This window comes from Pelophylax lessonae (assembly GCF_965119305.1).
Source record: "Pelophylax lessonae genome assembly, chromosome: 10".
Taxonomy (NCBI): domain Eukaryota; kingdom Metazoa; phylum Chordata; class Amphibia; order Anura; family Ranidae; genus Pelophylax; species Pelophylax lessonae.
The window spans coordinates 173,614,600-173,686,688 of NC_138777.1; the positions used below are offsets into that span (position 1 = coordinate 173,614,600).

At 44.5% G+C, this 72,089-nt stretch overlaps 1 protein-coding gene across 1 annotated transcript; it reads right to left on the reverse strand.

The window, feature by feature from the left end:
* Window positions 1-391: 391 nt before the first annotated feature.
* LOC309565340 (phospholipase A and acyltransferase 4-like) lies at window positions 392-51,418 on the reverse strand. The gene is made up of 5 exons (XM_082270255.1): window positions 51,292-51,418; window positions 37,782-37,841; window positions 26,803-26,902; window positions 22,497-22,756; window positions 392-515 (listed from the first exon to the last, which is right to left on the reverse strand). Exons 2-5 carry the CDS (start codon window positions 37,791-37,793, stop codon window positions 414-416), a joined length of 474 nt encoding a protein of 157 aa, XP_082126381.1. The 5' UTR covers window positions 37,794-37,841; window positions 51,292-51,418; the 3' UTR covers window positions 392-413.
* Between the last annotated feature and the right edge of the window lie 20,671 nt (window positions 51,419-72,089).

Genomic DNA, 72,089 nt, shown 5'->3' on the forward strand with positions numbered 1-72,089 from the left:
TAGTGACTATTCCTGATAGGAGGAGCATAACCTATAGTCTCTGACTGGATGGAGCTGCGTCTGTCGATGAACGATAGAGAAATTAAATTTTTGTTGCAGAGGATGCAAGAAATCTGACGTATCTTAGGCAGACTTCTGGGAAAATTGGTGAGCCAATCACACAAGCAGGAAATGATGTTTCTGGGGTGTGGTCAGTATACATTCTGTGTACAGAACAGCTCCAGGTAGCCCTATTACATTGCATTGCATTTTCAGAAAATTACAAGCTGCAGATTGAAAAGGAAAGGCAATTTTTAATAACATTCAATCACAATATGATTTGTATCGCAATTGTATACGCTATATTGTTTTTTCTTTATTTGCCATTTTTTCCCCACTAAAATGGAGTTTCCCCTTTAAGGTTCCTGGGTTTCTCACTGCTTCTGACGATTACTTCTCATTGAAGATATTGCAAATGCTGCAAAAACAGCAGCGATAGCTGTACCTCCAGCTGCATACATCTTTGCGTTATCCACCTGTAAGAACAGCAACATACTGTAAATGCTTTGTAAATACTTATATTATTACAGAAATAGCTAGTGTATCCTTTTGTGATTCTACAAAAACGTAAAGTCCCAGCTCCAGCCATTTTTTTTTAAATTAGTGCCAGATCACACATGCTAAGCGGAAACCCTGCGAATCCAATGCAGTTCACACTGCCATAAGCGAATCACCGGGTGTGTCAATACAAAGTTACGACACCCCCCAGATCAGTTTGCATATCGCATTGCAAACTGTCAGTTCGGACATGAATTGGATCGCATAGGTGTGAACACCCATGCGATCTGATTCTGGTGCGGACCAAAAAAAAAAAAAAAGAGTCCTGTGAGACTTTGTATGTCTGAATTCGCAATGCACAGACATCGCATGTGAGTGAACCGGCACTTCAGTGGGAGGGTTCTTACCACTACAAACAAAAACAGGCAGCACTCCAAAAGCAGTAGATCAAAATTTTTTGGGCGCTTAGTAGCAAAAGATAGCTTATATAGTAGAAACAAAAAAAAAAAAAAAAAAAACACAAACGTGAGTTTTTACTGCATAAGCTATGTTTTGCTACTAAGCTCTCAGTAGAAATTTTGAGATCTACTACCTTTGGAATGCTAGCCATTTTTGTTTATAATTTTACACAGTGTCTCTGTAGACAGGTACCCCTTTTTAGGTGTGAAAGATGAAGATGTGGGGTGGATTTTTTGCTAGGATTTTATTGCTATATGTGCCCCCATACAGGGGATATTCCCTCACTTCCTGCTCTGTCACTCATTAACTGGACAGGAAGTAAGGAGAAATATCCCGAGTGATGACACAAGTTCAAAACTTAGTTCTAGACCTCTCTCACCCTGCTAAAACTTTGTTTTAATTGTTGTCAGTGAATACATTTCCCCCTCTCGTCTTTCTTACTGACACCCATCAAATAGGAAGAAGTGAAGAGAAAATGTCACAGACATCAATAACAATTTGACAAAGGCTCTCCACTGTATCCAAAATTTAAAGCCTAAGTGTAGTTAAAATAAAAGCCAGAAAAATCACACAATGGACATTTACAGTCAGGAGGATGTGCCCCTTGTGCCGATTCCTCTTCTGTTAGTAGAACTCCCCTGTCCATGCTGCCCCCCACCTCCACAATCTTCTGGTGTGGCAGCGGTTAATACAACTGGGGGGCTGTAACGGGCTATTTTCAAGAGAGCCCAGCTATGCCCACCCTTTTTGCCTACCTCCTCCATTCCTAGAAGCTGTACTACAGCTTCTCTGAATGATACAGGATTTATAAATGGAGGACAGATGAAGGATTGATATATCCACCCCCTCCATTCAGAAATCCTGATTCATTCATAAAAGCTGTAGTACCAGCTGAGCAGAAGGATGGATAGAGTCAGGCTTTCTTGGAGACAGCCCCTAAGTTGTATTATCCTCCATTGCATTGGAAGATTATGATGGTGGAAGATTTCTAGTAACAGTATATGTTTTTAGAGCGGATTTCTCTTCTTCTGACTGTTATGTCCCTTGTGCTGATTTTTCTGTTTTTGTATTTTAGCTACACTTAGGCCTTAAAAAAAAATTAAAAATAAATGTTGGATTTGAAAGCTAATAAAAAGTTACATACCAGGTTATGACCAGTATACCTTAGGCTCCATGTACACGGGACGTTGTTAAAAGTCCCTTTGAATGCTGGAATTTTTAGGACATTTGAAACGTCTGTTCGGTCGCGTTTGTACCCGCGTTTAGCGGCGTTTGCGTTTAGAACCGTTCCTAGAAGTCAAAAAAATAATTTTCCTTTAAAATGGAAAAACACGAACGCTAAACGCGGGTCATCGCGTTCGGACGCGTTTGTGCGTTTGAAACGCCGGGAAACACACGTTCGAACGCAAATAATTGCGTTCTAAAAAAAGTCCCTGAACGCAACTGCCTGCAAATGACCTGGTGTACATGGACAGATAAGATAAAGATAAAATGTAGATGGGTTCAGGGGCTTCTGAAAAAAATGCCCAACTGCTCCTAAACGGCCATTTCCAGTGTCCCGTGTACATGGACCCTTAGATTCATAAATAAATTAAATTCTCAGCATGACATTAGAATTGATCCATTGGGGCTTATTCGATTCTCCTTCCAAAATCAGATAAAGCGGTTGTAAACATCAGACATGTCATTTAAACAAAGCATATCCCTCTCTAAGATCCCAACTATCCCTGATTTTGAGGGTCTGTCCCTGATTTGGAACAAAGTCCATCTGTCCCTTTTTCCTCCTCATTTGTTCCTCATTTTGGTCTGAAATATAAGTTGTATATAAAATGCACTATTTATCTATCAAAAGGTGTTTTCCAGTGCTAAAACTTTCATCTAATTTCTACGCTTTAATAATTTTAATTGAGCTGTATGTTACATTCAGCATCTTGCCTCAGCACCAGATTGTTATTTATTTTTTTAAACTTTATTTGGTTTTCAGTATGTAGCACTGCCCCCCGCAGGGACTTCTGGATACTGACTCTGCGGGCTCCCTTGGTTTACCAACACACAGTTATAAGTAAATACAGTGCCTAGATTCCTCTTGGCTGCAATAAACAGTCCATGGGTATTGGGGTTTTTTTTGTAATGGGGATAGGAGAAGGGAATAGTGTGTTCTGTCTCTAGGACAGAGAGCTGCTCCATAAACTTCCGATACCAAATTTCTTTGATCTCAAATTTATTAGAACAAGCCAGGTAAAACTACAAATTGATAAAAACAAACATCAATCAGTACAAAATTGCATACAATAAAGAAACAGTGCTCTAAAATACAGGATGGGATAACAAGAACTCACTTTTTAGGCTCTCTCATTCGTGATTGTGAGAGATTGAGAAAACAGGTCTTGCTGCCCTGCTGTATCTTCTCAAAATGGTGGCTGATTCACTTCCTGTAGAAATCCTACCCAGAATGCCCTGGTTCCTAACAATGTTAATACATTCTGAGAGTTTACAACATGTAATACAGCAGAACAACTGAAGCTATACCAAAAAAGAACAGTAGGGGGCACTTGCGCTCTGCACATAACTTAACTTGTGTGAATCCAGAAAACCTAACATGTGATTTTTAACAACATAAACAAAAGTACTCTGAATAAAAGTCTGGTGGACAGAAGATACTCCAATTTAACTATTCACAATATCTAAGGACTTCTATCTTCACAACTCCTCTTGTAGATATGGAACAGCTAGGCTGTTAATTCATCCTGCTACTTTAGAGGAATAGGGTTAAGTCTCTTGCTTTCTTTATCCTCTCTCAAAACAACTTAATGAACAATATTTTATTTTCAGGATACTCTCCCTAGCATCCTCTTTCTGCTGACACCCGGTCCACTGACTATCCTATGAGCAGGGGTAGCCCCCCTCAGGTCAGGCCCCTTGACACAAGTTCCTGTACTCCAGATACTGCAGAAACAGGATCTCCAGTGTCTCCCCTCTCAGTCAGCTTCTCTGGACCTCTGGGTTCAGCTCCTGTCGACCACTCCTCCGGTCCTCAGAATGACCTCCTGAGACCGCATGGCACCTCTACAGAGGAGGAGGCAGCCGCCCCCTCCCTCCGGGACTCTGCTCTCCAACGAAAGACCCGAGCACATGTGCTCCTGACTTTTATACAATATCCCAGTGTAGCACTGCCCCTTGAGGACTGCTGAATTCTTCACCTTTTAGGGTCCCTCTTGGTTACTGTTAGCAACTTCCTGTACAACTAACACTTTACTTTCTGGCTCAGTCAATCAGTCTAGGGGTTGTAGTTTTTGTAGTTTTTTATTAAATAGGGATGGGAGAAGGGATAGAGTGGGATACTTCAGAATTGAACTATTCAGTTGATGAGGATGCAGCCAAGCTGCAGATTCACCTTGCCACTAGATGAATTGAAAAAGGTAAAGTCTTTGAAGACTTGATTGAGCAACTATCTTCAGGGTACTCGCCTAGCACCCCCTTTCATTCCACCAGCTGACACCCGTCTTCTGACTACTTTAATCTGGGGTGGCCCTCTCACAGGTCAGGCCCTCAGACACGGTCCCCTGTACTCACGACACTTTTTCCCAGGTTCTCCAGTGCCTCAACCCCTCTAGTCAGCTCTCCTGGACCTCTGGGTTCAGCTCCTTCCATCTGGCTCACCAGGCTGACTGCCTGTGACCACGTGCCACCAATGCATAGGAGGAGATAGCCGTCCCCCTCCCTCCGGGACTCTGCTCACCAGCCAAAGACCCCAAGCACATGTGCTCCTGGCTTTTATACCACGCCCCACAATGCACAGAGACAGCAGTCTGTGCCAGTCACTGGGTCTGTATCAAAGCCTGTGTACCAATTGGTCAGGTTTCCTCCACTGTCCAACATGCCTTCCCATTGGACCAGTGTGGAACACTCCCCTAGACCAAATTAATCACACACTGAGCACCATGAGCAGACCTAACCCACAGATCCTGCTCCCCGATATAGAATTTGCCTGCTGCTCCTCTGATAGATGCCAAAGCCAAAACTATGACAGAGCCAAAACTATACTCACTCTCTAGCACCTACCTAGGAGGGTGCTACAGCAGCATGCACCAAGGCAACCTGCCCTCTGCCAATCATCAGGACTGTATCAAAAGCCTATGCACCCATTCGTGAGGTTTACTTCCACTGTCCAACATGCCTCCCTCAGTGGCGGTGGGTGTGTTGAGGGCGCAGGGGCGGCGCCCCCCCATCCATGCGTCCGGCCCCCTAATCTACATGCAGGGTGCTGGATGCATGGAGTGCAATGGGTTTTTTTTTTCAATCACCTGATTAGAGCCAGAGGCTTTTTACTGGGCACACTGAGCAGACCTCACTAACAGATCCTGCTCTCTGGAAGGCAGAGAACAGTATAGATTTAACTGCAGCACCTTTGGTAAGCAGACAGAGCTCAAAACTATACTCGCTCACTAGCACCTACCTAGGAGGGTGCTGCAAGTATAAAATAAGTACAGCATACTATATATCAAAATAGCATTCAATAGCCTACGGCCACATCACCCTGAACGCACCCAATCATCCTCCAAATTGCTGCATTTGTAATTGTCAAAATCTTTTTTTAAAGGATTCTCCTTTAAGGGGGTGTGGCAGGGTGTGTGTCCTATGCCTACATACTTTTGCTAAAAGTTGTCCCTCGTTCCCCATCTCAAAAAGTTGTGAGGTATGCCCTCTATAGTGTGTGCTTGCATCAATTAAAAGCACTAAGTGTCATTTCTGTCTGTCGCTTTGTTCCTTTGCTATCAGCATGAATCACTTCTGACAAACCAAGAGAAAAACTTAGACAGGGGAGGGAGCTCCAGCAGATTGGTATCCTCAACTCTGTTCCTGTGTGCTGTGTGAAGGGGGTGTGTCCCTTTCTTCCTTCCAATGAGCTCTGCAGAGTAACTTAAGCTCTCCGCCCCCCTCAGACACGCTTAAAAACTCTGCACTTTTAACAGATGTAAAGAGAAGTGTCATGCCTCCAGCATAGGGAAATTAATGCTATTGGAACTTGTAATACCAATATGATCCACAAGATGCCACTGTAACATAGACCGTTATACAGCCCTTTTAGGTACTTCCTGTACTCTATTGCTGGATATTAGTTCCACCCCTCTCTGAGAGAATCTCCATTTTAAGATTTACCTCAGGAAGGAGCAGACAGCATCTGAGGTTGCTGTGGGAAGATTCCTGAACCCCCCTTTGAAGCATCGCTGGTATGCCTATGAACTGTTGGTTATGTACTCAATGCATATACTGTTTATGTTTGTATACTGATTATATGCCTTTATATGTTTATTTACAGTTTCACCTCTATTCACAATCCTATTCGCATATCCATTCTGACTTGTAACCTGTCATGTGACCACTATTCTATCTCTGGAATAAAGCCTTAAGTTACAAAAAGGACTGGTTATTGCAGGATTAAAGGTTTAGCTGTATGTTGAGCTGCACAAGCCTGGGGCATACGTGTAGTGAGAGCAGAACAAGAAGACCGACACAATTTATGTAGGAGGATTTGTTTCAGCTCTGTGTATCACCCGATGATAGTCCCTTCCCTGGTATATGGAAGGGTTTACAACCAATAACTCTTTGGAAAACAAACTTGCTTGTTTAAAGGCTTGTGCCGGTTTGGTTCTTTGTAGCAATAAAGGTCAATAGAAAGAAATGAAAGTTGAGCTAAAAGTTGTTCTGTGGCTAGCAAAGTAAATTTTGACAATTTTGTTTTAGAACCAATCCTAATATCAAAACATGTATATTTTTTTAACCACTTGAGCCCCAGGCCAATTCTGACACTTTTCACAAGTATGTAAAAAAAACTACATTTTTTTTGCTAGAAAACTACTAAGAACCCAGTATATATTTTTTTTCATTAGAGGCCCATATGCGTGTGGCACCAACATGCATGTTAGCATTTGTACATGACCACGGGGGAATGGGGCAATTACATTTTTTAATTTAAAAAAATTACACTGTATCTTTGATTTTTTTTTCTCTCTTATTGAAGAACATCCCTTGTGATAGCATGGGCCATGACAGGTCGTTTTTATAGAAAAATCTGGGGTCTATTATACCCCATATCTCTCCTCTGTCCTCCAAATCACCTTATCAAACCAAGATCAGTTTTATCAGATGCTTGTTCTAGACATGTGCAGAACGAAAGTTTGTTTTGTTTCAATTAGTTATTTGCATAAATTCGCTACGTTAAATTCATTCATTCCATTTATTTCGTTTTCAGAATTCATTTAGTTTGTTTGTATACATTAGAATTTTCCGAATTCGAATAGTTTTCAAATTCAAAAAAACTTTTCAATTTGTTTTCCAATTTCCGAAGACAAAAAAAAAGTAGAAAAAAGGTAAATTAATAGAATAGAAAAAAATACTATAATTAGAATAGAAAAGAATATAACAGAAAATACATTTTGATGTCCAGTAAAGTTTTGTTTTATGCTTTTTATCAAAATTGCTTTTGGTGGGTCTGTTCATATTAAATATTCACTAGATATTTCAGTGGCTGCCCAGTATACCTTCATCATAAATTTTGTTGTTCCCACATTTGATACAACCGGCGTAGTCGGCAGGATACTGTATGGTCACTAAATATAGAAAATTTGGATGAAATATTGTGTTATAGAGGGTGTATGAGGATTATTCATAGAATTGTTGCTAGAGTCAGCAGTTTAGTGAATGAGCCCTTAGCACAGTCACTTTGAGCAAGGATAATACATAAAGATTGTGATTGTTATTTTGCATTTGTGTTCCTCCTGAGAGAGATGCATACTTGGTTTAAAAAAAAAGCAAGAGGACGGGAGGGAAGGAATCAGCGTCTAAGTATGGAGCGATTCCAACGTGGGTCTGTTCTGGGTATTGGAAACCCATTGCAGAGGAATTGATTAAATATGCTGTTCCAATCTATCCAGACCTTGGTACATAGGTTTTGCGTTTAGATTTGAGCATGTATTCTAAGAAGGAACGAAAAGCCGCTGCCACTACTCGGGCGGTTAGTTGTGCAGGCCCTTTGCCATGCGGAGCAGAAGAATGAAGCACTTGAGAAAGTTACAGGAAGTTAACAAGATGTTGGTTATGACCAAAGAATGTATGCAAAGTAATGCCTTAGTTGCCTTAGAGAAGAAGTGTAAAGTGAGAGTGATGATTGCAGATCCCACATGGAATCCTGAAAACACGCTCCAGTCTTCAGATGATGAGTATGTGTCCTATTCGGATGATAGCGATGACCTGGATGAGTGTCAGGCACATCCAATAATCACACAGTAGAGAAAAAGGAAAATAACTTGTGAGCATGGTGAAGAGAATGGTTTGTGGAATAGTACTCGTGATGAACTAAATGAAGTGGTAAAGGGGTATACCCAAACTGAGCTCAAGGAATAGCTTGCAGTGCTGACACTGTAAACAAGGCAAATGATTTAGGAAATAGGGCACTCAAAGTTAAACCTGCAGTGGCTTCGAAGTGTGTTCAAACCCCTGTAGGCAGAGCTGAAGATTTGAATGAGTGGTGTGCAGCCCTCAAATAACAAACAAGTCTAATGATGCCCTAACAAAGGACAAAGACCCCAAGCCTGTAAGCAAAAGTAGGACATGTGGCACTGTTACTTACCATAAGCTGGGAATCTGATCAGCTATGGCCAAATTAGGTCAGAAAAAACAAGGAAGGCAAGGCCTATGGTCTCCAGGAGACACGTGAGCTGATTTACTTAAGGTGGTGTTCCCTAGAGAGGAAATAAATGGGATTCCTACACCAGCTTTGTTTAGGAGGTGGAAGCAAGTGGTTGGGAATGGTAAATTCAGTCGCATTAAGTGTTTTTGTTGTCATAGAATGGGGCATTTTGCTAGATCCTGCCATGCTGTGAAGGTTGGACAACAGCAGGCCTGTGTTTCCAGGACAGCACGGAGAGAATTGCAAGTTTGTTCTTTACGTTGGAAGTCAATGCCTTACCTTGAAAATGTTTCAAGGCAACAGTGGGCACCCTACAATAGTTTTGCAGTTAAAAATCAGCAAATAGAGAAATGTAAGCAATGTAAGCAGTGAGCCATGTTTTTTTTTTTTTTTTTTAAATTCAACGTTTATTAGGAGAGGGAAAGGCATACACATCATGCAAAAACAATGGTAATGGTCCATGTACAGAATCACAGGCAAAGCAAAAACAAAAAACAAACAAACAGCTCTAGTGAATACCAGTAATCGTAGTACATAAGACCACATAGCAAAATGCAGCTCCCAAAAAGTCAGAGAGAATTGCTATGGGGAGCCCGGCCCCCGAAGAGGCCCCGCCCTCCCCCGGCATCTTCATATGGCCAAGGTATTATGAGGAAGGGACCCACTCCGGGCATGCCAAGTCCCAACAGTCGTCCAGTATGAACAAGTGTATGTATGCCCAAGGGGAGTGACAAACACAAGAGAAACAGAGAGTGATTGACAATCCCCTTTGTCTCCTCTTCACTTCTTTCATATGAAAGTGGGGAAGAACCCACCACGTGAGGGGAAAGGACATGAGAAACAGACAAAAAAAAAAAAAAAAAAGAAGAAGGGGGGGGGGGGGAACAAGAGGAAAGGAGGGAGGAAAGAGAGGAGGGAGGAATGGAGGGGGGAAAGCGGCGGGGAAGAGACGGCCGCCCGGTCCGCATATGCCTAACTAGGCTACCAATGCTTTGTATTCTTCGGAGAAACTGAACTCATGCCAGTAGTACCACCTCTTGAGGAACTGCTCCCTATTGCCCCGGTCAGCGGCCACAAGATCTTCCATTTCGTTGATGCAGGCCACCTTCCGCAGCCACATAGCCACTGTGGGAGGCTGCGACTGCTTCCAGAGAAGAGGGATACAGCTCTTGGCCGCAGTGAAAAGAAGCGGCAGTATTGATTTTCTATAGGATGCTCGTGGGAATTCGTTGTGGTGGAGAAGAAAAAGGCCAGGACACAGAGTGAGGGCATGGTCCATGAACTTTTGTGCAATGCGTAGTACCTCCGCCCAAAAGGGTTGAAGACGGCTGCAAGACCAAAAGATGTGGAGAAGCAAAGATCGGAGCAGGAAGGGAACATTTTGCGCAACTGGGCCGGAGTGTAGTACCACCTGGTCAATAACTTATACCCCGCCTCCTGATATTTGGAACAGGTGGAAGTTTTGTAAGTGAAGAAAAAAATCCGTTCTACTTGGTGGTCCGAAAAAGGCAGGCCCAAGTCCCGCTCCCAAAGGGAGATATACAGTGGTTTGGAGGAGGGATCAGGCCCCGTCAGAAGACGATAGATCAGAGATATGGTATGGCGTAAAGGAGCGTCCGAGACACACAGCTCCTCAAAAGGCATAAGGCGTCTAGCAAAAGAGGTCGCAGGCGGCAGGGACTGCAGAAAGTGAGCCAGCTGTACCTTTTGCCAAAAGGACAGCACCTCATAGGAAGTACTGGAGAAGGGGGTTTGCCTAGAAACCCACCGCCCCCCAACGATGAAGTGTCTGGCCTGATGGAAACCTCTGGACTTCAGGGTACGGAAACCCTGATCCAGCAGACCTGGGGAGAAGTCTTGTTTCTCAATAACTGGGAACAGAGGAGAAGGTAGAGAGGCAATCAGGCCCTCACCGCAGATCCTGCGGCCCAGTCTCAGGGTAGCCCCCACGGTCGGGTGGTCAGACACGCGTTTCGGCAAATCGGAAGTGCCCCACAAGAGGGATTCCGGAGGAGCATCCCCCACACTCCGCTCAATCCTGATCCATTGCTTGAGGTGGCCATGGACGTGCCAGTCCACGACCCTGGCAAGGTGGCAAGCAGCGTAATACAGGGCCGCATCCGGAAAGGCCATGTCACCACTGAGCTTGGGCATGCGGAGAACCTTAAATCGAAAGGCGGGGAGGGCCCCTCACCCAAAGAAACCTACGAAAGGCTTCGTTTATTTTACGCAGGAAGACCAGGAGAACAGCGATTGGAAGGGCTTGCAGAACATACAGCAGACGAGGCATGACATTCATCTTGATAATGTTGCAACGCCCAAACCAGGAGAACATCCCTTCTGCCACCCCTCCAAATCCGAGAGAGAAGAGGAGGGAAGTTGCATTCAAAGATGCGGTCGGGGCAGTTGGGGAGGAAAATACCCAAGTATTTTATTTGGGAAGAACTCCACTTAAAAGGGAAGTCCTCCCGGAGGAGATTCAACAATGCCGGAGTCATCGCAACGGGCAGTGCCTCAGATTTCTGATGATTGATCTTGTAAGAGGATAAGGCTTCGTAAGCACGGAACTCCTTCATGAGGCTAGGCAAGGATATGAGCGGGTTAGTAAGGAAAAAGAGAAGGTCATCGGCGTAGGCCGCTACCTTCGGTGCAAACCGCGTATTAATGCTCACCCCAGTGATGTCAGCATTGGCCCAAATAGAACGCAGAAACGGTTCCAGGGTCAAAACGAAAATCAGGGGAGACAGGGGGCACCCCTGCCTAGTCCCATTAGAGATCCCCAACGGGTCGGATAGCAGGCCATTGATCTTAACACAAGCCGACGGGCGGGAGTAGATCGCCCGGATCCAAGACATCATGCGCTGTCCCAGTCCAATATGCTCCAGTGTTCCAACAAGGAAATCCCAGTTCACCCGATCAAACCCTTTTTCGGCGTCCGTCGAGAGAAGCAGCATAGGAATCTTCCGACTCCATGCCAAATTCAACAGGTCCAGTGCTTTCGTAGTGTTGTCCCTCGCCTCCCTGGAAGGGACAAACCCCACCTGGTCATCGTGGATCAACTGCGGGAGCAAAGGGGCCAGGCGGGACGCTAAGATCTTGGTAAACAATTTCAAGTCAACATTGAGGAGCGAGATGGGTCTAACTCTGGCAGAGGAGGGGGTCCTTGCCCTCCTTCGCCAGCACAGTGATGTGCGCGTGGAGTGAGTCCATGGGGAACTCTGCTCCCAATCCCGTCGCATTGTAGGCAGCAAGGAAGTGCGAGGAAAGAATATGCTCAAAACATTTATAGTAAGTCAGAGTGTAGCCGTCAGGTCCTGGCACCTTGCCCCTTTGTGATTCCGCCAGGGCTCTCGAGAGCTCAGCAGGATGAAGCGGCTCTTCCAATCGCTCCAGGGCGTCCAGCGGGAGACCGGGGAGGCCCGAAGCTTGTAGATACTCAGGAATTCTAGAGCGAAAAGCCTCCCGAGCAGGCTCGGTCGTGTCAGAGGCCAGATTGTACAGAGAGGCGTAGTAGCGGCGAAAAAGACCTCCGCAATACGGTCTGTAGCCTGAACCTTCTGGTTCGGGGGGGAAAGGATTTCAGGTATGAACGTCTGCGCTCTCTGCTGCCGCAGTGCCCGAGCTAATATTTTGCCACATTTGTCCCCATGTTCATAGAAGACTCTCCGGCATTTAGCCAAGGAAGCCTTAGCTCTGAAAAGGGTCAGGGAGCGCAACTGCTCCCGAAGGACAGTCAGCTCCTGAAGGACGGATTGTGCCAGGGATCTCTTATGGGCGGCCTCCAGCGACTCTATTCGAAGGAGAAGTTCGTGCATCTGGCGGGCCCTGTCTCGCTTGCGTTGAGAGCCGATTTTAATCAGCACCCCTCGCATATAACTCTTATGAGCCTCCCACACCATCAACGGGGGACTCTCCGGAAGGGCATTGGAGAGAAAGAACCAACCGAGTTCAAGCTGCAGCTCCTCCAGCACTTTGGGGTCCTGGACGAGATTGTCGTTCAACCGCCACTGCCACTGCCTGTTCTCGGGGGTCCCTAAATCCAGCTCAAGAACCACAGGCGCGTGATCAAAGACCGTGATAGAGCCAATGGAAGAGGAAACGACACGACCCAATAGGGCCTGCAGGATTAGAAAATAGTCGATACGGGTATAGGAGTCATGGGGAGAGGAATAAAAAGGTGTAGTCTCAGGTCGATGGGTGGAGGACCCGCCAAACGTCTACAAGGTGGAAGGCGTGAAAGCCCTTTTTAAGGCATTTCAGAGCAGCATAAGAGATGTGGGTAGCACCTCTCGATGCATCCAGGACCGGGTCCAGGACAAAGTTAAGATCCCCTCCGAGGAGAACCTGACCTTCCATAAAGTCGTGGAGCTGCAAGAGTAAAGGATCGAGGCAAGAAATCTGTGCCGTGTTAGGTAAATAAAAATTGGCAAGGGTGACCGGGACAGAACCCAGGCAACCCTTTACAAAGAGAGCCCGGCCAAATTCATCACTCCACGAATCTAGGAATGTCCACGGAGCTTGGTTACTGATCAAGATGCTAACCCCTCTGGATCTGGAATCAGGCGAACAGCAATGGTAGACGGTGGGGAATCGCCGATTGCCCAGCTTCGGGAGTTTGGCGAATTTGAAATGGGTCTCCTGCAAGAAGCCGACATGTGCTCGAAGGCGATGGAGGTCAGTCAAAATGATGGAACGCTTTTCTGGAGTGTTAAGTCCCTTAACATTAAGGGATACTATACGGATCGGGTCGACCCAGGAAATGGGGGGCAGAGAGGGAAAGAAACAAAAAAGGGGGGGGGGAGAAGGAGAGGAAGCAAAAAGGAAAATAGGGGAGGAAAGGAGGCAAAAAAAAGCTACTGTGCCAAGTGGCACACCGAGAACCAGTCTTGAATCGCCCGAGGTTACAAACCCACCACCCCTAACGTGGGTGGAGTGTGGGGGACCGCGTGCGAAAAAACCCTACAGGGGGTACGGGGAAGGTCACAACCATTGGAGGAGAGCAGTGACCGCTCCCCGCCACTCCCAACTCGGCAGGGAAAGAGAAACACAGGGCGATATACCAACATGAGGTAATGAACAAAAGAAAAGAAAAAATAAAATAAATAAAGTAAATAGATACATAAATAAACCACAGTGTTCCATCTTTCCCTTTTGTTGAAAAAAAAAGGGGACAAATAGACAAGAACGTCCGATAACCAGGATAGCATCAGAGAACAAGCACAGGAAGAATGACCAACAATGGATGTGTAGAATATCGACATTGAGGGCCGCCATAGACGGCTCAGTCTGCGAGAGGCACGGGCCACAACCCCAAGGAGGACACAATGGTCCCCGGTCCCGCAAGCGGTACCAGGCACATCAGTACACAAGTGAGATGACCCCATGGGGAGGGGGAGGGAACATGAAGGAGAGGAAGGGGAAGGGGGGGAGGAGAGGAAGGGCAAAAGGAAGGAGGGGGAAGGAAGGAGGGAGGGGTGAAGGAGGGGGAGGCGTAAGAGAGAGGGGGGGAAAGAGGGGGGAGAACAGGACAAAGACGGGGAAGAAGGGGGGAGGGGAGGAAGGGAGGGGGAAGGGGAAAGGACAAGGGAAGGAGGAATGAGGGAGGTAGGGGACAGGGAGAACCCCGAGAGTGACCCCCGTATGGCAGGGGGGAATCAGAAAATACATATAGAACAGCTGCAAAAACATCCATGCCCTCGGTGCAACGCGGAGGGGCCACACCACCCGTGGGAGATAGTGGCGGAACATAAAATGAAAGGTCCGTGGTAAAATCGTGGGCCAGGTCGACACCCATCTCACACTGCACCGACGGCATCAGTAAAATAGATACATTGAAAAGTACCAGGAAGCCAGGCCTAAGCAGCTATGCCATAGAAAGCGAGGACACGTGCAATCATACCCAGCTATGCCCAGACCATGAGAGCAGGCCATCCCGCGCCCCCAGGGCGGCCCCCACACAGGAGGGGACCCGCCATACCGGCAGGGGGAGCCCCGCGGACCGGGGGAGAGCCCACCCCACCCAACCATGCCATATAAGAGAGCACCCCCTGTGGACCACAAAAGAGGACATGGAGGAGAGGAGAAAAAAAGAAAAAGGAAAAAAAAAAAAAAAAGAAGGGGGGGGAGCCGGTGGGAAGATCACGGGAGGCAAAGAATACACCAGCCAGTCTCAGCCATCAGCGGGCAGCGAAATGTAGCGGGTCCGGAACAAGGGAAGGGAGGAGAAGCACGAGCAAAGGGATGGGGCCATACTCACGGACCGAGGCAGTCAGTAGGTCAGGTCTCAGGGGCCGCGACCTCCGGCCCTCGGGAGCTCCCACGGGAACGCTGAGTAAGCCGGCGCTGTCTTCGCGGCAGGGGTTGGTCGGGTCTTCCAGGTCCTCGGCGGGTGTCTCGATCCGGGAGCCACGCCAGCCAGTCCGGCAGATCCACAGGAGGAATACAGAGAAACTCAAACAAGGCAGGTAAGTCCGCATGTCTCCGAAGGGTGAAGGACGATCCAGCTTTCCTCACTGTGAGCTGTAGGGGGAATCCCCAGCGATAGGAGAGTTCCGGATGTCTAAGCCGTTCCAGCAAGGGCTTCAGCATCGCCCTACGTTGCAGGGTGCCACGGGGTACATCCGGGAAAATCTGGATCGATGCGCCATCGAACTCCACCGGTCCCTTGGCGCCGGGCCTCCCGCAGCACCCGCTTCTTGACGGGGTACCGGTGGAGGCGACAGATCACGTCCCTGGGTCTGGAAGGGTCAGACGACCGGGCACCCAGGGCCCGATGGACCCTGTCAAACTCGAAGGATGCCTGGGGTTCCTGTGGCATGATGAGGGATAGTATAGCCCGTACCGTCTCCAGAAGGTCTTCAGGTCCGGTAGCCTCCGGGATGCCACAAGTTATTGCGGCGGCTCCGGTTCTCGAAGTCCTCCATTCGGAGCTGGTGAGCAGCCAGAGCGTCACTGTGGGAGGCCTGAGACTGTTCCAGAGCGGACACCCGTGCCTGGAGGTCACTAACTGTTGCTTCACCTGCCGACAAGCAGGTATCCAGCTGAGCCACTTCCCAGCCGAGCTGCTGAAAGTCCCGCTTGTGCTGTTCCGCCACCTGAGCGACTATGGCCTCCATATCAGCCCTGGTCAGCAACGCCCGGAGAAGAGTCCATAGCTCCTTGGTATCGCCGATCTGCACCTCCGACGGAGGTTGAGAGGTAGGAGGTGCGCCTGGGAGATGGGAGATACAGCCTGCAGAAGAGAGGGCCCTTGACCAGGAGAGGAGGCAGCTGAGGGTCCCAGGCCCACACGTGGTTGCAGAGACAGGGCCTTTGGCGTCGGGCTCCTAGAGTCCGGGAAGAAGGAGCGGATAGGAGTAGTCAATGCCGCCCTGGAAGACGGTGTAAGAGCAGGCTTGGTCTTCCTACGTTTACGGACGCTCATATCAGCAGAGAACTACCAAGAATTGCTGAGAAGGGAGGCAGAGGAGCGGGAGCACCATGTAAAAGCGTCCTCACACCGCCATGTCCAAGCCACGCCCCCAGCCATGTTTTTTTTGGCACAGGTGGAAGGAACATATAATCTGCTTTGTCTTACTTTAAGGTACTGAGTATTAAGAGGTGGAGCAGACAGGGCAGATGACCAAGCTAGATGGGATGAGGCAGACCAGAAGATCGGACGAGAGCCTGAGGAAGATGCGAATGAGAGCCTGATGGTGGCTGAATTGGAGTGGACTTTCATCTGAACATTTCCATATGACCAGGAGGAGGACTATGAACTTTCATAATCTGGATTTTCTTTCCACAGACTGCCAAGGACATTGTTAACCTTGTTCAAAGTAATGTTGTAGCTTCCATGCACTTTGTCTGATTGCCCAGAACATACGGGAGTCAAACGGCAATTTTTTTCTCCCATTTACAATATGGGTAGTTTATTTCACCCTTTCTTGGAGAAAGGCTTTAAGAGCAACCATGTCTTGCAAACATCACTCACAAAACAACCTTTCAGTGGTCAAGAAGAAAGATTACATCCTGTGGGTGGTCTCTTGTCTACAGGACTATAAATAGAGTCTATAGGATGGGGGAAGGGAAGGTTTTCCTGTTTGGAGCTGTGGAAAGATGCAGCCAGGACCCTCATTGTCCGGTTCCAATTTATCCACATATCCAGTGTAAGCTGTTGACTTTCAACTACACTATTCTGTTATTTTCTATTCTAAACTATTATTTTATATTCTATTTAAATTCAAATTGATTATATTTGAATTTTGGCAAATGGTTATATTCTCTGTTGTATGCTATTTTTTTTTTTTATTCTATTCTTTTCTATTCTATTATAGTCTATTCTATTATTTTTTTCTATTCTATTCTTATGTATTCACCTTTATTGTATTTGAAATTTGAATTTCAGGATATGGTATTATTCTTTCTATTTTATTATATTCCTTTACTTTCTATTCTATTTTATTATCTTTGGAAATTGGAAAAAAAAATTATCTGAATTCGAAAACTTTTTAAGTTTGAAAACTTTTTGAATTTGAAAAATATTCGAGTTCAAAAATGTTTCAAATCTATTTGAATCCGAATTTCATCCGAATGGTTTTCCATTATTTTTCTTATTAATTTAAATTCGGTACTATTGCAATTCGAAAATTCAGATACACCTGAATTTCTGAAAAGGGAAAAATTAGTCCGAATTTAATTTCAGAAGGAAACTAACTGCACATGTCTAGCTTGTTAAAGCCTGTAACAGCTTGTTCATGAGATTGAAACCGGAAGTGACATTATCTGCGTCACTTCCAGTTTCTGATGTCACAGTGGGAGGATCATCATCAGTTCCTCTCACTGTCCCAGAAACTGGATGCTGCTGGTTGCCCCAGAATTACTTTTACATTGAAGAGCCGGCCCTAAAAAAATTCTCTCGATCATTGCTGCAGAGATGATCAAGATATCACCCTTGCAATCCAGAGACGTACCCACATGTTGTTGGTCAGCAAGTGGAACAAAGAACACGGAGGAAAAATGGTAGTGTTTAAAGAACATACTAAATAAAGGGATTGGCCAGTGCATTCCAAAGGGGAATACATTTAAAAGAGCTAAAATAAATCCTGGGTGGCTAAATTCCAACATAAAAATGCATATTAAAATTAAAGAAATGGCCTTAAAAAAATACAAGGCTGAGGGGTCATTGGCAGCATTCCAACATTACAAAGAGTGCAATAAGAAATGTAAAGGCGAAATCAAAGCAGCTAAAATAGAACGCGAAAGACATAGCAGAAGAGAGTAAAAAAAAAAAAAAAACAACAAGAAATTCTTTAAGTATATAAAATAGTAAAAAAGCGAGACCAGAACACATTGGCCCCATAAAAGACGACGAAGGCAATCTGGCCACAGGCGAAAGTGCTAAATAAATTCTTCTCTTCAGTCTTCACACAAGAATTGGGGGGGCAACACCAACCCAGCTAGTAATGCTAAATTAAATAATACACCTCAGGAAGCACCCTCATGGTTAACAGAAGATAGACTTAGAATTAAAATTAAACTTGAAAAACTTAACATAAATAAATCATTGGGACCAGATGGCTTGCACCCGAGGGGTCTTAACTACTTGCCGTCCGCCCACCGTCAAATGACGGTGGAGTTGTGCGGCTCTCGTTCTGGGACAACGTTATGATGGCAGCCCAGAACGGGCTCTTGCAGGCGGTGCCAAGTGCGGCGATCATTGCCCCGCCGTGTTGCTAGGACACGGCGCGCTCCCGATCTTGGTAAAGAGCCAATGACGTGGCTCTTTACCCATGTGATCGGCTGTGTCCAATCGCACATGTCACATGTAAATGAGGAAGTGCCGTTTATTGGCTCTCCTCGCATCACACTGTCAGTGTGTGTGTGGCGAGGAGAGCCGATCAGCAGATCCTCCTCAAAGGGGAGTCTAGGACAGGTAATCAGGGCACTGATCATCAGTGCCCCGATTACAGAAAAGCAAAAGTCAGTGCCCACCATCAGTGCCCACCCATCAGTACCTCATCAGTGCCATCTCAGTGCCCATAAGTGTCACCTCAGTGCAGCCTTATCAGCGCCCATCAGTAAAGGAGAAAAAATTACTTATTTTCAAAACTTACTGACAGAATAAGAATTTTTGTTTTCCAAAAATTCTGTTTTTTCTTTTTTTTTTTTGTAAAAAAAAAAAAAAAAGAAAAAACCCCAGCGGTGATTAAATACCACCAAAAGAAAGCTCTATTTGTGTGAAAAATTATTTCATATGGTGTAGTATGACCGCGCAATTGTCATTCAAAGTGTAACAGCGCTGAAAGCTGAAAATTGGCCTGGGCAGGAAGGGGTTGAAAGGGCCCTATATTGAAGTGGTTAAAGAACTCAGCCAGGAGATAGCCAGATCATTGTTCTTGTTCTTTATGCATAGTCTACAGACGGGTATATCATCTATACAGGATGTTGTAACCTTACAAGCAGACCTGAACAAAATAATGGTGTGGGCAACTACATGGCAGATGAGGTTTAATGTTGGAAAATGTAAGGTAATGCACTTGGGTGTCAGAAATTCAAGCGCAAGTGACTCGCTGGGGGGGGGGACCTCTGGGTGAATCCAAGATGGAAAAGGACCAAGCAATGCCAAGCCGCTGCAAGCAAAGCCAACACAATACTGGCATGTATAAAAAAGGGGATTCACTCCAGAAACAGATTATTTTCCCACTTTACAAGACTCTGGTCCAGCCACATCTTGAATATGCTGTCCAGTTCTGGGCACCCGTCCTCAGGAAGGATGTGCTGGAACTGGAGAGAGTCCAGAGAAGGGCAACAAAGATAATTAGGGGAATGGAGGACATCAGCTATGAGGAAAGACTACGAGCACTGAACTTATTCTCTCTGGAGAAGAGATGCTTGAGAGGGGATATGATATCAATGTACAAATACTGTACTGGTGACCATAGCATAAGGAACAAACTTTTCAGAGAAAAGGAATACAATAAGACATAGGGGCCACTCACTTAAACTAGAAGAAAAGCGGTTTCACCTTAAACTACGTAAGGGGTTCTTTACTGTCAGAGCGGTAAGGATGTGGAATTCTCTTCCACAAGTAGTGGTATCAGCAGGGAGCATCACCAGTTTCAAAAAAACTTAGATTGGCACCTTAAAGACCACAACATAAAGGGGTATACAATGTACGGTTAACAGGAAACTTAAACACGCACACACACATCATAGGTTGAACTGGATAGACTGATGTCTTTTTTCAACCTCGCCAAATATGTAATTCTATAGTGTGTACTTGTCTTAATTATTAGCACCAAGTGTCATTTCTGTCTGCTGCTTCGTTCCTCTGCTATTAGCATGAATCACTTCTGACAAGTTTTCCTGACATCAAGTGAAAAAAGGTGATGGGAAGGAATCTCCAACTGATGGACAGCTCTGTTCCTGTGAGCTGTGTAAAGGGTGGTGTCCCTTCCCACCAATCAGCTCTCAGACCTCTCCTCATTCAGCTCTGCAGAGTGCAACCTCAGCTCTCCGCCCACTTTTTCGAAGAGCGTTCAAATTTAGCACTTTAAAAAGTAGTAGTGAAGACTGCAGATAAACAGGTACAACATGTTCCGTGCACCCCAGTGCACATGAGGGTGCACAACTGAGTGCAGACAGTGTGCGTTCAAAACAGTTTACCCCCATGGATGTCAAATTGGGAGCACTGGCCGTGTCCGTGCAGCCACTACATTCCAATTGACAATGTGAATGCCTGCATAGTACAACCGTGCATCCACTTGTGGTCAAACACAGCCCTAACGTAGATGTACGCTGTAGAATGTCCATGTGACTGATGCCTAACAGTTAAGTAGTGTAATGAATGTTTTATATTTTCTTTCAATAAGTGTATTTTATAATTTGTATCATTTTCTTCTGCATGATTGTAATGGAAATGTTTCGTTTTTTTCAGCAAAACTTTCACAGTTCTTTGTTGTTCATTAGTCATGTTACCATAGTGCAGCTCACAATTGTTTTATTGTTTAAGAGCACTGTAAAATATTGCATATCCAAAAGCCAGCAGATGGAGCCCAAGGCTTTGTTTACCAGACCAATATTACCTTTGCTGCAAGAGAGCACAAAATAACTAACTTAGTCATGTGAGCATTTCATCACACCTTCCTTCCCCCTCCCTACCTACTCTGTACAGTATAAACTTTCAGAGACAGTCTGAAAGCAAATAGCCACTCTAAAAATCCATAATGTACTGTGACACTGGTATCGTGAATACATCCTAAATTAATTTTTTTTTTTTTTTTTTTACTAAATAACACTTTATATCAAATAGTAAAAAAATATAATCACCAGTTTAGAATACACAAATTTTAAAACAAATATAAATAAAAATTGTTTCAAACCATTACAGTTTCCCTTCATATTGTAGTGCTTCTAAAAAATGTATATGATTGCTAATACTATACCTACTAATTTATATTCATGTTTCCTTAGGGGCATCCCCTATATGGCTAGAGTTACATAGTTACCTAGTCAAGCTTGGAAAAAAAAAAAAGTCCATCTAGTTCAACAAATAAAAAAATAAATCATACAATCCCATATACACAATCCTATACCCACAGTCAATCCAGATGAAGGCGAAAAACCTCAGCAAAGCATGATCCAAGTTGCTACAGCAGGGGAAAAAAAGAAATCCTTCCTGATCACCCTCAAGGCAATTGGATTTTCCCTGAATCAACTTTACCTATAAAATGTTAGTACCCGGTTATATTATGTACATTTAGGAAAGAATCCAGGCCTTTTTTAAAGCAATCTACATAGCTGGGCAGAACCACCTCTGGAGGGAGCCTATTCCACATTTTTACAGCTCTTACTGTGAAGAAACCTTTCCGTATTTAGAGATTAAATCTTTTTTTCTCTAGACGTAAGAGTGCCCCCTTGTCCTCTGATGACTAAAATTGAATACCTCAACACCAAGTTTGCTATATGGACCCCTTATGTGTTTATACATGTTGATCATATCCCCCTTAATCTCTTCTTCGCAAGAGAGAATAAATTCAGTTCCTCTAATCTCCTCCATGCCCCTTATCAGTTTAGTTGCTTTTCTCTGCACTTTCTCCAGTTCCCCGATCCGATATCCTTTTTAAGAACTGGTGCCCAAAACTCAACTGCATATTCCAGAGGAGATCTTACCAATTTGTACAGGGGCAAAATTATCTCTCTCTCTCTGGCGTCTTTACCTCTTTATCTCTCTTAATACAAGAAAGGATTTTGCTTGCTTTGGAAATTGCATGCTATTATTACGCTTATGATCTACCAAAATCCCCAGATCCTTCTCCGCTATGGATTCCTCCAGTTCTACCCCCCCCCCCCCCCCCACACACACACACACACACACACACACACACTATGTATGATGCATGCATAATCTTAGCCCCCAAGTGCATAAACTTTACATTTATCAACATTTAACCTCATTTGCCACATAGTTGCCCAATTAAAACAGTGTCTTCAGGTCAGCTTGTAAGTTGGAGAAATCCTGTAAGGACATTATTCCATTGCATAGCTTGGCGTCATCTGCAAAGACTGAGTACCTGGCCTGACATGGTTAAGCTGATGGCTTTGTTCCATTATCTTACTGCATTTCCAGCAGGTTTTCATTTTATTGTAGTATTAAACTTCTTTTATAGGGTCACGGGAATTGTGCAACTACACACATTTCTTGCCATATGATCGCATCATAAAAATGGACTAGAGAGCCCAATGGAATACAGCTCTGCTGAGGGCTTTACACATAGTAGCTGAACTATGAACAGTAATAATGTCTAGTTGTCAGTGATTCATACAGTACCTGATCACAGAATTGTTCGCCATATCTCAGATCAGTTGCAAAGTGCTCACAGTTGGCACTAGTGACGCTATAGTCCATCCTCTTTCCTACTTCTTTCAATGCTGCGTTAACAATTTTTCCAGCTGGATAAGGTGGACGTTTGCTGTCATACTTGTTATTCACTCTATAGTCACATCCATAGGCGACAGACTCCAAACGGTCCTTTCTCACCACAGCTGTTCCTCCAAAAGCAGAAGATAAGCTGGACCAACCCTCTTGATCTGAGAAGGGGTAAAATATGTATATACCTGTCAGAAGGTGTTAGACTTACCCAGACGTTTATTATACATCAGGCCTACCTCACACCCCTTCGGATGTCCAGATACCAACCTGATTGGGATCCTGTCTGTCCAATGTGCCAGGCGGCTGGAGGCACCTTTTTCCACTAGCTCTGGAGTTGTTCACAGCTCCGGGGCTACTGGCAACAGGTGGTAGCCTTTCTACTTGACAAGATGGGGTCTCCGCTGCAACTGGACCCCAAGCAGTGTCTCCTGGGTATATACCCTGATGGGGATATGAATAAGTTTATGTCCATATTCTTGCAGGAGACGCTGTTTGTGGCTAGGAAACTGATAGCTAGGACTTGGATGCGCAGCGATCCCCCAACCTTGGCTAGGTGGATACGTGAGGTGAATACCAATATTCCCTTTCACAAATTGCTCTATAAAACACAGGGGATGTCCCGCCAAGTTCGATAAAATTTGGGACAGGTGGATGAGTTGTCCAGACACTAATGCATAAGTTTGTTCTGAACACTGCCCGCCTTACATGGTTTCTGTCTTTGTTTATCTTCATGCACCACTACCGACCTATATTGGCTAGCACTAACTGGTTGTACTCTGTATACCTGCACTTTGGCTGTTGCCCTTCCCAATCTTTATTTACTGTACACTGTGTGTATTGTTGTACTTGTTCAGTTTCTCTTTTACTGAGCTATTTTAATTGTACTGCACTAAAGTTTTCAATAAACTCACTGTTTGGGGAAAAAAAAAATGTACCATATTTTCCGGCGTATAAGACGACTGGGCGTATAAGACGACCCCCCTATTACATGATCTACCAGTAATACTTATACTTAGGTTAACTTGGAGATATTATACTCGGCGTATAAGACGACCTCCCATTTTTGGGGGATTTTTTTGAGGTTCAAAAGTAGTCTTATACGCCAGAAAATACAGTATATACGTGGTGGAGCAGACAGAGCTAGTAAGTTTAGCACCCATGTACAGCAGTATACGTATATCTGATCTTGGGCAGTGCAGAACGAGTAAACTAAACTCTCATATGGCATTTCAGAAAAGTACTGACAAAAGCTAGATAGACAAAGGAATATACAGTATAGTCATACCTCCCCATTTTCTGCTATGGGGAAGGACATCTATTAGGAAAATGCATGTGGGCAAAGGACACCCCTGTTACATGGAACATGAATACACAAAAAATGCCAAACTTCTATTTTAAACTAACAAGTGCTTTTTTACCATTATACAGTAATTCCTTTATATTGGCTTTTAAAATTTACAATTGCAATCATTTAGAAACCAGGTGGTTTATTGTGAAACAAAATTTCTGTGCAAGCTACAACCATTGTTCCAACCAGGACACCCATTAGTCAATCACTCCTTACTTTGAACGATAAATCATATGGTGTATGTACTCTCCCCCTACTAGCTGCGCATGCATGACCATTGCTTCTCCCTTTAGGCCCACCCGACATTAAGAATACAGGAGATTGCCTAACTTTAATAGCAGCTGTGGCAATCAGGGATTGAAAATTTGGTGCATTAAACCAAGCTAAATGAAATAACAATAAAACTGCTTCTCAAAAATAAGATATAAAAAACACTAAACCCCAATTTTAAAATGACCCCATTTTTCTTTGGAACATAACCATGAATATAAATTAAATATGAAGCATAAAAATAAAAAATAAAACCCACAAAAAGCAAGTGGGTTGCCGGCGATGAGGAGCTAAACAGCAACTGAATTTGTTGCTGAAACCATACAAAAAGGTATCTCTCAATGCCAACATTGTGTAATCTATCCCTATCCATTTTTAAATGTAGGACTTTTCAGTGGCACTGTATAAAATGGCAGAAGTTATTTTCCTGTAAATACTGCTCTTCCTAACTGTTTTAAGTTTGTTCAGCACACAGTGAGTGTCTGTGACTCATTGTAAATAAAGAGGTTTTTTAGCAATCAGCAGTAGCAACTATCCGCCCCTGCAAATACACACATCTATCCCCACCATCTAGGGTGAGTTTTTTTTCTTTTATGTTTGGACGGTAATCGATAGTTCGGTCATTGGGTATTAATTTCTTTTTTTCATATGTTGTTTGAGGTTTTGTCTTTGTAGAGGACTACGGTAATTATAATTTCTGTGTTGATAAACTAGCATCAGATGTCCTGAGGAAGTGATGGCAACCGCAAAACGCATAGGCCAACTTAAATTACTACATGTTCTGGACACTCATATACTTAATTGTTTTTCATTACATCCATGCATAATTTTTAAGGTTTTCTGTAATAAAGGAATTTTGTTTTTAATTCTCTTTGCCTTATTACGTATGGTTCTCCGGTGGCATACTAATAAATGTCCCCTTTAAAGGATAAGTTCAGTTTTTAGAAAAAAAAAAATATCAAATGCACATTATTTTTAGAGGTAAAAAAAAAAATGTGCATTTTTTTTGAGCCTGTAAAGCATTGCACCAGCGATCAGTGGATTGCTGGTGCCATGCAGGTCTCCAGCAGATCTGCCAGTGTATCTGTGTGCCCGTACATGCCGCATGGGTAAGCAGATACAATCTGCGCCATTGTAGTTAATTGAAAACTGCAAACTGACAGCCGCAAGGGCTGCTGGACCTGGATGTTTTCCATTTACAGGACACTGTAAATGAGTGATGCGGCCCGGGTGGGTCTGTCAGAGGAAGCCGGTCCGTTTGTAACATGTGTAGCGCCCTCTAGCTAGGTGCTAGCGTATATACAGTAGTTCCTAGTGTAGGAAAATTTGGCCTGGTTGAGTCTGGGTCAGGGCTGAGTGACTGAGGAAGACTGGAGGACTCATCCAGCAGCATCTCTGTTGACTCCCCCTGCTTTCTGGAACCTTGGAAGCTTTGAGTATTGATGAGGGCCCAAGACAATCCCAAGCAAAATGGACTGGCAGGGGGGGGGGGGTCAGTCATGCCAGCAGGAGCAGTCCGGTGGAAGATAGAGACGGAGTGCTGAAGAGACTGTCGCTGGCCCTTAAGGGTGCCCTCTAGTCTGGGAGGGGGGGGGGTGACCTCAGGCCTGGGGCTCAGTAGCTGGAGGGACCCTCTACAACACATGGAAGAAATCCTTCCTGGAAGCATGGGAGCAAGGAGAGGACAGCAAGACACTGACTTTTGCTACACATTAAAGGGGCCTTGGGTTCCTGCCTATAACAGGCTGTTGCTCTAAGATCTGTCTGAGTGCTGTGTCAGCATCATTTTTTTTTGTCAGGTGTGCCAGTAAAGTTCTGCAAGCAAGTGTGCTGGAGGAAGCAGAGGAGTGTATATACCTGTATATAGGAAGAGTTGTCACTGAAGAGTTTCTGAAGTCAAGTGGGCATCCCATAATTTCCCTACTCCCCATCCACGTTTTATCCCCTTAATAAAAATACCAAAACAAAGTACTGGACTGTTTTTTGACTCTGGAAGATTGTGGAAATTTGGTGTGCCTGGCCATGCAGGGTGGGGAATCCTATTTTACTTGTGGCTCCTACATGGGGTGTGCTACACATGTTACACCCTGAATATGCATAACATGTTATGAAAGGTGAACTTCATCATTTAAAGGAGGAGCTCTAGTCATAATTGTAAAAATTTAAAAAGTCAGCAGCTACAAAAACTGTAACTGCTAACTTTTAATACAGACACTCACCTATCCCAGGATGTGCTCACCCAAGCTGTTTTTTTCCACCGGTCTTCTGCCTCCGGCACTGGAATCTTAACTGTGGGTACCTGGCCGTGACAGCTTGCGTCGTCACAGCCAGCTGCCCATTGCGCAAGCGCAAACTGTGCTGTGCTTTGTGAATGGTCGCACAGTCTTCTGGGACCTGTAATGTGTCCCAGAAGACACATGCGTTGCAGGAAAGAAATTTGCATGGTGTATGGCCTGCCTTAGCTTTAAAAAGTAACAGACTTACAAAAAAAATGTATATTAAAAATAAATGTACAAGAAAAATACTGTTTAGAACATTCATAGTAAAAAAGTAAATGACCAGATCTGTATATTCACGTATGCTCACCTGTTAAATGTACAATATATCCATTTCCAACATATACACCCCAATGCTGATAGCCAACACGATGAAATTCAATCAAATCTCCAGGCTTTGGTTCATGACCCTGTGAAAAAGTTGCAGCATGTTAGACTGTATTAAATCATAGAGGTATGCAATATTAGGCAAACTAAAAAATAAATCCTTGTTTTTTGTATGGTTTCATGCCATACCACCTATTTTAATTGTGCATTACCCAGGGAGAAGCAATAGTCTTCAGACCTTGGTACTGACCTGATTCCTAGGGAGTTTTCCTGGATTTCAGCTCTGATCATAAAATTACCTAAGCTGGTCAATACACCCAACTGTTGGAATCTTGTATAAGTTACGTTCCATCAATAGCCCAATTTGTATTAATCTTGAGGGGAAATTCAAAGATCTCTCCTCTACTCCTGCTCCAATTATGGCTGTACACATTCGAATTTTCCATCAATTTTTGTTCGACTGATAGGGATCTCCAGAACACAGAGAGCGCATTTCCCCAGTGGTGACATAGATAAATAGAATCTGGCAGGAATTCTAACCTTCCCTTTCTTAATTCAAGACTAAAATGTTTTCAGTAGAGATGCACTTATAGGACAAGATCACCTTTCCCAGAAAATAGCCTTTGCAGCCAATGAGCCTTAGTAGATATTAGAAAAACACTGTGCAGCTGTGTAAAATGTCCATTCATTTTATTGTCCTACCTGTAGGCCATCTGACAACACCGCCCCCCTCCCCCTAAAGTCTGACCATAGAAATTCCAATTAGCAATTCCCATGTCCTGACTTGTTGCTGGGACATGAAGCCATTGGGTTTTTCACCCAGGCTTCCATGGGGAGGGGGGCAAAAGGCCTACAGGTGTGTCAATAAAATGAACAAACATTTTATAAAGCTGCGCAGTTTAATACCTACTGGAACACGTTGACTGTGTTGGCTGTTTTACATAAAAGGTGAACTTTTAAAGCAATGACTCATGTGAGTATAATCAACTCTCCTTGAGATGTATATGTAGCACCCTACAGGTAGGTGCTAGGTAAATGTATAGTGGGCCTTGTCTGCCTAACAGCAGAGCTGTGATTTATTTAGCTAGGGTGTCAGGGCTTCCAGATGTGCTTGCTGAGGGGAGAAGTATCCCCACTGGCTCCTGTGAGAGGATTCTCATAGGGCAGTGTGGGAAGCCCAATCAAGGGACACATCCCAGCTTGTAACTACCCCAGAAGGCAGATTATGCTGCAAAGGATTCTGGGAGTGGGTATAAGTTTGGGGGGAAGTGCGTGGCACGGTGTCTTTGGCGGGAGCAGAGTCCCAGGAGGGAGAGTGTGGCTGTCTCTCCTCCTGTCTGGGGAAGGTGGATGTCTCGGGGTGTCACCTGAGTGTCCAGAGAGTGCTGAGTTGAGCTGAGGGGATCCGGTGTGCCGAAAGCCTGCGGAGAGCGAGAGGGGTCCAGTCCCAGGGAAGTCTACATGGGTTGTGAGTGCTGTGGATTGCCCCTGGGGGTCTGCCTAGAGTCAGAGGGGACCACTCCGGAGGAGGTTCTGGGATCCAGTGTCCGCTAGCTGCAAAGGGGGTACCTAGGTTGAGGACCCTAAAGTTACAAAGAGGGTACATAGTCAGTGGACCCTGAAGAGTTACAGTCAAGGGGGCATCTGCCTCTGGGCCCTGAATTGTATAGAATGTGTCAGTTGCAAGTACAGATTTTCAGAATTCTACTTCATACTACCTCAAGCTGGCCAAAGCGGGGGACAGTATTCAGTGAATTGTACAGCATAACAGTGTCAGGAGTTCTGCAGTTTCACAGTCCTGGATCTTCTGGACTTTCAGTCGAGGATTCAGCACTTATATCAAGTTGCAGTGTGTGCTCAGTGTTAGTGAGCGTTGGCTGGCATCAAGGAAGCGCCAACGAGCATTTTCAGGATCTAAGTCCTAACTGTAATTAGTTTGAGCCTAAAGGAGTATCCCACTCATTCCCTTCTCCCTTTTACTTATAATAAAAACCACAAACAAAGATGCTTCAGTTGTCACACCCAGGGACTCAGCTCACATGGGCTGGAGAGGATTCCGGTACTAATGGCAGACTCACATCAGGCCACAGGCCTGGAAACCTTGCTACATTTGGGGGCTCGTCTGGGATTTTTCCATTAGCTACTGGGCCAGTTGCCATTGGCAACGGCACAAGAAAAAGTCCAAAAAATAAATTTTTGTGTCCGGAAACTGCTACATCAGCATCAGGTCGGGTGCGAGACTGCAACTGCGGGAGGCAGATAGAGTGGACTGAGGCTAAAGGTCCACAGAGAGGGATGCTTGTGGCAACGCAAATGCTCCAAGAAAGACTGTAAAGTGACCAATACTCTTTATATGGATTATGAGATGTATTCTGCTGTCAGGAAGTGGAAAGCAGGAGACAAGCGGGTCAGGATGCGTGAATGCAGCAACTGCCTGATAGCAAGGAGTCCTAGTGTGGACAGTGAAATTGGCGTCAAGGGTCCAGGGAAGGACAGAGAGGTGGACGCCAGAGGTCCTAGTGTGGACGGTGAAAATGGAGGCCAGGGGCACGGGAAGAGAGGTGCCAGGGGCCGGGTGGTGGTACAAGCTATGTGGAAGAATGTTGACCGTGCATTTGACAGCGGGACATTTACTCTTAATGGCTGGTGCACACATACTGTGGGGATTGTAGTCGGCCACGCCGAGGAGGGCCATGGAGCTAGTCCGGGAGCCAGTATGGAAGATGTTAATTGCACGTGTGTGGCAAGGAAGAGGAGTATCGACCATGTAGCCGGTGGCGGGATGCTGCTCTTGCCGAGCAAGAGAGGACCGCTGGCTTTAGGCAAGAAAAGCGCAGTGGAGGCCCTAGTTCAGTTAAGGTGGGCGGATGTATGTCTAGCAAGTGACATACTCCGCTTTGCAACTATTTCCCAAATGCTTGCAGCGCAGCAGCATGACGGGGGAAGAGTTACAGTACCGCGCAGGAAAGAGCGCCACAAGTAGGACTGCCCAAGGGGAGGAGTGATCGCCCAACATGGCAAAAGTGTGAAGACATCAGAAACATCTGGCCAATCCGGAGAGGCAGAGGGGACCCTATTAATATCCCCTCCTTTGGGCGCGGTCGTGCGGGAGACACGTTTAGAGGAAGGAGACATGTCGTTCACCAGAGTAAAGGGTGTTCCCGCTAATGCTGCCACCATGGGCGATAACCCTGCGGAGCAGAGCCGAGAGCAGATCCACCAGTCCAATCCCCCGCTAGTTTGGGATTTCAGTATCCAGACGGTGGGCTCAAGTTGTGCACCGGAGGAGGTCGGGAGTTCCTGGGGGTGGTATGTCCTCAGTGTGCCACTGTTACTCTGGGGGGGCAGGCGTGGGTTCAATGTGGGCAATGGGGTGGTGATTTGCTGTTTAGGGCAGAGAAGAGCGAGGGCCATCCCAGGAAGCTTACAGTCATGTGGGATACAGGCCTCACTCAGGAGGTGACGGGGAATGAGTCCAAGTTCCTCCGTGCTGCAGGGAGAGGGGTATTCAGGCTGATGATGCAGATGGAGACCTTGCCAGCAGTCGGTGGGCTCACACTCAGAAATTGGGGTTTTGTGAGGCCTATGTCACAAGGGTCCAAGACCTCACCCCACCAGGGAACATTGCCAGGACCCGAGATCAGATCATTGCCTAGGAGGAAATGATCCAGAGAGTTCACACCCCATTTTCTCCACCAGGGAGAGGTAACCGGAAGACCCTTCCCAGGTTATCTAGAATACAGCGCTGGATGCAAAAAAAAGGTTGCACTGGAGTATGGTTATGACTACCCCTATGCTCCAAGGGAGGTCATGCTGCTGGTGGAGTAATTCAGGGACTGGTGGTGTGATGAACTTATTTGGGACTATCTCTTTGTCCCCAAGCCATATAGGGACTCCCCAGAGGAGGGATTGAAAGAAAAATGTACTAAAGTCAAGGCTCCGTGGTTTTACGGGCGCTCCATCTAGATTGATAGGGTGGAGATCCGCCGTCCGGATGGCTCGAGACATGCTTGGTCCATCCGGGTCAAGAATGAGAACAGAGAATAGGTTCAAGTGCCTCATCCAGAGTACTAAATCTAAAAGTAAGACTCTTCAGTACCTCACCAAAGTGGGAGGAGTTCATGAATGACTAAGACAAAGCCGGCTGGCTACCACAACTGACCAAGGAAATTTTTTTGTTGAAAAATATAATGCCGACTTTGAATTGCATCTGTTGAAGTGAAATAGACCCTTCTGGGCCATCGGGCCAGGGTCTTTGGAAAAGAAAGTCAAATGTTGCATTGCTAGACCTTTATGGGCCATCGGGTCTGGGTCTTTAGAGAGTAGATTCTTGTGTGCTAGATCCTTTGGGCCATCGGGCCGGGATCTGTTGTGGATTACAAATTGCTGTGTGGGACTTCCTCCACAGTCTGTACAGAAAAAGAAATTGCTGCAAAGTTCGTGAGTGGTCAAGAACTTTGGTGTGGGGTGCCCTGCTGGACCCCTGTGATGTTTCCCTGATTTAGCAGCACTGTGGGTCATGATAGACTGTGACCTGCCCTGTTTCCTCACTCAAAAGGGACAGAAGAGGGCGCTGTTTTTCACCTCAACAAAGAGGACTCTGTCTAGATAGCTAGTGTTAGGGAACAAGCTCCTTCAAGTTAAAGGAGGACCCCGGCATGGCAAGACACTGGTTGGCAGAGGTAGTCAGGGAGGGAGTAGAAAGGTCGCCCTTGAAATTTTGAAGGAGGGTCTTTCCACTCAACTGTTCAATAAGTTAGCAATAAGTTAGCAATGTGATGCGATTTCTATGCGATGAGATTGACTAACTTTTGCTTCCTTTTCTCTATACAGGTGGGACCACCTTAGAGTTAGACAGTCATGATGTTATAATGCCTGTTTCTTCATTGTTCAAACCAAATTAGTTTATTTGCCGGGGGTGCATCTGTTTTCATGCACCTTAAAATGTGTATATACATGTACAGCAGATTGTAAAGATATATTTTTTCACGCTAATTTATTCTGTAAATTAAATTTTTCCCTTTTCCCCCTTTCCAGGTTTGTGGGATACTCCTGATTTTTGGCAGAGTTTTTGATAGGAAGCGACTGCCTCAGAGTCAGAGGGACCTGACTCATTTTGGTGTGGGGTGGGTGTAGCACCCTACAGGTAGGTGCTAGGTAAATGTATAATGTGCCTCGTCTGCCTAACAGCAGGGCTGTGATTTATTTAGCTAGGGTGTCAGGGCTTCCAGATGTGCTTGCTGAGGGGAGAAGTATCCCCACTGGCTCCTGTAAGAGGATTCTCATAGGGCAGTGTGGGAAGCCCAATCAGGGGACACATCCCAGCTTGTAACTACCCCAGAAGGCAGATTATGCTGCAAAGGATTCTGGGAGTGGGTACAAGTTTGGGGGGGAAGTGCGTGGCACGGTGTCTTTGGCGGGAGCAAAGTCCCAGGAGGGAGAGTGTGGGTGTCTCTACTCCTGTCTAGGGAAGGTGGATGTCTCGGGGTGTCGCCTGAGTGTCCAGAGAGTGCTGAGTTGAGCTAAGGGGATCCGGTATGCCGAGAGCCTGCGGAGAGCGAGAGGGGTCCAGCCCCAGGGAAGCCTACACAGGTCGTGAGTGCTGGGGATTGCCCCTGGGGTGTGCCTAGAGTCAGAGGGGACCACTACGGAGGAGGTTCTGGGATCCAGTGTTGGCTAGCTGCAAAGGGGGTACCTAGGTTGAGGACCCTGAAGTTACAAGGGGGAACATAGTCAGTGGACCCTGAAGAGTTACAGTCAAGGGGGCATCTGCATCTGGGCCCTGAATTGTATAGAGTGTGTCAGGTGCAAGTACAGATTTGCAGAGTTCTACATCATACTACCTCAAGCTAGCCAAAGCGGGAGACAGTATTCAGTGAATTGTACAGCATAACAGTGTCAGGAGTTCTTAAGTTTCACAGTCCTGGATCTTCTGGACTTTCAGTCGAGGATTTAGCACTTCTATCAAGTTGCAGTGTGTGCTCAGTGTTAGTGAGCATTGGCTGGCACCGGCTGACATCAAGGAAGCACCAACGAGCATTTTCAGGATCAAAGTCCCGATTGTAATTAGTTCGAGCCTAAAGGAGTATCCCACTCATTCCCTTCTCCCATCCCCTTTAACTTATAATAAAAACCACAAACAAAGATGCAGGAGTTGTCGTTGCTTCAGTTGTCACACCCAGGGACTCAGCTCACATGGGCTGGAGAGGATTCCGGTACTAATGGCAGACTCACATCAGGCCACAGGTCTGGAAACCATTCTGATAGATATATATTATAGACTTATGGGCCATACACACTAAGATTTTCTGAAGACTTTTTCCAAAACCATATAATATGAGGTCAAACCTTTCAATTTGTATGCAATCTGGCAGTCCCTTGCACTACATAGAAAAGGTAAATCTGAAGGAAATCTAACCACAAAAGTTGGATAGTGTGTATCCAGCTTAAGTGGGTTTTCTATAGCCTTGGTGTTTTATGAGGCATTGAGAAAATTACATGGTAGCCTACATGGTAGCTTGTGGTAGAAGGGACTCTCCAATGGGATGTATTGCTCTCATTTGGTTACCGATGGATTTGCCTAGTCATCTTGTTAAAATAGGTTTGAGATATTTTAATTTACAACGGATAGCTTTTTTTTGGTTGAAGACATGAGTTCCCAGTAAGCTTGTCATGTTTTAATTGTGCGTTCTAGTGCAAAAGTGTTGATTCATTAATAAAAGACTGAAATAAAGCATCTCACAATTCTCTATATACTTTCATTCTTTTGTCCCTTGTTTTTTCCCCCTTTCTCTTGAGGATGCAGTATATAATGGATATGTTACATATTGCAGTATGCACAGATATGTTATGATTCAACCACAAACCACTTACATTTAACAATGCATATTGATTGTTCGACTCAACAGCATATTTTTTGTTTAAAAAGCATTTTTAAAGTTTTTTGGAGTCCTTGGAACAATCTTTAGCTCAATCCAGAAGTGCCAGCCACAGAATGTATTTATAAAGCTTGAGCAAGCTTTTCCTATCCTTGAGCCAGCTTTAGCGCTTCACTAGGCTTGTTAGCCTCTGCTGAAACCTGTTAAAAGCTTTTTTTTTATTATTATTATTAAACTTTACTAAGAGAAACTAAGGATGCCTTTGCTTACCACCTTCTGAAAATGCTAGCTACCTATCTGACTCTGGCCTCCATATTTGGAGTCAGCAACCTAGGACAAGCCTTCAACAAGTGAGGAGGTTCTAAAGTAACTGGAACAACCAGGCGAATTGGATTTTCAGCAGGAGAGCCAAGCTATGGTAGCTTACAAACTTGTCTCAATACAGGCCAATTTCAAAGGGATCCATTTTCAACACCTGGCGAACCCGAACCCCTGGGTATATGGTGTGCCGAGTAGAAAAATTCAATACATACTGTGTTATCCTGGCATAGCATTGTGCTACAGAAGCATCCTGGTCATGGCCTTCCAGTTATTTCTGCTGCATTGAAAGCACAGACCAGAAACAGCCTGTAAAACACAGATGCTGGATCTTGCGTTTGTATTTGTAAAAGGTTTTTTAGCTTAATGCATTGAGGAAAAAAGACCTTTCAATGTCAGCTTGCCTCAACTTTCCCTTAAATACTTGCAGGCAGATGCAGTCTATTTTCTCCATTGCAGGTGGCACTCAACTGCAGTAGCATTACAGTGGGAGAGAAAGTCAGGAGGAACCAAATTCCTCTATGTTTTCCTGGATCACTAGGGGCAGCTATCCGATTGAATGCCGGTGACCCATGTAACTTTGGTGGCCATCTTGGGTCAGGCAGAGTCTATTTAAGACCCTGGCTCCCAAGCTTGGTGGGAATTTTCCGAGTGGCTAGTGTAGGGAAAGGTCACCCATCTGTCAGGGACAGTGTGTCAGGGAGAGGTCCTGGAAGAGTAGGGAAAGTGCAGGGACGCACCATCCTTCCTGGAAGCCTCCCGATTTGGGTACAGACTGGCCAGGCCACATTCCACCCCTTGAGACTGACACTGCCGGCACCCTGAGACTTTCATCTAATATTACATTCTGTGAGTGTTCCTGACCAGGTTGCCTTCCCGCCGGCTTGTTATGTATTGCCGAACTTTGGTTACAATATATTCCTGCTAATTTGCACCTGGACTATGAGTGTTTTCTGTCACCACACATTTACCCATGTCCTATTTTAGACCAGCTCTGTGCCCGTTTGTTTTTTTTTGCTAGAAAATTTACTTTAAATTTTAAAAAATGAAAAACCCCCAATTATATATTTTAAAGCAGAGGCCATAGAATAAATTGGTGGGTTTTGCAATTTTTTATGTCACACGGTATTTGCTCAGTGGTTTTTCAAATGCAATTTTTGGAAAAAATACACTTTTTTTATTTTATTGCAAAACACAATACATAACCCAATTTTTTTGTAAAGTATAAAAGATGATGCTACCTCAAGATGATGCTACGTTGAGTTAAAATTGCTCCTCTAATCGCATTGAATGGCCTTGTGTTCTCTTGCACTCCTTGTGACTGAATCGTTTTTTTTCTATGCTGAGATCACCGTTGAGGTATTTGTAAATCGCTATCATGTCCCCTCTCAGGAGAATAAATCGAGCGCTTGTAAACGCTCCTCATAATTTAGGTCCTCCAATCCTCTAATTAGCTTAGTTTCCCTTCTTTGGACTCTTTCCAGTTCCAGCACATCCTTTCTGAGGATTGGCGACCAGAACTGGACAGAATACTCCAGGTGTGGCCAGACCAGAGTTTCCTAAAGTGGTAGGATTATAGTTTTATCTCTGGAATACATCCCTTTCCTTATGCATGCCAATATTCTTCTGGCTTTGGCAGCTGCAGCTTGACATTGCATGCTTTAATCTATATTCTACGAAGACTCCCAGATCCTTCTCCCTTCTTGATTCCCCCAGAGGTTCCCCCCCTAATGCATATTTTGCCTTTATGTTTTTAGTCCCCAAGTGCAATACCCTACACTTCTCCACATTAAACCTAATTTGCCACGTAGTTGCCCATTCTGTTATTTTGTTCAGGTCATTCTGTAAGATTTCTGCATCATGATGTGAAGTTATTGCCCTGCTTAATTTTGTGTCATCTGCAAAAACTGAGATTGAGCTAAAAATCCTGTCCTCAATGCGGTTCATGAATAGATTGAACAAAATTGGTCCCAGCACTGAGCATTGGGGCACCCCACTTATCACTCCAGACCAGTCCGAGTACACGTTATTTATTAACGCCCTTTGGACATGCCCATGTAACAATTTTTTTATCCAAGAACAAACCTTGTGGTCTAAGCATGCAGACCTTATTTTGTAAATTAATCATTTGTGGGGGACTGTTTTGAATGCCTTCGCAAAATCCAGATACACCGTCTCCCCCTTTGTAGCTCGTAGAATGTTAACAGATTGGTCTGACAAAAACGTCCTTTTGAAAACCTGTTCTGATGATACTGTTGACTTTAGAAAATTCTTGAATATAGTCCCTTATCCCTTCTAGTAATTTTCATACTATTGACGTCAGGCTGACCAGCCTATAATTGCCCGGGATATGCCTCTGCCCTTTTTTGAATATTGGTATCACGTTAGCTTTCCTCCAGACACCTGGTACAGTTCCTGTCAAAATACTATCTGCAAATATCAGGGAATACTACTATTCTCTCCTTTCTCTTACTGTCTCCCCCGGTTCCGTTTTTCGACCTCTCCTATTCTCGATCTACATCTCCTCCCTGGGTTAGCTGGTAGCCTGATATGGCTTCCAATACCATATCTACACCAATGACACCCAGATTTATGTCTACCCCTCAGCTCACTCCTTCAGTCTCCTCATGTATCACTAGTTTACTCACAGACATATCAGCTTTGATATCACATCACTTTCTCAAACTCAATTCATCCAAAACTGAGCTCATAATTTTTCCTCCCACACGTGCCCCTTCCCTTGACCTCTGTCAAGATCGATGGCACAACTATCAGCCCATCACTGAATGCCAAGTTTCTAGGTGTAATCCTGCACTCTGAACTATCCTTTCAGCCTCACGTCCAATCACTGTCCAAATCTTGTCGCCTCAACATCTCGAATATACGCCCCTTTCTAACCAATGACACCACAAAGCTTCTAATTCACTCCCTGGTCATCCCTCGCCTCGGCTACTGCAACTCCCTTCTCATTGGCTTACCTTTACATAGGCTATTCCTTCTATAGTCCATAATGCTGCTGCCAGGCTCATCCACCTTACCAACCGCTCAGTGTCTGCTAATCCCCTCTGCCAATCCCTCCATTGGCTGCCACTCACCCAACAAATTAAATTAAAAATACTAACAATAACTTACAAAGCCATTTACAACTTGGCCCCCAGCCACATCACTAAGAAAAATACCTAATTGTTCTCTTCATTCCTCCCAAGACCTCCTGCTCTCTAGCTCCCTCATCACCTCCTCCCATTCTTGCCTCCAGGACTTTTCCAGAGCCTCTCCCATCCTATGGAACTCCCCACCCCACTTTGTCCGATTATCTTTTACTCTGTTTGCTTTTAGACAATCCCCGAAAACCTTCCTCGTCAGAGAAGCCTATTGTGCCCCTACCTAACAACTGTACTTTATTTTCTCCATCAGCTTATCCCCCACAGTTATTACCTTTTGTATCACTTGATCCTCCCTCCTAGACTGTAAGCTCTATTGAACAGGGCCCTCTGATTCCTCCTGTATTGAATTGTTTTGTAACTGTACTGTCTACACTCGTGTTGTAAAGTGCTACGCAAACTGTTGGTGCTATATAAATTAATAATAATATAAAATAAAATATATAATAAATAATAATAATAATAATAATAAAAAATAGGGTTCTCTAATGTATAAAGACTAAAAAAGGCTGTTGCAAAGTCTACACATTCATTCAATTAGAAGGGATTCCTTGTCACAGGTATGCTGAGAATAACAGAAAATATCAGGGGAAACTGATACTTACTATCAAAGGCATTTCTTATGTCTTCTGTTAGCTTTTTGCTAACTCAGAAATGTCTGTGGCCTGCCAAAAGAAGGTCAGAGGATGTAAAATTGCAACAAGTGTCTACAAATACTTTCATAGTTCAATGATAAGTTATAAATGAAAAAGTAGGCGCACAATCCAATCTGGAAGACCCCATGAACATATATTATAAATGAGTCCATAAAAGTCTCTGGCAATAGTTCATAACACTTGGGGCAGCTGTTCCCAAAGCAGAAGCAGTCTCAGTAATTAAACAAACAGGGGAGACAGGGAAGTGCCTAGCAAGTGTAGCATTAGGACTGTTCATTAAAAACATAACATTACCAACTTACATTGTTAAAAAGGTCAACGGGCTCATCAATAAAGAAGACCGCTGTTCTGTGTGTGATGGCTCCTTCCCTCCATCCGCCAGCTGGCTCTGTGTACCCGGATAGATGGTGGAAAGAACCATGTTGAACGCATGCTGGCAGAAGTGACGTCACAACACCATGATGTAATTGTGAAAAAGTTGTAACATATGGAACATAAATTACAAAAGTGCGCTAAAAAATTAGGAGAACAAAAATGTTCATAAATGGTGTCTGCTGGGCATCCAGCTAACATAAAAGTCTATATATCTAAAAATGTGATGAGACTGTACACAAGTCTTTGATATACAAAGAGTATAGTGAGGTTGGGGAGTGGTGGGAGGTGGGTGTAGCCTCTTCCCAAACGGTGATCCAAAATAAGTGCTCCTAAATACACGTGATACACCCAGTGGTAGGAAGGGACTCTTACCAAAATGTGAAGAGATGCAAACATATACTGTGTTAATCCGGGAATCCAAAATGGTCAGCTTGATGGTATAATTCTCAGGTGGAATAAATCGACCAACCGCTTCCAGATTAGGGGATCTATAGGCTTCCAATCAGGGGGATATCGCCAAAAGGACCATGCCCAAGGAAGAAGAGGGGACTATAGTGCATTACCTCCAGATTTATTGAACCAATAATAGAGAGTAACACTTACAATTTCCAGAGGAGTGAACAGCATATGAGGGTAAAGTCAAGGACGTCTGCAGTACAATCCGAGAACCGGTAGCAGCACAGCTAGCTCACCCCGACGCGTTTCCACTGAAGAGTCGGCTTCTGGGACTGGAGCCCCTAATCTGGAAGCGGTTGGTCGATTTATTCCACCTGAGAATTATACCATCAAGCTGACCATTTTGGATTCCCGGATTAACACAGTATATGTTTGCATCTCTTCACATTTTGGTAAGAGTCCCTTCCTACCACTGGGTGTATCACGTGTATTTAGGAGCACTTATTTTGGATCACCGTTTGGGAAGAGGCTACACCCACCTCCCACCACTCCCCAACCTCACTATTTAGGAGCACTTATTTTGGATCACCGTTTGGGAAGAGGCTACACCCACCTCCCACCACTCCCCAACCTCACTATACTCTTTGGATATCAAAGACTTGTGTACAGTCTCATCACATTTTTGGATATATAGACTTTTGTGTTAGCTGGATGCCCAGCAGACACCATTTATGAACATTTTTGTTCTAATTTTTTAGCGCACTTTTGTAATTTATGTTCCATATGTTACAACTTTTTCACATTTTATTTTATTGCAGTGCTGCTTTTACTACCTACTTCTCAACAAGGTTCGCGCACCTAATTTTCTTCATTCACCATGATGTAATTGGCTATGTGTTTTGAAGCATGTGCACTCCTTTATCAAGCTAGTGTGTATTTCAGAGAAACTGCTATTTAGGCCTCATGCACACTGGACATTTTTACAGCTGCTGTTTTTGGCGTCAAACGTTTTTTTCTACAGCCATTAAACTCCCCAGCATGTTATCCTATGTGTCCTTGCACACATAGGCTGTTATCAGCAGTTTTTGGCAGGGTCTTTTTCTGGCTTGAAAAAACCCTAGGTTTTTAAGAGGCGTTTTTCCAGCTGTAAAAACGCTCCAACTCTTAAAAAAAGCTTAAAAACGCTGAAAAATGCCAAAAAAATAAAAAGGCGGCTATTCAGTGTTTATCCAAATTTTGGAGCTATAAGCTTTTGTGGGAGTATAGTTTTGCTATAAAAAGCTAAAAAAAACAAAAAACACTACAGCTGAAAAAAGCAAAAAAAAAAAAAAAAAACGTACTGCAAAAAAGCTGAAAAACGCCTTCCACAGCGACAGCTTTCTACTGACATTTTGATAACGTCCAATGTGCATGAGGCGGACAGGTGCCGTAGGACAATGACGGTGGCCAGTGGAATCTCTTATTATATTGTATTGAGTTGCCATTTTTTTGTTTTTAATAAACAGTCCTAATGCTACACTTAGGGATAGATTTATGAAAACTCGAGTGCAAAATCTGGTGCAGCTGTGCATGGTAGCCAATCAGCTTCTAACTTCAGCTTGTTCAATTAAGCTTTGACCCCAAAAAAAAAAAAAAAAAATATAGAAGCGGATTCGTTTCTATTTGGAGCTGTACCAGATTTTATTAAATCTACTCCTTAAAAGGCGCTTCCTCCATTTTCATTCATTTTTTCATTCATGGAGGCTATAGTATGGCTTCTATGACTTGAAGAGGACGGAAAGGGCTGGTATATTGGGCATCTTTGATGAGTGCCTGTCAGAGGTCCTTCGGCTCTATTATTCTTCTGATGCTGGGGGGGGGTTCAGAGGATCTGGTTTTGAACCAAAGCAGCAGCCATCAGCACAGGGAACACTTTGCATTGATACCTAGGCTTAACTTCCTATAATATACACATTTATGTACATATATATTGATATACAGATTATCATTGCAGGTATTCACTGCATACAGGTATCAAAAACACAATAAAAAAGGTCCTTTATACAGTTTAAGTCATGGGTGTCCAACCTTTTGGCTTCTCTGGGCCACATTGAGTGTTGAGAAATTTTCTCGGGCCGCATATAAAATATATACTAAAGTTAAGGTATATAAGTAATAAAACGCCGCCGCGCCCTTCCCGCGCCGCCTCACCAGTGCGTGCCCATCCAATGCAGCCTTATCAGTACCCATCCAATGCAGCCCCACCAGTGCATGCCCATCCAATGCAGCCTCACCAGTGCCCATCCAATGCAGCCTCACCAGTGCATGCCTATCCAATGTAGCCTCACTAGTGAATGCCCATCCAATGCAGCTTCACCAGTGCGTGCCCATCCAATGCAGCCTGATCAGTGCCCATCCAGTGCAGCCTCACAAGTGCATGCCCATCCAATGCAGCCTGATCAGTGCCCATCCAATGCAGCCTCACAAGTGCATGCCCATCCAATGCAGCCTGATCAGTGCCCATCCAATGCAGCCTGATAAGTGCCCATCCAATGTAGCCTCACCAGTGAGTGCCCATCCAATGCAGCCTGATCAGTGCCCATCCAATGTAGCCTCACCGGTGCATACCCATCCAATGCAGTCTGCAATAAAGAGAGAGGAGAGCTGCTGGATTACACAGAGCAGGGATCTCCCGCTTATCCGGTGACCACTGTCATACAAAGTCCTGCCTCCTGGACAGGCTCCTATGATAGATGTCACCAACATGCTGTCTATCATTGACAGAGCAGAGGCTCCGAGGCAGCCTCTGCCTACAGTTAGTTGGAAGCCGCTGTGGCTGTTCCCCCAACTAAACTTCCTTCCTCCCCAGCAAAAAAAAATAATAATTGTCAGGGGGCAGTGGGCCGCATTGCCTGTGGTTCTGGGCCGCATGCGGCCCTCGGGCCGCAGGTTGGACATGCCTGGTTTAAGTGAAGTAATATGAAGGGTGTGATATGAAGAGGCTGAGGACACTGATGTGAAAGAACGACTGCGATGTAGTCTGTGGGGGATTGGGGTTTGTAAAGTGAAGGGGGGTGCTGCTGCTGTGTCCTCCTTTGGCTAAAACCCACCTCATTGAATGCTGCCCCCCCCCCCCCCAAGGGGCTGTGACAGGCACTCATCAAATGTACCCTACTAAGCCCGCTATCTCGGCCCAGCTTCCCCATTCATAGAGGCCCTTACTACAGCTTCTATGAAAGAAACTTGATCCATGAATGAAGGGGGCAGACCTTTTAGCTGCTTGTCCTCCATTCATAGATTTTTTTTATTTGTAGAAACTGTAGTACAGCTTCTATGAATGGAGCAGCTAGGGCAGAAAGGGCAGGCAAAGTCAGGCACTCTTGATGAGTGCCTGTCACAGCCCCTAATTCTGTTAACCCTTGTCTCATTACCGGTGGAGGCATCAGGGGAGCAAGATTTCAGCAGGAGGACATAGCAGCACAAGGAATACATTGTATTGAAACTAAGCAATATCCCTTGTGTTTTTTTTTTTTTTTTCGTGCTAGGTAAACTTAAAATGTTTGTAAAAGCAGATTTTTTTTATCTTAATGTATTAGGATAAAACACCTGTGTGCAGCAGCCCCCCCCCCCCCCTCAGCCTCCTATTAACTTACCTGTTAGCCCCATCTGGATCCAGTGATGTTGCATGAGGGCTGTCAGGGACGCCATTGGCTCCCTCTGCTGTCAAAGTCAATGAGCCAATGAGGAGAGAGAGGTTGGGGGGCCCAAGCCCCAGCTCCGTGTCTGAATAGACACACAGCAGCGGCTTGGGTGCCCCCATACCAAGCTCCTTGCTGTGGGGGCACTCAGCAGAAGGGAGGGCCAGGATCACTGATGAGGGACACGAGAAGAGGAGTATCGGGGCTGCTCTGTGAAAATCCACTGCACAAAGCTGGTAGGTAACTTTTTTTTTTTTTGAAAAACAAAACAAGACTTTAATATCACTTTAAGCTGGTTTTAGATAGATTGAAATTCAGCCAGTTCAGCAGGGGCGTCCAAATTTTGATCCATCTATGGCTATTGCAGTTCATGAGAAATCCATCTACATCACATCCACATCCCTTAAAACCAAACACAATAACTACACAGGTTCCGTGGCTGAGTAAGGCCCCTTTCACACTAGCTTACCATTCAGATCCGCCCGTCAGTTTTTCAGGCGGATCTGAACGGATGCCCATATGCATCTCTATGGGGCATCGGATGTCAGCGGAGACATGTCCGCTGACATCCGATCTGTCAAATCTGGACGGATGGAAACCCTATTTTCCATCTGTCCAGCGGATCGGATGAGAATGGACCGCCTGTCCGTTCTCATTTGATTCCCCCATAGAGAACAGCAGGGACCTGACAGCTCCGTCTCCGCACACAGTGCAGAGACAGAGCTGCCATCTGCCTGCTCAGCGGGGGATCTGCGGATCAATCCCCCGCTGAGAAAAATGGAGTGCGCTGACGCACTCCCATGTGTGAAAGGGGCCTTAGGTGGTAATTAAACTCACTTGGTGCCTTATATGCATTAAACTAGCTTTAGAACCTGCGAAATTCATGTGTTCAGGTTTAAAGGGATGAGGTGGCAACCCTAGATTGGGATTTTTAGAAAAAAGTGCTGCAACACTGATAAGTGTTTTGACAGCAGAGGAGTCCCGCTGTCATAATACAAATGACACAGCAGGCAGGATTCCCTTATCCACCTCGATTGTGTGGATGGGGGAATCCATTCAGTTTTTTTTTTTTTTAAATCAACCTACTGGCCTATTGAAAAAAAAAAAAAAACTGACCCATGTATGGCCAGCATTAGGCTTTATATGGTGTTATTCTGCACAAATCAATGGAGCCTCAACATAATAGCACATATAAAACATAGATGCGCCATTGAGGTGGATTGAGCTGTAATGCACAAAAACGTAGACATGACAAAAATACAGGTTCACACTGGTGCGATGTGGGAAACCTTGTGAATCCAGTGCAGATTCCTGCATCGCACCTGAATCGCTGACGGTTCACACTGCCCTCTGCGGGTGTCAAGTTAATGACACCCCTAGATTGGTTCACAGATCGCAGTGTGAACTCGGACAGGAATCGGAACAGCCATGTGATTAAAATCTGGTGCAGAATAAAAAAAAAAAAAAAAAGGACTGAGGGTCAGTCCTTTCTTTCTCCCCCCCCCCCCCCCTATTAACCTCTTGTCAGTTTTTTCCACAGCATCTTCAGGAGTTGGGCCGCAGGAACCTCCTTCCCCTCTTCGCTTTCCCTTTTCTCTTTCTTCTTTCCTCGCAGTCTGTCTGCCTCCTTTCTCATCTCGTCTGCTTTTTCCTTTTCACTTCATGTTCTACTCTTGATTTTACTGTACTTATTGCAATCTGTTGACGACCCTACCTGTTAAGGTCTCTAGGACATGGTTCGGAGCCTCTTTCCTATTTCAGTAGGGTTTTGATCGCAATATTTTCGCATCTGTAGTTCGGGCCCCTTGCTTTATTCACCTAGGGCTGGTAGATGGCATACTTCTAGGCTGTTCTCCTTTGGAGTTTTGGTCACTATTCGATTACGCAGTTGACACGTGGTGAGCCTCCTCCGAGACAGTTTGCTGCCTTTTGGGGCGTCTTGGGAGTGGCTCCCTTCTGTTATGGGGGCTATCCCCTGCACTTACTAGATGGTGACCACCTTTTGATCTATTTTGGTACAAAGGTTTGTCTACTTTTCTCATGACTTAACCCTAGATGTTATAATGGCATTGATGGCCGGGTACCCACCTAACAATGTTGACCTACATTTTTCAACCATTGTTTGTTGTAAAACAGTTTTCATTATTGTACCATTTCCATTGTTATCTGTCCTTGTTATTCTCTAATAAAAATTTATTGAAAGAAAAAGGGTCCTGCACGAGTTTGGTCCGAATGTGATGCAAATTCAGCAATACGGTTTGTATGGCTGAATTCACATCACACAGACTTCGCATGTGATCTGCACAGCAATGCAGTGTGAATCACATGCAATGTCTAGCATCGCACCAGCCCTTTAAAAGAAAGAAAGTTTGATTTTTTGTAACAACGCATTTCACAGTAACCAAACAGCTGTTATATCAACAACAGGATGGGTGGAGAGGCAGGATTTCTTGGCATGCTGCAGAACCTGACTAGTGACATAATATGCATGTAACAAACTCTTAAAACTAGTGTTATTTAATTTTCATAAAAGCATTCCTAAATGTAATTTCACCTAATAATCAGGCCTTGCATTGGTCAATAACGTAACTAAGTGCCACACTTTATAGAAGTTTAATTCTATCAAAAACTTTCATTAACATTTAATAGCTTATCGAATCATCCACCTAACAGGGCTAGTAGGGGGTTACCATTCACTAACATTGCATTGTCTCTTATTAGACATTTATATCAGAATCTTTTGTAAAGCTCAATGTATGATGTACATTTTTTTTTTTTTTTTTTACACAATTAGGTTTGATTGAAAATAAAAGCAGGGTACAAAAACAATGACATTCATACAAGGCTCAATCTTTGTTATCAGTATTACAACCTGGGATATTGCAATACAAATAGTTTCAGTGCCATAATATGGAAAATGGTTATCAATTACCGTAATTTTCTTTTCCTGGCCTCACATAAGCAAACGATGGGTTTAACACCTCCTTTGGAGCCCACAGGACCACCTCTTCCTAGCTAAATAAAGACAGCCCCTCCCCCGCTGAAGTGTTCGATAACCTAGCCTGCGACAAGCCACTAGGGAGGGAGTCCCGTGCTGACGTGAGGATAGGCCAGGAAAAGAAAATTATGGTAAGTATTTGATAACAATTTTCCATATTCCTAGCCCTACCTCACGTCAGCACACAATGGGATATAACTAGCTGAATAAATGGGTGGGAGAGAACACATGAAAAGAAACATTGGCAAACAGAAAGCTGCCAAGGATAAAAATAATTTATAGGTCTCATCCCAAACTTTACAGAGTTTGCTGACTGCACGCCTAGCCTGTAAAGTCAAATGAAGGGCTAGTCATCTCTCATATATTCTTCACTGAAATCCTGCCATAACTGCCCCAAAGGCTGCAACCCCTCTGGTCGAAAGAGCTTGCCCCTGTTCCTGAGCAGAAAGGCCTACTTCCTGCATGCCAAATCGAATCACCCCTGGTAAACCAATAGAAGAGGACTCAACCTGATGGTGAAATTAAAAGATTGTCCACTTTCCTAATTTCTGACCTTTCCATGTACATGGTTAGCAACTTGCGCAACCTGAAGTCTTCCTGCTGTGTACTCAATGACTCCCCATGAGAAATACTTGGAGGGCCTGCCCCCAGGTTTTCCTGGAAACTGGATACCACTTGGAGATGGACATAGTATCACTATTTCTGGTAAAAAGACACAAAAGGGATCTTTGCAGGAAAGTGCTACAATCTCCAAATCCTTCTGTCTGAAGCAACTGCTGTCAGAGGAACTAGTTTTACCACTGGGAACTGCAATAAAAATGAAGCTATTGAAGCAAAGGATGCCTGTACTAAGCCAAGCCTAAATCCCATGAAGGGAACAAGGATTTCCTTGGTGGTCTTATATGGATTATAGCCTGCATGAAGAATTTGTTCAATGGCTCTTCCACTCATCTGCAGCTTGAAAAAAGGGCAGAGACCTGTACTTTGAGTTGTATGCCAGACCAACCTTAAGCGCTGAATGTAAAAATGTCCAGAATATTGGCAAGAGATGGGGACACAAAAAAAAAAAAATTTGCTGAGCAAACTTCCTTCATATTATCTTATATGTAGCGTTCATGCTCTTGACCAAGGTCTGAACCACCTCGGATGAGAAATCCTTCACCTCTAGTCCAGCCAATTAAATAGTCAGGCTATGAAGAGTCTCACTGGATTGGGGTGCTGCCATTGATGTTGGCATTAGGCATCCTCGGCAGGTGGAAAGCACCTGTATGGCATAAAGTATTCTGTCCACATGTTCAGAAGAATCTTAATTAAGGACACTGGAGGAATACGAACACCAACTGAAAAAAATCCCATGGCACCATGAATCCACCTTCTATCAGTATAAGTATAAGTTCCTGAGGCCTTGGGTACTAGAAAGAATGGGGAGAAATCCCCAGATTTGTTTTTCTGGCGGCAGCAGCACTATGGACTTATTGCAGTAGAATTCTTATACATAATTTTGCAATAATTCTTTCTGAGATCTGCGGATCAGGAATTGTACTCCCAGCTAACGGTCTTTGGTGTTTGTCTCCAAAACCTTCCAAAAAAAAAAAGGAGGCTATCCTGGTTCCCACTGGAAGACACTCTTCGGGCCCACCTTCAAAAGACTTTCCAGATGTCTAGCAGCCTGTAAAAAAGGAAGTTCAAGCTCCCTTTACTGTGATCTGGTATCAGCCTGGCCTATAAGATTGGCCTCCTGAACCCTTCTAAAGATGACCGACTTAGGAAAAAAAAAACCACGACTGTTTCCTCTTGTTAGACAGTGGCCACAATCTCGACATTTCTTCGGTCAGTCACTTGCTTCGTCCGGCGTTTTGCCAAACAACCTCCTATTAAGGGGAATGTTACAAAGGGCTTGTGTGGAAGCTTCATCCACCCTCCAGTGGCACGACCATAAAGCTCTCAATCAGTGTGACCTAATGTGCCGGCCCTAAAACTAGGTCCGTTGAAGCCTCGGCCAAAAGTCAGCAGCCAGGTTTAAGTCCTTCAGAACCATGCCCATTCCTGCATGTTCCACTTGAATTAAAGTCAATTTCTTAATGCTTTTTAACGCTGTTGCTAGTCAACAGGCAAAAAACCTGGCACAGTATAGATTTTCTGCAAGTCTGCAGGCCAGTTCACCACAGCTTCTGAGTTGAAGGGGCCTTTCTGCATGCACAATTTGAAGTGTTCAGGTGCTTTTTTATTGCATTTTGCCATGTTAGATGCGTTCTATACAGAAAAAATGCAATATGTTCTCCTTTAGTTGACTGTACTGGAACACACTGCACTGGTGGGGCGTAGACCATTGGAATGCATGGTAAACACTGTTCATGCATCTTTGACTAGGAATAAAAACGCATTGGACTGCATCTGGTGTGAACCTAGTCCACTTTTCAAAACATAGGATCCCTAAAGGTATTGAAAGGCAAAAACACTTGCGCACCAGATGCTGGCAGGCCCCATCCACTGCTGGAAGTTCGTTGCTTAAACATGCATCAGCTAGCTTCATTGGATAAAGCTTGGAGACCTTTACTGTTATTTGGTCTTCTTATCAGATCTCTCCCATTCTTCATCAATGAACTTTTAACTAGCATTATGTAAAAAAGAAGGACCTTCCTTTTTCACACTTGGAAATATCTGTGTGCTTTCCGTAACATTGGGCCTGCGTCTTTAATGTGGCATGGATATTTGCTGCATACTTTCCGCTACAGCCTCTAGGCTTTGAAATTTGTGCATCCGCTTCCTTATCCATTGTCATTTGAGGCAATCCATGCAAATGAATTTCCTGTCACTGCAGACTGCATGCAGGTCCAACATGCATCCAGGGCTGGGCAAGGCATTTTCTATTGCGTTGATTTAACCGGTTGCCGACCGCCGCACAACTATTTACTGAGGCGGTCAGCCCCGGCCAGGCAGAGTGATGTAGATCTATGTCACTTGCCTGTCACTTCCTTTTGAGCCAATAGCGGGCGAGCGCCTGCCGCGGCTCGTTCACAGGGAAGTCAGTGCGTGTGACCGGCGGACCCGATGTCCGCCGGTCACTCGCCGATCGTCGGTGCAGAGGAAGAAAGTCAGGCGGCTGATGTAAACAAGCCGCCTGTCATTCTCCCCTGTGTAGAAACAGTGATCATACGGTTCAACTATGTAGGACCGTTGATCACTGTTCCTACACTAGTAGCCACAGCCAATCACAGTAAAAAGCACGCCCCTATGGACACACTTAACCCCTTCCCTGCCAGTGTCATTTTGCAGTAACAGTGCATATGTATAGCACTGATTACTGCAGTAATGTCACTGGTAACCCAAAAAGTGTCAAAAATGTCAGTCAAGGATCCGATCTGTCCGCCGCATTGTCGCAGTACCGCAAAAAAAAAAAAAAAAAAAAAGCAGATCACCGCCATTACGCGTTAAAAAAAAAACACCAAAAATGACAGAAATCTTTCCCTTAGTTAGTAAACACAAATAACTTTTGCGCAAACCAATCAAAATACGCTTTTTGCAATTTTTTTTACAAAACATATGTAGCAGAAAACAAATTGGCCAAAAATGTTAAAAAATTTTGATTTTTACATTTTTTTGGGGGGGAATTTCATATAAAAAAAATGTGAAAAATATTGTAATTTACGTTATTTTTTGTTTACTGCGCAAAAAGAAAAAATCGCACAGGTGATCAAATACCACCAAAAGAAAGCTCTGTTTGTGGGAAAAAAAGGACGTCAAATTCGTTTAGGTACAGCATCGCACGACCGCGCAATTGTCCGTTAAACTCACGCAGTAAAAAAAAAAAAAAAAAAAAAAAAAAAAAATCGCAAAAAACCCCCTGGTCAGGAAGGGGGTAAAATCTTCCGGGGCTTAAGTGGTTAAACATGAGCTGCTTGAGGAGCATGAAAGCCGCCCTGTGCTAGAATCTGATGAACGCAAATTGTCCTGGTCGGGAGATGACCAGTGGTGGGTCTTATGTTTTATGGAGTGTTTGCGTTTAGGGCCTCTGCGCCTAAAAAAAAATGCAAAACACCATACTTTGCATTCCTTGAACACGCTTTAAAAAAAAAAAAAAAAATTGTCCCACGCTGCCCCCTCCTACCTTTGCTAGTCTTCTGTGCCACTGACAGGTGTGGTGAGCTCATACAAAAAATAAATATGGAAAAAAAAAAAAAAAAAGTCATAATTCGCTCACCAAGTAAAAACAGGTACTCTGTCCCTTTTAGACCCATCTGCTTTCATCTACTTACTTCAGAAGCAGCAGCAGGTGAGGCCAGGCAGCCCTTCCAGAGGCTGACAGGAGACACAGAATCTGAGGCAAAAAACAGTCAGACTGTCTAACCCCCCCAGGAGTACAGCACAGCACAGGAGAGCAAACAGCAGCAAGGCTTTACCTCACAAGAGAAAACTGGCAGGACTGCAGAGAGAGGAGAGAAACCAGTTCCTCTGCTGACTGTTTAGGCTGCTGCTTGGTGGCTGACGATCACTACCCCACGCCGTGGAGTCTACCCGCCCCCTGTGACATCATCCACCACCTCTCATACCAAAGACAAAGCCAGGAGAGCAGTGCGTCATGCTGCCTATACAAGACAGTGACACTGCAGAGCTTACGAACACCACACCTGTAGAATATTCGTGCTGTTTAAGCAAAATTGCCCGCAGCCCAGCACACAGGGCACCCAGTTTAAGGAGGGTTTACCATCCAACATTCAGGGTCTTCCAACTCCATGAGAGGCTGAACATGGAGGGGGTAGGGATATCCTTGCAGCAAACAAAGTACTTACCAACTGCAATCCACAGGTGGCCTGGAACATGACCAAAAAAATAAAGACCAGTTCAGTGGGCGAGGGGCTGTCTTTTATTTAGCTAGGAAGAGGTGGTCCTGTGGGCCCCAGAGGAGGTAATAACCCATTGTGTGCTGACGTGAGGTAGGGCCAGGAAAAAGATTATAACCAGGAATAGGAAAAAACATGGATATCATATTTCTACACGCAACACATTCAAGTGAATTGGTCCATGTCATAATTACCCTGCAACTGCGTGGAATGCATGCTGTTGCACCACAGTGGTGCAGGCTTTTAGGGGTTTAAACAGGTGGTGAGAAGGAAAATGCCTCCCAGGTGCCTGTCAAACACCCTATTAAAAGTGATCCACCATGAATCGTTCTTGAGAAGACAACGTTAGTGTAAACGAGTCCTTACATATAAATTACTATGTTCGTTTGCTTTTTAGAGCTCTTTCACACAGTATGTCCGTTGGAAGGACTCAGTTTTTCTAAGCGGGGGATCGATCCGCCGATCCCCTGCTAAGCAGGAGAATGACAGCTGTGTCTCCGCACTGTGTGCGGAGACACAGCTGTCAGAGTCCCATACATCTCTATGGGGGAATCGGATGGGAATGGACCGTCGGTCCGTTCTCATCCGATCCGCTGGACGGATGGAAAATAGGGTTTCCATCCGTCCAGATTTGACGGATCGGATGTCAGCGGACATGTCTCCGCTGACATCCGATGCCCCATAGGGATGCATGGGGGGACCGTTCAGATCCACCAAAAAAAACGGACAGGCGGATCTGAACTGTCCGCCTGTGTGAAAGGGGCCTTAATTACATTTCCAAACCATTTTAGATGAGTCTGCACCTGTTTCCTGATCCTTCCCACAGAAAATATATTTCACCTGCGACTCCTAGGGTAAAAAGGGTCTGAGCAGGCTTTCTTGTTAGTCCAAAGATTTGTATCTATACTACAGTACTTCAAAAGGTAGACCCAGAAGAAACAAATTTAACCCAAAACACTTATATTCTCTGTCAGTGCTCAGAATTAATTTAGTTACTTATAGCAAAAGCCATAAAACCTGTATATACCTATTTATTTTCTATGTTTTTTTCCAGTTACCGTAAGTGAAATTAAAAGTGTTCTCTTTTTTTCACTTTGCATGTGCTAACCTAAAACTAACACAGTTAAATCCTAATAAAATAACGTAAAAGGAGCCGTTGTTGGAGATCTTACCTGCTCAGCTGCTTAGTCTCTAGCAATGTGCAGATCAAACACGTCAAGTACTGTATTATAGTTGCTTTTTGCTTTCATTTTCCATTCTTCATTTCTAAGAAGCCAAATACTCGTCTACATTCCAAAGTCAAATAGGGACAACCTAAAAATATACAATGCCAAAGTGCCAGATTTACGTAGGATTCTGGACACATAATCCACAAAGTAATAAGATTGGGAAAAGAAAAGAAGTTCAGTTTAACCACGTCTGGACTGAAAGGATTTGCCCCCTTAACCACTTTAAGAGCCTATTTTTGACACTTTTTGTTTACAAGTTAAAATCAGTATTTTTTGCTAGAAAACGACTTAGAACCCAAAACATGATATATATTTGCAAAATTTTTTGTCACATGGTATTAGCGCAGCGGTCTTTCAAACGCCATTTTTTGGGAAAAATTACAAAAAATCACATTTCACTGCATTAAAAAAAAACTAAACAGTAAAGTTAGCCCATTTTTTTGTATATTGTGAAAGATGATGTCACGCGGAGTAAATAGATACCCAACATGTTACGGTTTAAAATTGCGCACACCCGCGGAATGGTGACAAACTACGGTCAATAAAAATCTCCATAGGCGTTGCTTTAAATTTTTTTAACGGTTACCAGTTTAGAGGTAGAGTATAGCTCTTTTTTATATTATTGTTCACGCTCTGGCGATCGCAGCGATACCTCAAATGTGTGGTTTGAACAGCGATTTCATTTGTGGTGCGACTTCAGTATACGTTTTCTTTCATGCGCGAGCTCACTGCTTTTTTTTTCTTTTTTAAAATCTGATCACTTTTATTGCTGTCACAAGCAATGTAAACATCCCTTGTGACAGTAATATGCAGTGACAGGTACTCTTTATGGAGGGATCGAGGGTCTAAAAGACCCTCGACCCCTCCACTGCACTTCCATGTATTCAAAACGCCGAAAACTGCATTTTTGAATACACTCACTTTTTGAAACTGCCGCCTTTAGCAGCCGAGTAACCCGGATGTGACGTCATGGATGCTGCCTCCGGGTTACGTCATCGGAGACCCTATCATTGCTCGGGTCTCCTGGTGGGACGGGAGACCCGGGCAGAGCTGTGGAAGGCGGCGGGAGGGGGACATCCCCTCTCACTCGCCAGGGTAACGATCGAGCATCGGTCGTTACCCCCGGAAAGCCGACCGCCGGCTCTAAAAAACGGTACCGGGATAATGCCTCTAGCTAGAGGCATCATCCCGGTACAACCACTTAAAGTCAGCTGACGTAGGTCTACGTCAGTTTGCGTTAAGTGGTTAATGACCAGGACATTTTTTGCAATTTGGAGCTGCGTGACTTTAACTGACAATTGCGCAGTCATGCAGTGCTGTACCCAAACAAAGTGTATGTCCTTTTTCCTCCAAAATGTATTTAGCTACATGTCTTTGACAAAAAAAATCTCAATAAGTGTATTTTTATAATTTTGCAGAAAAGTTATAGCATCTACAATTTATGGTGTATCTACTAGAATTTACGCAGCTTTTACTTTTTGACTGCCTATCTAATTTCTTTAAGTGCTAAAATGGCAGGGCAAGACAACCCCCCTCCCCTCAAATGAACCCTTTTTAGAAAGTAGACTAAAAAAAAATTTTTTTTTTTTTACACAAAGGACTCATTGAAATGATATATTGCTCACGCATGCCATGGGTATATGTGTAATTACACCCCAAAATACATTCTACTGCTTCTCCCGAGTACAGGGATACCCCATTTGTGAGACTTTTTGGCAGTCTAGCTGCGTACAGGACCCCGAAAACCAATCACGGCCTTTAGGCTTTCTAAGGGTGTAAATTGTTGATTTCACTCCTCACTACCTATCACAGTTTTTGACCTTCGTGGTGATACCTCACATGCATGCTGCAATTGCTGTTTACATATGACACTAGACCCTTGGGTGCGGCTTTGCGCGCAAACACGGGGGGACAGGGGTACTTGAATTTTTATTTTTTTTATTATTTATTTTGCTTTTTTATGGTATTTTGACACCTTTCCTTTCATTTCTTTTTTATAATTTTTATTGATTGTTATCACAAGGAATTTAAATATCCCCTATGATAGCAATCTGTAGTGACAGGTACTCTTTTTTTTTTTTAAATTTGGGTTTATTAGACTAGATCTCTCCTCTGCCCTTAAAGCATCTGACCACACCAAGATTGGTGTGATAAGATGCTTTCTCAATTTCCAAATGGCGCTGTGTATATCTGGCGAAACCGAAGTCATAAAATGCTCGTAGCTTCCGATATCTTAAGCTATAGAGATGATTGGAGCCATTCTCGTTTCCAATCAGCTCTATGGTCAGATAATGGAACCACCGGCTTCACTCTCAGGTTACCCAGTGGGACAGGAGAGCCTGAAAAAAACGTGGAAGGGGGGAGTCCCCTACCACTGCTTGTAAAAGCAGTCTAGCGGATAATTATCCACTAGGATTGCTTTTACATGTAAGCCAACTGCTGGCTGTAAAAAACAATACCAAGATGATGCATAAATCTGCAGGCATCATCCTGGTATGACCACTCAAAGTCCAGCGACGTACCAGTATGTTACTGGTCCTTGCTGGCCAAATATTGTAGGGTTCTTTATTTTCATGCAGCCTGTGGGCTGAACGAAAAAGAGAGAACCTAACAGATTTCTCCATTCTCATTGATCGATGTGGATGAAGAAATCTCTGCAAGAAAATGTGTGGTATGCCCACCATTAGACCTCCCAACATCCACCCACTTTTAATGATGGGCATACATGATGAAAGCCATGTATGCTCATTTTCTTAACTGCGGTGGTGCAATCACCTCCTACATCGCTGCCATCGTAGATTTCCATATATATATATGCTGAGAGCAAACGCTGTTGCTGTCAGAATATATAAATCAGTGTGGCAGCTGATGGGCGTACCTGCAAGGCAAACAAAGGTTAATAATAAAACAGTAAAGATAAAACATTACATTATAATAGCATAGAAAGTTGGTATCTGAAAAGTAAAAAATGCTTAACAATGAAAAACAGTAACAATAAAACATTACAGTATAACACTATATTACAAAGTACAGTAAAAGTACAAAGAGTAGAAAAGTAGAGTAAGAACAGAAAATTAACTGAATAAAACGACAACTATTTTTGGCTTTTTTATTTTATTTATTTTATTTTACACTTTTTTTGTAACTTTAAAATGTTCCAGGTTAGGGTCTCTCAAAATGCGGTCGCCATCTAACATCTTTCGAGACCCTGTGTAAGTGTGCCCTAGACTGTGCCGTGCTGTACCCTATACTAATACAGTATTTCACTAGCGTGTGGTAGCGACGGAAACAGTCCCCGATGCAGATACCAGGTTGGCTAGGAAAGGAGGGACAAAAAAAACGGGTGTCACGCCTATATCCGCGTTTTCGACAGACACTATATCTTCTTTAAGGGTGTCTTTGGGTAGAGGTACTCGGGAGAACATCCGGAAAATGCCTCTCATGCAGCCGGCTCACTGCATCTAGGTTGTGAATTTGGGCAAAGCACCTCCTGGGTACAGAAGGGCTGTGATGATCTCTTCCTGGAATTTTAGGAAGAATCCACTTCGTCCTGACGCTTTGTATAGCACATAAGCATTCAGCAGAGCCAATTAAAATAAATAGATACTTTTTTGTACCAGAGTCTGGCCTTACGGGCAATTAAGTATGGCACCATCATCTGGTCATTGAAGTCCACCCCTCCCATGTTAAGGTTGTATTCGTGGACACAGAGGGGCTTCTCAACAACACCAGTCGCCATTGGAATTTGTACTGTCGTGTCTGCATGAATGGAGGACAGAACGAAAACGTTCTGTGTGTCCCTCCACTTCACTGCAAGCAATCTGTTGGACCTCAAGCAGGTTATCTCCTCCCCCCATCACAGTCAGGTATCTACAAGCCGTTGGGGAAAGTCCCAGCGATTAGATCGCACGGTGCCACATGCGCCAATTGCAAATTCAGAAGGGTGACTAAAAAGATGCACGCTTCTGTAGAATTTGTCCGCGTATAAATGGTACCCCTTTCCAAATAAGGGTGACACCAAGTCCCAAACAAACTTGTCGCTGCTCCCCATGTAGTCTGGGCAGTTGGGGGGCTTCACAGTGCTACCTTTGCCCTCATAAACACAGAAACTACATGTATAGTCTGCTGTCCTGTCACAGAGCTTATACATCTTGACCCCATATCTGGCACGCTTGCTGGGGAGAAACTATTTAAAAGCAAGGTAGCCAGAAAACGTAATCAGGAACTCCTTAACGCAGACAGCTTGTTGAGGTGTATACAAGGCTGCAAACTTCTGGTTAAAGTGGTTTACGAGGGGCCGAATTTTGTGGAGCCCGTCATATCCAGGGTCGCCCGAGGACGACAGAGTTCATTATCACTGAAGTGCTTGAACCGCAAGATTTGCTTGTATTTCATCCTGGCCATGGCAGCAGAGAACACAGGCATATGGTGAAATGGGTCAGTGGACCAATATGACCGCAACTCACTCTTTTTAGAAATGCCAATGAGGAGGGATAGGCCTAGAAAGTTTTTAAATTTTAAAACAGTGATACGTTTCCATGCAAATTCTCTGGCAAGGGACAAATTTGGATGTGCGGCGATGAATTGATCAGCATATAAATTGCTTTGGTCCCCAATAGATCTGTAGAGATCTTCTGTGAAAAACAGGCTTAAATTAGATTACTAAATATGCGGCGGGATCTGACTCTGTCCTAGATTGACGCTAACTAGCGTTAACGCTAACTGATGTCACCTGTGACACTAATGTAGTGATCAGAAATCTGTACACTATAAAAGTGTCACTGTGAAAGGGCAATTAAGGGGTTAACTGGGGGGTGATCAGGGGGTTAAATCTTTATGGGGGGTGGCGGGTCCCCTAAACCTATTTGGGACAGAAACTAATGGTCTGTAACGCTAAATGAAGTCACAAGGCACACTATTACAGTAATCAGTAAAAAAGCTATAGACTGTATATAGTGTGCACTGTGACTGGGAGTGAAAGGGTTAACTGGGGGGTGATCAGGGGGTTAAATGTGCCTACAGATCTTATTTCTGATCACTACATTAGTGTCACAGTGGTGTTAGTGTGGTGATCAGTGTACTCACAGTTAGATGCTCTCTCCTCTCAAGCTGGAAACGAAAAGGGCTCCACGAGAGGAGAGAGCATTATTTCCTGTGCCTGTGTTTACAAACCACAGGCACAGGACAATCTGGCATTGGTCAGAACCGATCACCAGGTGCAGGCAAAAAAGAATTGGCCTGGACCTGATGACTGATCGGTTCTGAACCGAATCAGACCATCGCGGGGACAGAGGGCACGCTCTTGTGCGCTCCCGAGCCCCACGCGTGACCGACGTAATCTTACGTCAGTTTGCACAGGAGGGGCTGCCTGCTGCAGTAGAACTGCGGCGGGCAGTCTGGAACTGGTTAAAACAGTATTAATGCTCAAATAGTCATTCTACTGCAGTTAACAAATCTTAAATATTTCTTTTTTTAGGTTTTATTTTTTTTTATTTTCACCTGGTTATCTGTCCAGTAACACACATCCTGTCTTATGCTGGGTACACAGTCTTTGTGTACAGTTGCCTGTCAGTTGGAAGCCGGTCTTATGGCGGCTTCTATCGAATGAGCTTGCTGGAAAACCAGCAGCCGACCAGCATCTGATCAGCACTCCCAGCCGATGGTTGCAAGCACTGATCAGTGTGATCTGGCGGGGGGGCTGCCCTCCTGTCAGAACACAATAGCACAGCGGGGGAGATCGCTGTACTAACATTGTTTGTGCACTACGCTTTAGGGTGTCTGCACTCTGAATGGGGGGAGGATAGTATTAAACTATCACAGTGGTGGTCAAGTGAAACATTATGGAGGGTCTCAAGTGCAGCCCCCGACACATCCAGAGAGCTGCACAAAAGCAGCGCATTTTCGCACCTCAACCTCGTGGCATGGTGACAATCAACTGTACATTAAATTATCCATAGATGATGCTTTAAAAGCCTTACAGGTTACCAGTTTAGAAATAAATACAAGGTCTGGTGCTAGAATTATAGCTCTCATTCTCATGTTCGCCATGATACCTCACATGTGTGGTACGATCATGCGGGACCTACGTAGGTATTTACATTTGTGCGTGAGCAAATGTTTTTCTTGTCAAATATTTTATTAAGCATATTTCAATGTACATATCAATACATATGACAAAAAAGCTTGAAATCAGGAAAATTGGTGTAGCACCCTGCAGGTAGGTGCTAGGTAAATGTATAGTGGGCCTTGTCTGCTTAACAGCAAGGCTGTGATCTATTTGGTTAGGGTGTCATGGTTTCCAGGTGTGTTTGCTGAGGGGGAAGTCTCCCCACTGGCTCCTGTGAGAGGCTTCTCATAGGGCAGTGGAGGAAGCCCAATCAGGGGACACATCCCAGCTTGTAACTACCCCAGAAGGCCGATTAGGCTGCAAGGGATTCTGGGAGTGGGTATAAGTTTGGAGGGAAGTGCGTGGCACGGTGTCTTTGGCGGGAGCAAAGACAGTCCCAGGAGGGAGAGCACGGCTGTCTCTCCTGTCTGAGGAAGCGGATATCTTGGGGTGTCGCCTGAGTATCCAGAGAGTGCTGAGAGAGTGCTGAGGGGGATCTGGTGTGCCGAGAACCTGCGGAGAGCGAGAGGGGTCCAGTCCCGGGAAAGCCTACATAGGTCGTGAGTACTGAGGATTGCCCCTGGGGGGTCTGCCTAGAGTTAGAAGGGGACCACTCCGGAAGAGGTTCTGGGATCCAGAGTCAGCAAGTTACAAAGGAGGTACAAAGTCAGTGGACCCTGAAGAGTTCAAGTTACAAAGGGGGTACATTGTCAGTGGACCCTGAAGAGTTCAAGTTACAAAGGGGGCACCTGCAGCTGGTTATTGGATTTATTGAGTGTGTCAGTGCAAGGACAGCTATATAGAGTTCTACTTCATACTCCCTCAAGCTGGCCAAAGCGGGGGACAGTATTCAGTGAGTTATACAGCACAACAGTGTCAGGAGTTCTACAGTTTTCAGTCCTGAATCTTCTGGATTAAAAGTCGAGGATTCAGCACTTCTGTGTTCTACAAAGTTTCTCAGCGATAATGGGTGCCGGTTGGCGTCAAGGAAGCGCCAAGAGGCATTTTCAGGAGTAAAAGTCCCAAGTGTAATTAGTTCAAGCCTCAAGGAATATCCCACTCATTCCCTTCTCCCATCCCCTTTAAATCAAATAAAAAACCACAAACAAAAGATGCCGGAGTTGTTGCTGCTTCAGTTATCACACCCAGGGCCGCAGCTCACATGGGCTGGAGAGACTACCGGTACTAATGGCAGACCCACATCAGGCCACAGGCCTGGAAATCTTGCTACATTTGGATAGCATATTATAACATCATGACATAACTTTAGTCAAAGATAAAAATGAGGAAGTTAGTTCCAATCAAGTAATGTTATGAAACATATCTGATAAAGAGGGAAAGTTGGAATTGAATCGAAACTAGGCTGTAAAAGCAGTCTTAGAAAAAGGAGAAAGGGGTAGATCTCTAAGGCTACTTGGTATCTCAGCCAACATACACGTAAGTTGCTTAAGAGGTTGTAAGGAGGGGGAGAAGGGGGGTTTGAGACAGAAGACTCTAAGTAAGGTAGGGAAAGGAAGGGGCAAAGAGAGAGGGGGGGGGGTCAAAAGAAAATGGGGTCCCTAGAGAGGACCATGACCTGTAAAAAAAAAAACCTATATAACCTATAGTTCACAGTAGTATGAGTGAGTCATCTAAATCAGGGGGTAGGAAGTGAGTGATCCAGGGTCTCCACAATTTTTTGTAGGAGGAAACATTGTCTAGGAGGACTGCCTCCATCTTGGCGTAAACTATTGCCAGAGTGATTCTGTGTTTCATCGCTAAGATACGTAGATTAGGGGATTTCCAGACTTTTGCAATGTTCTGCTTGGCCGCAGTTGTGATGAATAGGAGGAGTTTGAATTGACAGTGGATCACAGATGAGCAAATGTTTTTACACTGTATCTACATTTTTTTTTATTAACTCTGCTGCTATCACAAGGGATGAACAACATCTCTTGTAATAGCATGGGCAGTGACAGGTCCTCTTTACTGAGGCATCTGGGGTCTATTAGATGGGAGGGGGGTCTTCCACACCCTGCATAAGTGATCGGGTGGCTATAGAACAGCTTGGAAAGCAGCTGCAGCCATGATCCTTTTAAAACCACTTCAACCTGAAGACTTAGGCCCCTTCCACACCGACTGTCCGATCAGGTCCACCAGTCACTTTATCAGGCAGATCTGTTCGGACCCTCCAGTCTCTTCTATGGGTTGGCGGATGTCAGCAGACACATGTCCACTGACACCCGCTGCCATTTGATCTGATCCTGTCTGCCAAAAACAGATGGATGGTGGTTCTATTCCCTATCCATTCAGTGGATCAGATCGGATGGCATCAGATGGAAACAGACAGGTGGTCTTGGAGTGGTCATGGACCTGTTATCTGCCTAATCAGTGGGGATCAGCAGAGAGATCCCTTGCTGAGCAAGCGTATTCTGCTTAGCGGAGGCACCTGTGTGAAAGGGGCCTTACAGATAGAAAAGTTAAACAACTACACCTCTTCTTTGGTTAAAAAAAATGTTGCCATTAAGACCCCTTCCACAAATGCGGACTGTTCATTTTATCAGTTCAGTTAAGTTTTTTCAAAGAAAAAAACGTATGAATTTTACATTAGTTTTTCATCAGCTTACATCAGTTTCTCATCCGTTTTTACATCTGTTTTTTACATCCACTAACGATGCAAAAACAGATCGTTTGCCCATTCACATCCGTTTTTAGTCCATTCTGTTTTTTTAATGGAATAAAAATAGGGCTTTAAACCATTTTAAGGCCCCTTTCACGCGGCGACGGAATCTGTTCTGCTCAGCGGGGGATCGATCCGCTGATCCCCGTTAAGCAGGCGGATGACAGCTCCATCTCCGCTGTGTACAGAGACAGAGCTGTCTTCTATGGGGAGATCGGATGAGAACGGTCCGCCTGTCCGTTCTCATCCGATCCGATCCTCCAGACGGATGGAAAATAGGGTATGTAAATGGGTGATCATCCGTTTACATCTATTTTTCCATAGAGATGCATTGATGTCCATTTTTCATCTGTCAACAGGAAAACGGACAAATGGTCCGCATGTATGAAATGGGCCTAACACCTAACCATCTCCAAGACTAATTGGTTAGTTCTTAACCCCTCCCCCAAAACCTAATTCCTAAAGTGTTCCTGTCATTTGGGAACTTAGTCGACACATCCTGCATACAGTTTTAGCACTAAAGCCCCGTACACACGTACCGATTGTCGGCCGTAAATATTCGGCCGCCGACCGATCGGCCGATTGTAGGCTAGTTAGTATGATGCTTCCGACAGCCGACAGCGCATTTTCGGCCGAACAGAATCTGTCGTGCAGACTTTAAAATATTTGTTGGCCGTCACCAGAAAGGCCGATTGTTCGCCAGTCAGTACAGATTTCGGCCGACAGACAGCAGATTAGCAAGACTGGGCATGCTCAGAGAAGAAAAAAGACAAGGAAAGTTAACCATCACATGACATCACTTCTGCAGTCGGCTGTTGTTGGCCGACAAAATTCGTGTGCAGTCTTTTGCAGTTTTCAACAGACACGACAGCCCTGGACAAAAGACGGCCGATCGTTCGGCCGACGATCAGTACGTGTGTACGGGGCTTTACCCACATAGGGGCCACTGGAAAAAAAAAAACAAGTCTCCCGCACCTGCTTAGAGACTGTCAGGCCCATCAACATGTTCCAAAGCACACTGACAAACACAGGCTCAGTCTACAAAATGTCCTTTTGTAGATTTATTGCAGCTGTCTCCAACCAGCTTTCTATGCTGCTTCTACCAGCTTCAATGAAAGGGGTCCTTCTCCAGCCCAGCCCTCTAAGGTTGTGCCTGCTAATAAATGCTTTTCAGTCCAGGTTCCTGCAGGCCCTCAGCTAAGCACATGCTGAGGCCTAGCAGCAGTTCCTTAGTAATACAGGCTGCCTCCCAGGCCAGAAGCATGAAGAGAGCATCAGGAGCTTTGAACAGACCTTCTCTAACATTTATCCTTTTTCTCAGCCACCTTCTGAGATTAGCTGAGACCAGATAAATATTCATAAACCAGTACCTGACCAACCTACTTCTGGAAGCTTCTTGCAGAGCCAGACAGTAGCAATAAACTATCAGGCTTAAGGATAACCCTGATCAGACCTGAAAAATAAATTGCCACTCCACTGAGTACAGAGTCAAAATATAAATGTAACTAGCCTATGACAGGGCTCTACACAATATTACTTCTACTTACCTTCTGGCTTGCAAATTCAGTCTTTTATGTGGTCAAGAACAATGGCCACGCTGTGTGTTGTACCTCTCGTCAGCCCCTACATTGCTACTCTGTCCTATAGTGACAATGGAGCTGGTGGGTTAAACTAAAGCGCACAGATAGGGATCAGGAATCTAATAGTCCCGCAAGTGTCAAATTCAAATGACAGATCCTGAAAAGAGCAAAGACTAGAGTCAATTGTGGGCGGGGTCTTACATCACTTGTGCACACGGAGTTATATTATTTTTGCGGTGTGCGCTAATCAATGCCCACTACCAGGAGGTGACTACTGTCATTTGAAAAATCAAACATTAATGCGGTTCCTCGACTTAGAGATGAGCCTCACTATGTGTAGTGATGAGGTGCAAAACAAGCGTTTTGTCCCATGTCACTATACATTGTGCTTGTATGTTTTTCATTAGGAAGGACATGCTGAACCTGTGCCCACTCCACCAGTCCAGTGCCCTTTGTTACCCCACTCCCAGAAACAGAATGGGGTCTCGCCGAGCCCATAGCGCGGACCTCATACATAGTCATTAACTCCTTCCTTCCTGTACCTCGTGACCAGGCCTTAGATCTCTATAACACTAGTCTTTTCCCAGTTACCATGGGAGATGAACTGCTAGGGCGGGAGCCAGAATACAGGCCCCCTCACTACTGGAGGACCTGTCACCTAACCAGGTACCGTGCCTAACAACTGGTTGCTTGTAGCTTGTTCTTCCCTTTGGTTACTCACTGCAACTACCTCCTCTTCTTTGTCTTGCTGAGGTAACCTTTTGTAGTGGTGTTACTTATACCCCATAGTGCTTTACAGACCCAGGTTCTTTGGAATATGCCAGAACCCAACATGGACCCCTTAGAATATCTTCAGACTAGGCTCAAAGCAGCTGAAACAACTTTACTGATAGTACTTAATGTGACAATGTAACAAGCAAAAGTCCTTCTCCTAACTAAAGCCTGATACACATGGGCAGAAAAGGGGCAGAAAAGTGACCGAAAACAGTTGGTTCGGCAGGAACCGGCTGACTTTCAGCCCGTGTGTGTATACAGCTCCCTGCTTGACAGAGGCCGGTCTCATGACCGACTTCTGTCAAACGGGCATGCTGGAAAACCAGCATTCGATCGGCAGCCGATCAGCACTGGCAGCCAGCCAATTTGTTCTAGTGGAGAGAGGCAGTCCTACTGTCAGAACACAATAGCTCAGCGGGGAGATCCCTGTACTAACATAGCATAGAGCTCTGCAGTTTTTTTGTTCAGCCCGCTCGGTAGCATAACCCTAACTGTGGCCAACGGCCCCCCTTCTCCCTTCGCCTACTGCTCCAGAAAAAAATTCCAGGGATCCAAACCCCTCTCCCATTTATAACACACACAGGATGGGAGGCCGGATCCCAAAAAGCCCACAAACTTAGCCTGGGGGAGTCAGTAAAAACATTAACTCCTTTCCCCTGGCTAGGGCAGCCAAAACTGACTAACTTACAATAGGCAACCTGCCTACGTGCCTTTGGGTAAGGTAGCTAAAAGTAATCTTTTGCTGCAGAATCAGATGGTCAAGACCCCAAAAGGAGCAGCAGAAATGTTTACTGCATTAAATGTAAAAAGGAGGCAAAATTAGAGATATCAACTCTTGTGGATTATAAAGGGACTTTTGCTACTATGCACAGCTACGGTATGTTACTGCTACTGCTGCTGATATTACAGATAATGTAGGGATTGTTGGGACATCCCTTTATTCAGTGAACTTGGAGGACTGCTAAACTGTAGACATGGACCATGGGGAGATAAGCCAGTACAACCGGCCCTGTTGTACCGGACCTGGCGTACTCAGCTCTGCAGGGGGGTCCCGGGCAGCCTCACAAACAGTCAGTGCAGAATTTATAAAAAACTGGCTTTCTAAATTACACCTCCGTTTAGCCGCTACCTATAGCTTAGGAGGGATTATTATTACTATTTTCTGGGCCCCTCTGATCTGTCTTGGTGAGAGGAGGGACATTTTTTTCATTTTCGGGCACATGCGCAGTGCATTCCATGCCCGCTCTACATGTCCCGGCTGCTTAAAGTCCCGGCTGCCTGCCGGTGTAGCTTCCCGCCGGTGTAGCTGCCCATTTTCATACCCTGGCAGAGTGATCTTCCTTCACTCAGCTCCCCACTCAGTAGTCGGACTCTCGGACTGAGAGAGATGGAGAGTAAGAGGCAGGCAGCTGACCACGTCCAGGAAGAGAGGGGAAGCCGGAATTCATCATGGCTGCTGCAGCACAGGGATGCCTGGGGGTGGGTGAAAGATTTACTGCCCTGTACATTACTATAATGTCACCATCTATAACACACAGGCAGCAGTCAGCAGGTTCTTTGTCACAGTGTGTCACATAGCATGGCTGTTGGGTGCTGATTGGTCATAAGTTAACAAGGTCAGCAACCAACAGCCATGCTATGTGACACACTGTGACAGAGAACCTGCTGACTGCTGCCTGTGTGTTATCATAATGCTGATAATCTTAACCTGCCAGTGTTGCTGTGTGTTATCAAGGCTTCTTTCACAAGTATCAGAATCCACTTGTTCAGCGGGGGATCTGTCGGCTGATCCCCCACTGAGCAAAGTGGACAGATGACAGGTCCATGTCCACTCAGCTTATGCAGAGTGGACACAGACACAGCCGGTCGGCTCTAAGGAGACAAACTGGCTGTCTGTTTTCACCCAACTGTCCTCCAACTTTATCCGCTAGAGGGGAACGGATCCCCTTACGTTTTGTTTAGTGGATCAGATTGGAGGTAGGCAGGTGTAAAAGGACACAAGTCCATTTAGATCCATCGCTCTATAGTAGTGAATAGAGGGTCAGATCAGGTCTGCATGAAAAATGAACAGGCAGACCTGATCAGACCTGTCATGTGAATCCAAACCTAACATTTTCCCTTTAACTTCTTGCTGCCCGCCCTCAGTACATTTTCTGCAGAAGGGTAGTATGGGCAGGCTGGATGACATACATGTACGTCATCCAGCCTGTTTCAGGTTAGAGACTCTCATGAATGTGCCTGCTGCTAACTCACTCTGTTATTGGCTACAGCCGAATTTTGTCAGCAGGTCCTGGCCAAAGATTTATGGCCGAGACATGCTGAACAGCTGTAGCCAATCACAGCACAAAGTCCTGTGCTTACAAACACAGGGCTCTGTACACAGATCAGCAATCTGGCTATTTCTTCTCCCTGCAAAGCAGAGAGAAAAAACAGCCAGATCTGTTGGTAAAAGCAGCACATTACACTTGTTAGGCACACAGTTAACCCCTTCATTGTCCCTTGATGTTAATCCAGCCAGTGCCATTAATATAGGTGTACACTATACAGTAATTTAGCTGATCACTGTTTTGGTGTCACTATTGATGTAAGTGTCAGTTAAGCCAGCCATAGATGATTACAATCTTGCCCAGGTTAGCAGGGACCGGCTAAGGCATGCTGATTGTACACAAGTAAAAGGTCGACTTGGTTACAACCTGCCTGTCTGATTTTTACATGCGATTATTGTTTCAAGGCGGGGCCTAGGGAGGGGTCAGGAGCGGGGCCAGGTGTGGGGTTAAGGATGGGGCTGAAGGGGGCCCCATCAGGTAGGCTGTACGGGGCCCCATGATTTCTATCAGCTGCCCTGATTGGAACTTTTTGATGCACACACTGATTGCTAGTTGATGCAGCCTTGTTGTAAATGTTAATGTGGGACTGTGCCGTTGGACCTAATTTGGCAGCACCTCATTGTTTACTTTAAGGGTATTAATCTAATTGTTACCTGCCACATGTTTTTGTTTTGTTTTGGACAGTCTTGAAGGAAAAGAACCTTCATTTCCAAGATATTTAGTGTAATGTCTGTCTCCATTGGGGAGATTTTGTCTCCAGCAGAGCCATACACTGCAAAAAAAAAACAGTCAAAAAGAAAAGGGTAGAAACTTCTTTCAGGTTATTATTACAGCCCATATTTTCCTGACCCAGTGACACCTTTTCCCTCAATTCTTGTCCTGCTATCATAGGCTTTTACAGGGACAGGAAATGAGTCCAGGAGCCAGCCCACTGCTTGCATCAGGCATGAGGAAACTTAAGTAAATAACGAAGGCTGGGTGCTATGATTTTTTTTATGGCCTCAACCCATAAAGTAAGCCTTTTCAAAATTAACCTCTGCCCAATATTAAGCCAACCTCGTGTAGGCTGACCCCAGCTAATTTCCACATGGCTGGCATGTGCAGCTGAGATTCCCCTATACATATAGGGTTAAGGGCGTCACTCAGGTTTTTAGCTCAAACCATATACTGTCACATGCATGGATGTCGGGCCTATCCATCCTCCAGGTCACCCCATCTTTAACCCCTTCTCACCTGGAGTAATCACACACATACCCCAAAATGCCCATGAAACACGGGAGCCCTGACACATGCAACATGATAAGGGGAACTCCTGTTCTTTCATCACCACCCACTCCAGAGTCAACCAGGTTTGAACCAGTAAAGCACACAACTCTTCTGCCAAAGCATTGGTTCCAGTAGAATATCACCCAGAGCCTTCTGAGCATAAGTAGTTCTTTGCTTTCAGTAATGAATACACAACATTCCATATTCTAGGTAAATATCTTCCAAATCATGGCAAGTAAACTTAATAAGATGACATTGTCCAACTGAAACAAAGCATGAGCATACTGGTACTTATGCCCTTGTGTCCACTTCAAAATAGACTCTGATCAGGAACTTTTCTGAGGTAAGCCAGCCGCCCTTCTCCCAAAGTGAGAGCATGCGAAAAACGTTCTTCAGAACCCCTCTATGTTGCAAAATGCAGAACCAAAACCCCTTGATCTGGGCTTCATCCCACCTTATTTAAGTAACCTTTCATCATCACCCCACCTCTTTGTTTGAGCAACCCTAAAAAGGGCAGCCCTAAAAGGAGACTCTACCTGCCTATACCTGTATAACCTAGCCTTTAATATAAGCCTAAAACTAAAGTGAATCCCCCGTATTTGGACATAATATAACTGGATACTAATATTTCATAGGTATATTTGTTGAGGGATCAAGAAGGAATTTTTTCCCCCACTGGAGCAATTTGGATCATGCTTTATTGAGGTTTTTTGCCTTCCTCTGGATCAACTGTGGTTATAGGATAGTGATAATAATGGGGGATTTTAACTACCCAGACATTGACTGGAGTAATGGCACTGCTGGAACATTTAAAGGGGAACATTTTTTAAACCTCTTACAAGACAATTTTTTGGTACAGTTTATTGAGGCCCCGACTAGAAACAATGCTCTGTTGGACCTGGTATTCTCAAACCATGCAGAGCTTATTATTAATGTTCATATAAAAGAACATCTGGGTAGCAGTGGCCATAATATGATTTCATTTAATGTTAGCTGTAAGCAACAAACGCATACAGGAAATATAAAAACACTTACCTTTAAGAGAGCAAATTTTCCAAGGATGAGGGCTGCTCTACAGGACTTAGACTGGGAGGGAATATTGGCATCAATGAACACAGAACAGAAATGGGAATTCTTCAAAAAGACTGTATGCAAACTCACTGCAAAGTATATTCCCATGGGCAATAAGTTTAAAAGGCTAAAAATAAAACCTATGTGCCTCACGGCCAAAGTTAAAAAAGCTATAATTAATAGTAAAAGAGCTTTTAAAAAATATAAAAATGAAGGAACACTATCATTGTTTAATTGTTATAAAGAGTATAACAGAATATGTAAAGAGGAAATCAAGGAAGCAAAATTTCAAAATGAAAGACAGATTGCAAAAGATAGTAGGACAAACCCCCAAAATGTCTTCAAATATATTACAAGTAAAAAGGTTAGGTCTGAGCATGTAGGCCCTTTACAAAATAATCTGGAGTGGGTGACTGGAGACAAAGAGAAGACAAACTTATTAAATATAAGTTGAAAGACTCTGCGCTAAGGGCGTATTAGATGTGGTATATGATTAAGACTGCTGCCTCCCTATAATATAGTCCGAAGACTATATAATGTATTAAAAAGAGGGGGGTAGGGGGTGGCGCTGTCTGATAATCAAAGAAAGTATTATATGTGTTATGACTAGCTACATATAACAAATATAAATATATAATAAAACCAATGTGCATATCCTAATAAGGTAACCTGTGCATCAAAGTGACAAGTGCATGTACTTCACCGTGTAAGTGACGGGTACTGTATACATAAAATTATAATGTCAGAAATAAATATGTGTGCACTACGTGAAATAATGGTATGGTCAATAGGTATTCACAGACAACGTCACCTGTTGTATCTTTTATCACCCAGCATTATTTTGCACTTGTCACTTTAATTATTGGGGGCTATTTGAACCACTTTAAGCACAGCTGCACTCAATATATTTATGTGTATTCATTTTTTTGTATCAAGTTTTATATATACTTACTGGATTATCAAAGATAGTATTTATTTTAGCATACGTCACTTTATACAGGTGGAACACATTAAGCACGGCTGCACTCACAGTTGTCTGTGAATACCTATTGACCATACCATTATTTCACGTAGTGCACACATATTTATTTCTGACATTATAATTTTATGTATACAGTACCCGTCACTTACACGGGGAAGTACATGCACTTGTCACTTTGATGCACTGGTTACCTTATTAGGATTTGCACATTGGTTTTATTATATATTTATATTTGTTATATGTAGCTAGTCATAACACATATACAGTAATACTTTCTTTGATTATCAGACAGCGCCACCCCCTACCCCCCTCTTTTTAAAACTTATTAAATACTTTCTTCAGCTCTGTGTATACAAAAGGAACATGGGTGAGCTCATGACCATAATGAGGATGGTATTGACACAGCCCCAAATGATCCACAATGGCTCAAAAGTGATATGGTCCAGAAATATTTAGACAGAATAAAAGTGAATAAAGCACCTGGACAAGAGGGCATCCACCAATGCATCCTAAAAGAATTGAGCGCTCTAATTTCAAAGCCTTTATTTCTATATTTAGGGACTTGTTAAGGACTGGAATAGTACCACTGGATTGGCGTAGGGCCAATGTGGTGCCTATATTAAAAATGTCTTTGCCAAGTAACTATAGGCCTGTTAGTTTAACTATTGGGAAGATACTGAAGAGTTTATTAAAAGACCACATAGATGAGTTCTTGCTGGAAAAAAATATTTTAAGCAACAGACAGCATGGATTCATGAAAGACAGAAGTTTTCAAACAAACCTGATTTCTTTTTATGAGGAGGTAAGTAAAACCTTGGACAGAGGGGTGGCTGTGGATGTAGTATACTTGGATTTTGCAAAATCGTTTGACACATTTCCCCACATACGGCTAATGTGTAAGGGGAAGTCTACAGGCTTGGAAAGATCAGTGTGTAAACAGATAGAAAATTGGCTAAAAGATAAAATTCAGAGAGTATTGGTTAATGATTCTTACCCTGAACGGTCTAAGGATATCAGTGGTGTACCCCAAGGTTCAGTGTTAGGACCTTTACTTTTTAAAATCTTTATAAATGATATAGGGTCTGGGATTAAAAGTACCATTTCCGTCTTTGCAGGTGACACCAAGTTTGCAGTGGAATAACTTCCTTACAGAATGTCTCCAACTTACAAGCCGACCTCAATACACTGTTTCATTGGGCAACTATGTGGCAAATGAGGTTTAATGTTAATAAATGTAAAGTTATGCACTTGGGGGCTAAGAATATGCATGCATCATATATACTAGGGGGAGTAGAACAGGGGGAATCCATAGCGGAAGATCTGGGTGTTCTGGTAGATCCTAAGCTTAATAATAGCATACAATGCCAAGCCGCGGTTTCCAAAGCAAGCAAAGTCCATTCTTGTATTAACAGAGGCATGGACTCAAGAGAGAGTGATATAATTTTGCCCTTGTACAAATCATTAGTAAGACCTCTTCTGGAATATGCAGTTAAGTTTTGGGCACCAGTTCTCAAAAAGGATATCAGGGAAATGGAGAAAGGACAGAGAAGGGCAACCAAACTGATAAGAGTCATGGAGGAGCAGCTATGAGGAAAGATTAGAGGAACTGAGGATTAGAGGAACTGAATGTATTCTCTCTTGAGAAGAGGAGATTATGGGGGATATGATCAACATGTAAAAATACATAAATACATAAGTGGTCCATACAGTATAGTGAACACAGAGGACAAGGGGGCACTCTTTACCCCTAGAGGAAAAAAAATGTAGTCCCCAAATATGGAAAGGTTTCTTGACCGTAAGAGCTGTGGAAATGTGGAATACACCAGCTCACTAGATTGCTTTAAAAAAGGCCTGGATGCCTTCCTAGGTGTACCTAATATAAATGGGTACTATTTTTTATAGGTAAAGTTGATCCAGGGAATATCAGATTGCCTCTCGGGGGATCAGGAAGGAATTTTTTTCCCCTGATGTAGCAAATTGGATCATTCTTTGCTGGGGTTTTTTGCCTCTCTCTGGATCAACTACAGGTATAGAATTGTGTATATGGAATTGTATGGTTGGGTTTTCTTTACTGTTTTTTATTGGTTGAGTCAGATGGACTAACTATGTGTAACTATGTATATGGAGGTTTTCTATTTGTGTGTTCTGTGTTGGCTGAACTGGATGGACTTGTGTCCTTTTTCAATCAAATTAACTAAGTAAACTTAAAGCGGATTTCCACCCAAATGTGTAACTTCCGCTCATTTGCTTCCTCTCCCCCTCTGGTGCCACACTTGGCACCTTTCAGGGGGGAGGGGGGAACGGGTACCTCTTTTTGACAGGTACCCTTCCCCACTTCCTGGAAATGGCGCAGCGGCGAGGTTTGGCCCCCTTCTCCTACTCTCCGCCGCCGAGCCAATCCGAATGTGTAGCGCGCTTCGTGCATGCGCAGTAGGGCCTGCCCGTGAAGCCGCAAAGCTTCACTGCCGGGTTCCCTTATCGGCGATGGCAGCAGCACCCGACAGCCGATGGAAACATCGGCTGCTGTACCGACATCGCTGGACTCCAGGACAGGTAAGTGTTCTAATATTAAGGCCTCATGCACACTGGACGTTTTTGGAGCTGCTGTTAGCAGCGTCAGACGTTTTTTTTTTTACAGCTGCAGAACGCCCATCCATGTTATTCTATGGCCTCATGCACACATAGAGCTTTTAGGAGCTCCAAGTGGCATAGGCGTTTTACAGCTCCAAAAAAAACCCAGGAACTGTGCGTTCTGGAGCTGCAGCGTCAAGCTGTAAAAACGTCTGACGCTGCTAAAGGCTGAATAACGTTGCTTAACGTGCGTTAAGCCACGTTATACGTTTTTTTTCTTCCATTCAAAATCAATGGTTCCCTATGGGATCCTATTGATTTAAATGGAAGTCGCACCGCAAGTCGGATCAGGGTGATCCAACTTGCGGCACGACTTGCGCTGTGAGAATCTTGAGGGGGAACTCCACACCAAAATGGGGAAAAAAACGGCGTGGGGTTCCCCCCCAGGTTCTAAATCAGGCCCTTCGGGTCTGCTATGGAATTTGAGGGTAGCCCCACGCCGAAAAAAACGGCGTGGGGTCCCCCCAAAATCCATACCAGACCCTTATCCGAGCATGCAGCCCGGCAGGCCAGGAAAGGGGAGGGGACGAGCGAGCGGCCCCACCCCCCCTGGACCATACCAGGCCACACGCCCTCAACATGGGGGGGTGTGGGTGCTTTGGGGCAGGGGGGGCTCTGCACCCCCCACCTCAAAGCACCTTGTCCCCATGTTGATGAGGACAAGGGCCTCATCCCCACAACCCTGGCCGGTGGTTGTGGGGGTCTGCGGGCAGGGGGCTCATCAGACCCCCTCCCTATGTGAATGGGTATGGGGTACACTGTACCCCTACCCATTCACCCCATAAAAGGCAGTGTGTGTAAATAACGACAGGAGACGTTTTGGAAAGTTTCATAAAAATCTTCATCTGGTCTTTTGCTGTCCTCTCTTCTTGTCTTCTCCTCTCCAGTCTTCTGCTCTTTTGCTGTCCGCTCTTCTTGTCTTGTCTTCTCCTCTCCGGTCTTCTGGTCTTCTGCTCTTTTGCTGTCGGCTCTTCTTCTTCCTCCGGTCCTCCATATCAATAATTTTTGAGGATGTCCCATATAAGTGCTGTAATCTGTAAGGTCATAATGATTACCAATAGACACCTGTTGTCATTTTTCTTATTAGGCCCTTATTCCCACAGGTGTATATAAGTGCACACCCGTGTGAGGGCAGGTGTTCCATGCATCCACATGCAGGCATTCATTCATTCATGTCAATTGAGACACAACCACTGCTTCCAATTTGACATCCATGTAGGTGCATGTCCTTGAAGGCAGATAGCATGTTTTCGGGGTTACATACAGTACACGGATCCTAAATTGGAAGCGATGACTGTGTTTGTGAAGCATGGGTAGGTATTGAGAAATTATATGCTTCATGTTA

Coding starts and splice junctions, on each gene's coding strand:
- LOC309565340 (XM_082270255.1), bottom strand. Junction 22,757..26,802: donor ATATATTGTACATTTAACAG/GTGAGCATACGT, acceptor ACCCCTTCTCAG/ATCAAGAGGGTTGGTCCAGC. Junction 516..22,496: donor GCGAACAATTCTGTGATCAG/GTACTGTATGAA, acceptor CTGTTCTTACAG/GTGGATAACGCAAAGATGTA.